General features: G+C 42.9%; 4 protein-coding genes and 1 pseudogene across 6 annotated transcripts in view; 4 read left to right on the top strand and 1 right to left on the bottom strand.

The window, feature by feature from the left end:
- LOC110509997 (zinc finger protein-like 1) overlaps positions 1 to 1,495 on the bottom strand; it is a 3,428-nt gene extending 1,933 nt beyond the window's left edge. The window contains exons 1-4 of the mRNA XM_021591257.3: positions 1,046 to 1,495; positions 663 to 779; positions 435 to 546; positions 133 to 326 (exon numbers count right to left, since the gene is read on the bottom strand). Of these exons, the coding sequence (XP_021446932.1) occupies positions 133 to 326; positions 435 to 546; positions 663 to 764 (408 nt within the window). The 5' untranslated portion in view covers positions 765 to 779; positions 1,046 to 1,495. The remainder of the gene's footprint in view (positions 1 to 132; positions 327 to 434; positions 547 to 662; positions 780 to 1,045) is intronic.
- Positions 1,496 to 12,252: 10,757 nt separating this feature from the next.
- On the top strand, positions 12,253 to 18,020 carry LOC110509998 (sororin-B). Its single transcript, XM_021591258.3, has 5 exons — positions 12,253 to 12,594; positions 13,049 to 13,116; positions 13,252 to 13,320; positions 13,437 to 13,937; positions 15,090 to 18,020. Exons 1-5 carry the CDS (start codon positions 12,561 to 12,563, stop codon positions 15,168 to 15,170), a joined length of 753 nt encoding a protein of 250 aa, XP_021446933.3. The 5' UTR covers positions 12,253 to 12,560; the 3' UTR covers positions 15,171 to 18,020.
- An 8,496-nt stretch (positions 18,021 to 26,516) lies between these two features.
- On the top strand, positions 26,517 to 28,772 carry LOC149970380 (uncharacterized; annotated as a pseudogene). Its single transcript, XR_016493254.1, has 4 exons — positions 26,517 to 26,672; positions 26,902 to 26,968; positions 27,118 to 27,225; positions 27,814 to 28,772. The product of XR_016493254.1 is annotated as an uncharacterized LOC149970380 (transcript).
- A 5,119-nt stretch (positions 28,773 to 33,891) lies between these two features.
- On the top strand, positions 33,892 to 38,019 carry LOC110509374 (RDS/peripherin-like protein xRDS35). The gene is made up of 4 exons (XM_021590273.3): positions 33,892 to 34,678; positions 35,774 to 36,204; positions 36,386 to 36,632; positions 36,836 to 38,019. Exons 1-4 carry the CDS (start codon positions 34,529 to 34,531, stop codon positions 37,025 to 37,027), a joined length of 1,020 nt encoding a protein of 339 aa, XP_021445948.2. The 5' UTR covers positions 33,892 to 34,528; the 3' UTR covers positions 37,028 to 38,019.
- Positions 38,020 to 38,780: 761 nt separating this feature from the next.
- On the top strand, positions 38,781 to 67,064 carry LOC110509999 (ribosomal protein S6 kinase alpha-4). 2 transcript variants are annotated; one of them, XM_090226690.1, is made up of 19 exons: positions 38,868 to 39,018; positions 39,735 to 39,850; positions 40,452 to 40,523; positions 40,730 to 40,797; positions 40,903 to 41,053; positions 42,853 to 42,968; positions 43,138 to 43,245; positions 45,108 to 45,188; positions 45,320 to 45,423; positions 45,786 to 45,936; positions 46,052 to 46,213; positions 55,383 to 55,508; positions 59,524 to 59,657; positions 60,682 to 60,775; positions 62,015 to 62,185; positions 62,538 to 62,729; positions 62,825 to 62,993; positions 64,129 to 64,292; positions 64,845 to 67,064. In XM_090226690.1, exons 2-19 carry the CDS (start codon positions 39,757 to 39,759, stop codon positions 65,067 to 65,069), a joined length of 2,382 nt encoding a protein of 793 aa, XP_090082816.1. In that variant the 5' UTR covers positions 38,868 to 39,018; positions 39,735 to 39,756; the 3' UTR covers positions 65,070 to 67,064. The 2 variants fall into 2 exon arrangements, with proteins under 2 accessions (XP_036823273.2, XP_090082816.1); XM_036967378.2 differs by having other exon boundaries at positions 38,781 to 39,850.
- Positions 67,065 to 71,678: the final 4,614 nt, after the last annotated feature.

The following is a 71,678-nucleotide window of genomic DNA, read 5'->3' as shown; positions in this document are numbered from 1 at the left end:
GCTCTGACATACAGTATTTTACACAAATATAATACACAACTGAATGTCAGCCAGCATTTGAACCAGTATCCCCCTTGTCACTATTCAATATCCCTGACTGCTAGTGTGACTCAGCCCACCCATATTCCTCACCAGAGGTAGGCCTAGTCCAGCTCTGGCCCAGTTGACTAAGGACAACTGTTCCCTCAGCATGTCAGCTATTGGGCTGGCCAGGTTGGAGGGGGGGAATACTGGACCCTGGCAGCTGGGGCACTGGTATCCTGCAGGAGCAGTGTGTAGGGGCAACCGGGCTGCCAGGTGATGAAGACAGGCCCAGTGGAATACATCTTGGATAGAGAGAAAGAGCAATGAACCAGAGGGTTTGAGCAAATTCCATACAGCAGTAATATCAAGCAACAGCAATAAGGATCTATCCTAGATGTTGACATTCTTACCATAGCAGACCAATCTGACAGTATCCTGGGAGATCAGTGGGTTATTACACAGTCGACAGTTAGGGCTGTAATCACTATCCTGAAGCCACTGGAGGTAGGACTGCACTATACACTTGGGATCAGACAGGTAGAGAAAATAGCTTAGTTTAGTGGCAAACACAACTACTTTGTGGTCCATATTTAATTTAACATGACACATTGGGTACTTAGAGCTGCCCATCCACTGACCTTGTTGTGGTTGGAGACCAGGCAATGCTCACACACATTCACCCGATGTTCAAAGCAGAACAAGTTGGTCACCTTCCTCTTAGGACACTTGCACAGACCCATGGTCTGTCTGTCGTGCTGTAGACAAGTGATCACCAAAACAAGCTTCAGCAACGACATAACTAGTTAACGTTATAGCTATTAACTATGCAATAGTCTGATAACCAAGGCAAATCTACTCATGGTTCAAATGTAGTTTGATTATTACATATTGCATAGGTGCAAGACACTACTTGTATGTATTGAAAATGTAGATTTATAGTTAGAGCTAACGTTAACGAAGCTAATTCACGAGCATCAGATGCGTTTCGGGTGGCTTTAGTTGTAAGTTAACTGAACCCTACCTGTCACACAAGTTTTATCCTCGATGATTTATCGTTTGAAGGAAAAGGTGGTACAAATAACTAAAGCTAGATAATGCGAACGTTTTCAGAAGCGGACATTTTGCCACGTCTCTTCCGGCAGTCGCAGTATAATGATGTCACATAAACGTGGAACATATACCGTAACGTTTAGAAAGGATCCAGCTTTTATTAAAATTAAAAGTCAAAAGTTTATATTTTTTTGCATTTTAGCTAACCTTTTACCTAATTATCCTAACCAGCTACGTTAATTCTCCTAACCTGCTTCGAAAAATCAAATCCGACATTAAATTGGCAAAAGGTGGAACCATTTTAGCCAGGGACCCACATTTTATACCAGCTGGTCCACGGGCAGGTTTTACAGTTTGAACTTAGGTTGTCATGTTACTATTGGTTTGGAGAGAGCTGATCATCAATTCTATTTTATTTTACATTAGAAAGAAACGTTGGCGCACTTAATGGGCGTGTCAGCCTCACCCACATTAAAGTTCGATTTATTTACTAATTCAAATCAAAATCAAATCAAATGTTATGTCACACGCGCCGAATCCAAAAAGTGTAGACCCTACAGTGAAATGCTTACTTGCAAGCCCTTATTAACCAACAATGCAGTTGTAATAAAATACAAAAAAATAAGTATAAAATAAAAGTAACAAACAATTAAAGAGCAGCAGTAAAATAACAATAGTGGGGCTATATAAAGGGGGCACCGGTACAGAGCCACTGTGCGGGGGCACCGGTTAGTCGAGTTAATTGAGCTAATATAGATATTCAGGAGTCTTATGGTTTAGGGGTAGAAGCTGTTTAGAAGCCTCTTGGACCTAGACTTGGTGCTCCGGTACTGCTTGCTGTGCGATAGCAGAGAGAACAGTCTATGACTAGGGTTGCTGGAGTCTTCGACAATTTTTAGGGCCTTCCTCTGACTCCGTCTGGTATAGAGGTCCTGGATGGCAGGGAGCTTGGCCCCAGTGATGTACTGGGCCGTACGCACTACTCTCTGTAGTGCCTTGCGGTCGGAGGCCGAGCAGTTGCAATACCAGGCAGTGATGCAACCCGTCAGGATGCTCTCGATGATGTGTAACAGTTGTTAAAGTACTATGTGAATTTCACCAGGTTCATATATCAATATGTTGTGTTGATTTGTTATGCATGCCTGCATCCTGGGAGAAGGGGAGTGTGTACTTACGTTTTGCCCGGCGTGCTCGTGCTCAAATCATTTTGATGCACTGAGAGAGGTAGGCACGCTTTTTCTGTCTTCAGAAAAGTTTGATTCTTTTAAGTACAAAGTCATACACACAATGTTTTGTTCATGAATAATGATGTATATTTAGAGGTTACTCATAAGTGGATGGTATTGTTAAGATGCACTTGTAATTGTACTTTTTAGGATGATATCAACATTCTGAATTCAACATGTGGTTAATAGCTAGCTAAGGTATTAGCAGGCTATTGTATGTGTGAACGATGGCTAGCTCCTCGAATGATCCCAGTCCCTCCTATTGTGCATCTGTTGTAGAAAGAGGCGACGATTCTCAGAACAGATGTGCTCTACAAATGTTTTATTTCCTTTTGGATGCAGGTATGTGGTTTTATCAATGTAAAATATGTTATGTATAATAAGGAGAGAGTGTATTAATTTTTGTATTCCAAAAAATCATTTTGATGCACTGAGAGAGAAAGAGGCGACGATTCTCAGAACAGATGTGCTCTACAAATGTTTTATTTCCTTTTGGATGCAGATGCAGAGAGTCAGTTCTCCTTGATTAAAACTACCTGATCTCCAAAGTCCACGTTTATGGTCTCTATCAACCACACACAACGCAGAGTTACAGCGGTGTAGTATAGCACCGGCTACATTGGTGCCGTGACCGCGGCGCTGCTGCTCTAGAGACTAATTATATAATTGAGGTACTCTTGCCGCCTTGTGGCAAAAATCGGAACTACAGTCTTTTTTTTCCCTTTTTTTTTTTCTGACAACGATGTATTGAGAGCGCTGTTTATCGTTAACCAACATAGAAGTGTGTTCATCAACAGACATTTTAACGTAACTTTAGTGGCATGGCATCTTATAATGGTGATGAACCCAAATTCACTGCTGGGAGGGGGAGGTTTTTCTCATACTCTGATCAAACCCCTGTAAAGTGTGTAGGTGCAGGAGGTTCCCCCATGTTTTGCTCCACAAAAAAATTGGATGAAAGCCCTTCATCTAGTGTTAATCCAAATGCCCCTGTAGATGGTCTAGCTGAGCTGGTCACTCAGCTAGCCCGGGAAATAGGGAGCTCCATTAGGGAAGAACTACAGAGTGGCAGGTCCAGTACTTATGAGCCACCAGTAAGTACAGAAAAGATAAGTGATCATCATTCAGAGTCAGTAGGATATGTAGATCTCAGTCAAATTAAGTTCATCATGCAATCAGACATAAAGGAACCTCCTACATATAGAGGAGATGGTACAGACAAATGCTCCATTCATGAATGGGAGGAGTTGATGAGAATATACTTGAGGAGGAAGGGATGTCTTGTTGGGGAACAATCAGATGAGTTGATTAGTCGATTATCTGGCAAAGCAAGAGACATGGTAAAGATAAATTTACGCAATGAGACAACAGTTGATCCTACAGAGAAGCCAGAGATTGTATTTGACATTCTGAAACAGAATTTCAGTGAATTGGCCTATTCGTGCATGCCCTTGGCTGATTTTTACAATACTAAACCTATACCCGGAGAGGCTGTTATGGAGTACTGGGTTCGATTGAACAAGGCTGTAGATGTCGCTGATGAGGGCCTTAAGAGACAAGGTAAGAAGATTGACAGCTCCAACTCTGATGTCGTTAGGATGTTTGTAACATACTGCCCTGACCCCAAACTGGCAGCAGTATTCCAATACAAGTCTGCTGAGAAATGGACTGCGAGTGAAGTACAGGAGAGAATCTATGAACATGAACGCCGCAGGAAGGCCACCATGTGTCAATCTACCGCTGTATCCTCAAAGCAAGTAACAGTACATCCCCAGATAACTCCATGTGAAGACGGGGTCAATGCTGGTACGTGCAGTGACTCTTCTCTCACATCAAGCGCCAAACAAGATGGGCAGAGTGCAAGTATCGAGAGACTCATTCACCTGCTTGAACGTACCTTAGAGAAGAGCATACCACCCGTTATGGTTTCACAGACACAGGCCAAGGCACCATCTTTCCCCACCCAGCCCTTCAGGCGTAGGGAATGCAGGGTTTGTGGCTCAACAGATCACTCCACTGTGATGCACTGTAGACATGAGAACCTGTGCCTCCTGTGCTTTTCCCCAGATCATTGGAAGTCAAATTGTCCTAAACCGGGGGAACGCTATGCCAATCCCGGTGGTGAGAGACGCCCACCACAACAGCAGAGAAACTCACCACCACAGCAGCAACCGTTAAACTGACACGCCCACAGGTGAAGGGGGGAAATGTGGGTGTTCAACTGTCTACCCCCAAGAAAGAATTTGATGATCTTGAGAAAACGTATGAGATTTTGTGCTCTGATGCGAAAGAAGGAGAGAAAATTGTTATGTTAGGTTCACAAGAAGTTGAGGCTTTTTCAGATTTGTTTTACACTTCTGTGTCTGTACATGGGAAAGTGCAGCTTAAGGGCATGCTTGACACTGGGTCTATGGCCTGTACATTAAGTGAACATGCGGAGCAGAGACTTTTGGAAGCAGGTGCCCTTCCTCAGCATTATCAGCCTCCCACAGAGTTAGTATTAGTGGGGTGTGGGGGGAAGAAGACCTCAACAAAGTGTTTCTATGATTTGGAGATGCAAATCTATGGGATTGATGTTAAAGTGCCCACTCTAGTTGTTCCTGGACAGCGTGATGATCTCATCCTGGGATCGAATGTCATTAAGCATCTATTGCATGAGATGAAAGGCACGGATGAATACTGGAAGCTCGTCAACAACATGGATGGCCAGACCCACTCACCAGAGGGTGAGCAGTTTCTGCAGATGATGACAAGTGTCACAAGATGGAAGGGACAGCAAGTCGATGGCAAGATTGGGACAGTGAAGCTCACTCAAGCTGTGACTCTTTCGCCCAAGACTGAACACTTAGTTTGGGGTAAACTTCCTAAAAATGTGGCATTGTCTCCAGGCAGCACTGTAATAGTCGAACCTACCAGGTCAAAGGTCATGCCCAGAAACATACTCGTGGGTAGAGTTATTACACCCATGTGGGGAGATGGCTGGGTCCCTTTAAAGGTAGTAAACTGCTCTGACAAACATCTCACCCTAAGACGTAACATGAAGTTGGCAGATGTGTCTACATGCTTGGCTGTTGAGGATGCAACAATATTTCAGGGCCTTCATGAGGTGAGGAAAACCCCAATGGAACAGAAGCAGGATGACAATGGCGGCCACAATCTGAAACAAAGACTGTCTGATCTAGGATTAGTAGACATTGACATTGATGGATGCCAGGTAGCTGACCAGTGGAAGGAAAAGCTTGTGAATACCATCACAAAATATGAAGACATCTTCTCAAGACATAATCTGGACTGCGGAGAAGCCAGGGGTTATGTTCACCGCATCCACCTGGTTGATGACAGACCCTTCCGGCTACCATACAGAAGAGTTCCGCCTGCTCATTACCTGAAGCTGAGGAAGGTATTGACAGATATGGAAGAAGTAGGTCTTATACGCAAGTCAGTTAGTGAGTATGCCTCCCCTTTAGTCATGGTATGGAAGAAAGACGGGAGTCTGAGGTTATGCACTGACTTCAGGTGGATGAATGCACGAACGGTGAAGGACGCTCATCCCCTTCCTCATCAAGCAGATTGCCTCGCAGCCCTTGGTGGCAGTGCATTTTTCAGCACCATGGACTTGACCTCAGGATTTTATAACATTCCAGTTCACGAAGAGGACAAGAAGTACACAGCCTTTACCACACCGATGGGACTTTATGAGTACAATCGCATGCCACAAGGTCTGTGTAACAGCCCGGCCTCTTTCATGAGAATGATGTTGAGTATATTTGGGGACCTAAACTTCTCAAATCTCCTTTGTTACTTAGATGACTTGTTGGTCTTTGCACCCACCGAGGAACAGGCTCTACAGCGACTAAAAGTTGTGTTTAGCCGTCTAAGAGCCAACAATCTCAAGCTAGCACCCAAAAAATGCCACTTTCTACGAAGAACAGTGAAATTCCTCGGACATATCATTAAAGAGGACGGTGTGTCAGTGGATCCTGAGAAGGTGGAGGCCATTGCCAAGATGAGCCAAGCTCAGCTGATGGAGGCAGATGGATGCACTCCCTCTGCTCGGAGGCTGAAATCCTTCTTGGGTATGGTATTATATTACCAGCACTTCATTCCTGACTGTTCTGCTATAGCCAGACCTTTGTTTGCACTCACTGGGGGTCAAAAGAGAAGAGGAAGAGATGGGAAGAAGGGCAACAGTGGGATTTTCCGGAAGCTGACGCTATCGGATTGGACTGAGGAGTGTGTCGTTGCATTCCAGAAGCTGAAGGATGCTCTTTTGAATTGTGTCATGCTAGCTCACCCTGATTTCGAGAGGCCGTTCATTCTCTTCACTGACGCTTCCTTGGATGGTCTTGGGGCTGTGCTTTGCCAAGTACCTGAAGGTGAAAATAAGGCAAGGCCCATAGCATTTGCGAGCAAGACACTGAGTAAGTCGCAGAGAAGGTACCCGGCACACAGACTTGAATTTCTAGCACTGAAATGGAGTGTGTGTGAGAAATTCAGTCACTGGCTTAAGGGGCACGAGTTCACTGTCTGGACAGATAGTAACCCGTTAACGTACATCATGACAAAACCCAAGCTGGACGCTTGCGAGCAAAGATGGGTTGCCAAGCTGGCACCGTACAACTTTGATTTGAAGCGTATCCCAGGCAGCAAGAATACAGTAGCAGATGCACTGAGCCGCGATCCCTTTGCAGTGACTGTCGCGCAGAGACTGATGAGGGAGTCCTACCTAGCACTTCTGTCTGAGGCTGTTGGGACACTGAATGATGATGTCCAAGATGCATTCCGTTGGGCTTCTTATCCCCAGGAGATAACCTCTTTGACCACTGCTGAAGTATTGACTGGGAATGTTCAATGGAGATGCAAGCAATCCAGCTTGGTTCCAACACCCAACGGCTGCTTTCTCCTGGTATTGACACTTTGCCTGAACTCTCGCACGAGGAACTTCGAGATCTCCAGCTGCAAGACTCTGTGACTTCCAAGGTCATCCCTTTCGTCTTCAATAAGAAACGGCCCACCAGACGAGATCGATACAGTGTTTCTTCTAAAGTGTTGTTGCTGATGAAACAGTGGGATCGCTTGATCCTAAGAGAGGGAGTTCTGTATCGTGTCATTAAGGAGAGTCACACAAACCGGAGAAGGTTCCAGTATGTCTTGCCAGAGGTGTTGAGACTCAAAGCGATGACTGGCATTCACGACCTTGCAGGACATCAAGGCCAAGCTAGAACTCTAGCTCTGGCCAGGCAGAGATTTTTCTGGCCTGCAATGGAGAGAGACATCAAGGAGTATGTGCGCTGCTGCCAGAGATGCGTTCTAGCAAAGACACCAGAGCCAGCGGCTAGAGCCCCGTTAGAGAGCATCAAAACTTGCTCTCCCATGGAGTTGGTGTGTTTGGATTTTTGGACAGCGGAAGACAGTAAGAAGAACTCAGTCGATGTTCTGGTGGTGACTGACCACTTCACTAAACTTGCCCATGCATGGCCATGCAGAAACCAGACAGCCAAGCAAGTAGCTCGTAAACTGTGGGATCATGTCTTCTGTGTCTACGGCTTTGCATCAAGGATCCATACTGATCAAGGCGCAAATTTTGAGAGTGAGCTAATAGCAGAACTGCTTAAGCTCTCCGGTGTCCAAAAGTCAAGAACCACAGCATATCACCCAATGGGGAATGGAGAAACTGAACGCTTCAACAGGACTTTAGGTAGCATGCTCAGGAGTCTGCCCTTGAAAACCAAAGAACATTGGCCTGAACAAATCCAGTCATTAACATTTGCCTACAATGCCACTGTTCACGAGACTACGGGCTATGCTCCATTCTTTCTCATGTTTGGTAGAGTCCCTCGGCTACCAGTGGATGTTATGTTCCGCAATGTTTTGGATGACTCCAGTGTTGTGGATTGCAACAAGTATGTCGAGACTGATCACTGGGCTGAAGGAAGCTATGAGTGTTGCCCAAAGGCACACTGACAAGCAACAGAGACGACAAGGTCGGGAGTATGACAAGCGGGTTAAGGTGAAAGGGGCCGCCGCAAGTTGGCTGACAAGTGGAATCCCGAGATTTTCACGGTGACTTCAGTCAATCCACAAACTCACACGTACATAATCCAAGATCGTTATGGCAGAGAGAAAGTGGTTCACAGGAATCTACTGCTGCAGGTGAATTTCCTGCCATTTGAAATTGATGAGTCAGTACACTTCAATGACAGTGATGCTGCAGGGCCTTCAATCAATGTAGATGCAGGAGAGGCCACCCACTCCGGCGATGGACTGGACAGGGAAGACATGGAGGACTCTGGGGAGGAAAGTGCTTCCTGGCTGGCGGAGGATTCAAGCGATTACTCCGAACTCTGGACATCGGATGGAAAGTCAGAGCCAGAAGAACCTTGTTTTCTTGAGGAAAATGATCGGGGAAGCACCTCTGAGATTCTGGAGCTGATTCCTTCAAACTTACCTCTGATCAATGATCTAAGGCCAGAGCCACCGTTAGTTACTATGGCCCCTAGCCCAGTGGCAGGTCGCACAAGGGCGGGGAGGGTAGTTAAACCAGTAAAGAGACTAATAGAGTCAACCCACCAGAAGGTGTAAGTTTAACATAGTACAGAGATGATTTAGTACAGGATTTTGTTTTAAGGCTAAAAATGTAGATATAGTGTAAGAGGCACTATGTATCTAGGGGCAGTTGAAGGCCTGACCAACTTTCACTTGCCCTGAACCCTATGGGTAGCTTTGAGCTGAATTCAGGATTAAGCCTTGAGCTTGGTAGGTTATTTTGTTGTTTTACAAGGTTGGTGAAATTCAGGAGGGGTGAATGTAACAGTTGTTAAAGTACTATGTGAATTTCACCAGGTTCATATATCAATATGTTGTGTTGATTTGTTATGCATGCCTGCATCCTGGGAGAAGGGGAGTGTGTACTTACGTTTTGCCCGGCGTGCTCGTGCTCAAATCATTTTGATGCACTGAGAGAGGTAGGCACGCTTTTTCTGTCTTCAGAAAAGTTTGATTCTTTTAAGTACAAAGTCATACACACAATGTTTTGTTCATGAATAATGATGTATATTTAGAGGTTACTCATAAGTGGATGGTATTGTTAAGATGCACTTGTAATTGTACTTTTTAGGATGATATCAACATTCTGAATTCAACATGTGGTTAATAGCTAGCTAAGGTATTAGCAGGCTATTGTATGTGTGAACGATGGCTAGCAAATGTTTTATTTCCTTTTGGATGCAGGTATGTGGTTTTATCAATGTAAAATATGTTATGTATAATAAGGAGAGAGTGTATTAATTTTTGTATTCCAAAAAATCATTTTGATGCACTGAGAGAGAAAGAGGCGACGATTCTCAGAACAGATGTGCTCTACAAATGTTTTATTTCCTTTTGGATGCAGATGCAGAGAGTCAGTTCTGCTTGATTAAAACTACCTGATCTCCAAAGTCCACGTTTATGGTCTCTATCAACCACACACAACGCAGAGTTACAGCGGTGTAGTATAGCACCGGCTACAGATGCAGCTGTAGAACCTTTTGAGGTTCTGAGGACACATGTCAAATATTTTCAGTCTCCTGAGGGGTAATAGGTTTTGTCGTGCCCTCTTCACGCCAAGGAACTCTCAACCTGCACCACTGCAGCCCTGTCGATGAGAATGGGGGCGTGCTCAGTCCTTAATAAGGGTGTTGGAGTCGTGCATGGCCATGCAGTCATGAGTGAACTAGGAGTACAGGAGGGGACTGAGCATGCACCCATGAGGGGCCCCCGTGTTGAGGATCAGCGTGGCGGATGTGTTGTCACCTACCCTTACCACCTGGGGGTGGTCCATCTGGAAGTCCAGGATCCAGTTGCAGAGGGAGGTGTTTAGTCCCAGGGTCCTTAGCTTAGTGATGAGCTTTGAGGGCACTATGGTGTTGAATGCTGAGCTGCAGTCAATGAATAACATTCTCACATAGGTGTTCCTTTTGTCCAGGTGGGAAAGGGCAGTGTGGAGTGCAATAGATATTGCATCATTTGTGGATCTGTTGGAGTGGTATGCAAATTAGAGTGGGTGACCAGCCTTTCAAAACATTTCATGGCTACAGACGTGAGTGCCACGGGTCGGTAGTCATTTAGGCAGGTTACCTTAGTGTTCTTGGGCACAGGGACTATGGTGGTCTGTTTGAAACATGTTGGTATCACAGACTCAGTCAAGGAGAGGTTGAATATGTCAGTGAAGAAACTTGCCAGTTGGTGCGCATGCTCGGACTACATGTCCTTTTAATCTGTCTGGCCCTGCGGCCTTGTGAATGTTGACCTGTTTAAAGGTCTTACTCACATCAGCTGCGGCGAGCATGATCACACAGTTGTCCGGAACAGCTGATGCTCTCATGCATGTTTCAGTGTTACTTGCCTCGAAGCGAGCATAGAAGTTATTTTGCTCATCTGGTAGGCTTGTGTCACTGGGCAGCTCTCGGCTGTGCTTCCCTTTGTAGTCTGTAATAGTTTGCAAGCCCTGCCTCATTCAACTCGCTTCTAATTCTAATACACTCGCGTCTTTATCGTAGTTGATTTATTTAGATATAATCACATCTGTATCATTAATTTAGTATCTATGCAGTGCTGAAGTAAAAGGTTCTGAAGAACACCTCCAAAAAGAAAGGCCAGGCTGTATCACAACCGGTCGTTATTGGGAGTCCCATAGAGTGGTGCACAATTGGCCCAGCGTCATCCAGGTTTGGCCGGTGTAGGCCGTCATTGTAAATAAGAATTTGTTCTTAACTGACTTGCCGAGTTAAATTTAAAAAATACATGTGATTTGGTAAGAATGCCCCCTCTACCTGTGACTGGCAGAACAGGTGTTGTATGTTGAGGATGAGGGCTGCAGTAAATATCTCAGATAGGGGGGAGTGAGGCCTAAGACGGTTTTATAAATAAGCATCAAGCAGTGGGTCTTGCTTATACAGAGATGACCAGTTTACAGAGGAGTATAGAGTGCAGTGATGTGTCCTATAAGGAGCATTGGTGGCAAATCTGATGGCCGAATGGAGAGCACCCTTACCTGCCGATCTATAAATTACGTCTCTGTAATCTAGCATAGGTAGGATAGTCATCTGAATCAGGGTTAGTTTGGCAGCTGGGGTGAAAGAGGAGCGATTATTATAGAGGAAACCAAGTCTAGATTTAACTTTAGCCTGCAGCTTTGATATGTGCTGAGAGAAGGACAGTGTACTGTCTAGCCATACTCCCAAGTACTTGTATGAGGTGACTACCTCAAGCTCTCTTAACCCTACCTCAAGCTCTAGTGTGTTAAAGGTCCCCAAAGCACACACATCCCTGGGTCTCTCCTCTTTTCAGTTCACTGCAGCTAGCGACTGGAACGAGCTGCAACAAACACTCAAACTGGACAGTTTTATCTCAATCTCTTCATTCAAGACTCAGTCATGGACACTCTTACTGACAGTTGTGTCTGCTTTGCATTATTTATTGTTGTCTGTGCCCAATAATGTGTGTACCATGTTTGTGCTGCTGCCATGTTGTGTTGCTACAGTACCATACTGTGTTGTCACATGTTGCTGCCATGCTCTGTTGTTGTTTTAGGTATCTATTTAGGTAGTGTTGTGTTTGGAGGATCTAAAATGGTGCCAGAAGAAATGGCAGCTGTTTTACGGGCGCCCAACCAATTGTGCTATTATGTGTTTTTTCACATTTTTTGCACTATTGGTTAGAGCCTGTAAGAAAGCATTTCACTGTACTACACCTGTTGTATTCACCGCACGTGACAAATAAACTTTGATTTGATTTGATTTGTTGTCTCTCTTTATCCTAAACATTTTATTTAAGTTTATATTTTTAGTCCCCCCTGCAGGAGGCCTTTTGGTGGGCCGTCATTGTCAATGAGAATTTGTTCTTAACTGACTTGCCTAGTTAAATAAATGTTAAATCAAATAAAAAAGAAAGATAAAAATAACGGACAGGAACTGCACTCCAATGTCACTTCCGGTACTTCCAGGCGGGGAATTTTGAAACTTTTGAGGACTAACGAGTTAAATCAAAATGAACTGCTCTCAAGTTATTCAGTCGTAGTTTTGCATTAGTTATTTGTTGTTTAGTTAGCTTGTGTGATATGTATTTGCTAATTAATTAATAATTTGTTTTACTAATTTCTCAAGTTAGCTAGCTTGTTGTCGATAGCTACTAGCCAGATAACGTTCATGTGTATTCTTGCTAGCTAATCACCCACCGAATTCGTGTATTAACGTTAGTAAATAAATCGGACAGACGGCAAGGATGAGCAACGAGACGCATCAATCCTTTTTGGCTGGTCAGTATGTTTAATATTTTGTTCTTTATTTTTTAATTTAGAGAAGTGCTTCTGTTTATAGTAGTGCTTGTCTGTAATTAGCAGATGTGTGGTTCACTCCAATGGCGAGATTATTCTAAATCAGTCAAATTGTCAAATGGTGCCTATTGTGCAGACTCAGTTAGACAGCTAGCTATATGCATCAATCTCAAATCAATGGCGAAGATGGACCGTACAATTATGGAAACAGATGGTCGTCTTCATATTGAGGCATACAGCTGGATCTTCACAACATCTCGACATTACTCCAAGTTTTTAGATAACAAAAAAAAAAAGCTGTCAATTGACTATCAGTCAATGGACCAGTCAAGTCATGTTGCTAACTTAAGATCTCACATCATTGTTAGCTGTATAAAGGGAAGCCAATGAGCCAATATTGTTGATGGTTGGAACATTATTTGTCTTATCATACCAGATTCTACCAGCCAGCCACGAAGGAGGTCAGCGCGGTTGACCTCTCCAAATCAAAATGTCCCCAACTCAGTAAGTAGTACCTTTTGTCAGCACAACCAGTAACATTTCAATTTACCTTTTGATGTAGTCAAACTGCATCCTGCAAGCATCTTCAGTCTTGTCAGTGCTTTGTCTAAGTATATATAATGTTACTGTAATCCACAGGCTCCTACAGACACTGTGAAACGCAGCATCACTGTGAGGAAAATTGCACCCAGGAAAACACAATTCAATGTGAGTTGAAAGAACACATCAAATTCATTTACAGAATAAGCTGCATAGTTTTAATATGTTTGGTCCTGCTATTTCATATCGGCCCAGTCATATGTGCACAATTGCTTTTGTTTCAGGTACCCTCTGAGGACAACAAAGAAAATGAACAAAGATTGTCTGAAGGCAGTCTGAAGAAGGCCAAAATTTCTATCCCAGGAACTGCCCAGGTTCCTCCACCAAAAGCCACCATGCTCTCCCCGATTTTGGCCCCCTCACCACCCTATCCCCAGGCTGCAGGGAACCCTGAGGACTCAGCATGGTCACAGAAGGTTCGTCGGTCCTACAGCCGCCTAAGCCTAGGGGACCGTTCGTTTGAGCATCCCCAAGGCCAGGACGTGTCCTCCCCATCTCTGCGTCGGGAGACCCTGTTTGGATTTGAGAAGCTTCAGACACCCCAGGTTCTCCGCAAGGTGGCGCAGTCCAGGGTGGGCTCTGAGGCCTCCAAGTCATTCTGTGGGGTCAGCTCCTTCACCCTGATAGAAGGGGACGACAGTGCTGCTCCTGAGCCAGATTTCAACATTCCTGGAGTTGCTGTGGTAAAGGAGAAGAGGAGGAGGAAGAAGGTTCCTCAAATAAAAGTAAGTCAGACCATAACTGTATCGCATTAGTGGATACCCACTCCTCTCAGGGCAGGTCTGACGGATTTGAATAGCAGAAGTGACTACGTAGGAGGTTAGGAGAACTTATGCAGCAGGTTAGTACAATTACGAATAGGGTTAGCTAAAATTGTCCACAACTTGAACATATCTAGCTATAACCACTCCTGCCTGAGAACAGTCTTGGTTTCCAATAATGTGATTCTGTGAGAATAGAGGGCATATGATACTACTGCGGTCACTGTTGACAACATTAATAAACAACTTAACCATAGTAGACTACAGTGTATATTCAATCTAATTTATTCATGAAGTCCTTCTTACATCAGCTGATGTCACAAAGTGCTGTACAGAAACCCAGCCTAAAACCCCAAACGGCAAGCAATGCAGGTGTAGAAGCACAGTGGCTAGGAAAAACTCCCTAGAAAGGCCAGAACCTAGGAAGAAACCTAGAGAGGAACCAGGCTATGAGGGGTGGCCAGTCCTCTTCTGGCTGTGCCGGGTGGAGATTTTAACAGAACATGGCCAAGATGTTCAAATGTTCATAGATGACCAGCAGGGTCAAATAATAATAATCACTGTGATTATAGAGGAGTAAATGTCAGTTGGCTTTTCATAGCCGACCATTCAGTGTCTCTACCGCTCCTGCTGTCTCTAGAGAGTTGAAAACAGCAGGTCTGGGATATGTAGCACGTCCAGTGAACAGGTCAGCGTTCCATAGCCACAGGCAGAACAGTTGAAATTGGAGCAGCAGAATGACCAGGTGGACTGGGGACAGCAAGGAGACATCAGGCATGGTCCTAGACCTCAGGTCCTCCTAGAGAATTAGAGAGAGCATACTTAAATTCACACAGGACACCGGATAAAACAGAATAAATAATCCAGATGTAACAGACTGACCCTAGCCCCCCGACACACAAACTATTGCAGCATAAATACTGAAGGCTGAGACGGGAGGAGTTGGGAGACACTAAGGCACCTTCCGACGATACCCCCAAAGAGGGCCAAACACCATCAAGAAATGAAAAGTAACACTTATTGCTTGCTTAAACTATTTTCAAGATGGAGATGTGAAAGACCCTATAGCATATGTACCTTTGTGTTGATCTACTTTTCCATTTCCTTCCTACCCAGCTGGCAGAGTTGGACGACCTTGCTGCAAAGATGAATGCAGATTTTGAAGAGGCGGAAGGATTTGATTTGGTGGTGGAATAAACTCATAGGTCATCCTCAAAGACTTTGACATGTAACTAGAAATCCTTTTTGCCAAGATTGGAGAAAGTAAACTTTTTACACTTCTATGATTGCATTTCTAAGGTGATGAGGTGTGAAAGTAGTTGATATTTGCATAAATATGGCACCTATGGGAACAACAAACAGGATTAATTTACAATACAGATGTAGGCTTTTTCAATGTTCTAAATGTGAGATTGGTTTAAAAAGTGACTTAATACGAGTTGTGTAATCTTAAAACCAGTTTCTATCTTCACTGATGTTCCTGTCACTTTGATAGGTTGATATTTCTTTTATTTTTGAGATAACAACTTCATTAGGTCACAGGGACATTATCTTGTGTTGAAGAGCACCCTTTTATATTTTAAATCATTGTAAATTGGATTACAGACATCGGGTGTGTTTTAACTTGTAAGATTTATTTACAAAGCCTTTTCTGTGATGTTGAGATTACAGTTGTTTGTTTTTTACTTTGTTCTTTTCCTAAGTGTTAGAATTTGGCACAGAAGATGTCCAAACTAAGAATCTTTATCATGGCAGATTGTCATGTCCTACTATGATTTCAGAACTTGTGTTTTTGGATTTGATTGAAGCCTGCATGTCATGCATTCCCTTGTCACATTTGTTCTCTAGAGGGTGCTCTCACCCTCTCATTGTGGAAGCCATCACTGTTTTTACATATAAAATATTAGTTTAAATGTAATTATTTATTCCTCTTATATACAGTTGCAGTTGGAAGTTTATATACACCTTAGCCAAATACATTTAAACTCAGTTTTTTGCAATTCCTGACATTTAATCCTAGTAAAAAAAATCCCTGTCTTGGGGCAGTTAGGATCACCACTTTATTTTAAGAATGTAAAATGTCAGAATAACAGTAGAGAATGATTTATTTAAGCTTTTAGAATTGTGGCCCATTCCTCCTGACAGAGCTGGTGTAACTGAGTCAGTTTTGTAGGCCTCCTTGCTCGCACACGCTTTTTCAGTTCTGCCCACAAATGTTCCATTCGATTGAGGTCAGGGCTTTGTGATGGCTACTCCAATACCTTGACTTTGTTGTCCTTAAGCCATTTTTCCACAACTTTGGAAGTATGCTTGGGGTCATTGTCCATTTGGAAGACCCATTTGTGACCAAGCTATAACTTCCTGACTGATGTCTTGAGATGTTGCTTCAATATATCCACATAATTTTCCTCCCTCATGATGCCATCTATTTTGTGAAGTGCACCAGTCCCTCCTGCAGCAAAGCAACCCCATAACATGATGCTGCCACCCCTGTGCTTCACGGTTGGGATGGTGTTCTTCAGCTTGCAAGTCTCCCCCTTTTTTCCTCCAAACATAGTTCTATTTTTGTTTCATCAGACCAGAGGACATTTCTCCAAAAAGTACGAGCTTTGTCCCCATGTGCAGTTGCAAACCGTAGTCTGCCTTTTCTATGGTGGTTTTGGAGCAGTGGCTTCCTTGCTGAGCGGCCTTTCAGGTTATGTCAATATAGGACTCGTTTTACTGTGGATATAGATACTTTTGTGCCTGATTCCTCCAGCATCTTCACAAGGTTGTTCTGTTGTTCTGGGATTGATTTGCACTTTTCGCACACAAAAGTACTTTCATCTCTAGGATACAGAACGTGTCTCCTTCCTGAGCGGTATGAAGGCTGCGTGGTCCCATGGTGTTTGTACAGATGAACGTGGTACCTTCAGGCGTTTGGAAATTGCTGCCAAGGGTGAACCAGACTTGTGGAGGTCTACACATCTTTTTCTGAGTTTGACTGAAATTTCTTTTGATTTTCCCATGATGTCAAGCAAAGACGCACTGAGTTTGAAGGTAGGCCTTGAAATACATCCACAGGTACACCTCCAATTGACTCAAATTATGTCAATTAGCCCATCAGAAGCTTCTAAAGCCATGACATTTTCTGTAAGTTTCCAAGCTGTTTAAAGGCACATTTAACATAGTGTGTACATTTAAGACCCACTGGAATTGTGATACAGTGAAATAATCTGTAAACAATTGTTGGAAAAATTACTTGTGTCATGCACAAAGTAGATGTCCTAACCGACTTGCCAAAACTATAGTTTGGCCAGCAGCATACCACCCTGCATACCACTGCTGGCTTGCTTCTGAAGCTAAGCAGGGTTGGTCCTGCTCGGTCCCTGGATGGGAGACCAGATGCTGCTGGAATTGGTGTTGGAAGGCCAGTAGGAGGCACTCTTTCATCTGGTCTAAAAAAAATATTCCGATGCCCCAGGGCAGTGATTGACACTACCCTGTGTAGGGTGCCGTCTTTCGGGTGGGATGTTAAACGGGTGTCCGGACTCTGAGGTCATTAAAGATCCCATGGCACTTATCGTGAGAGTAGGGGTGTCCCCTGTGTCCTGGCTAAATTCCCAATCTGGCCCTCAAACTATCATGATTTGATTTGATGGTCACCTAATAATCCCTAGTTTACAATTGGCTCATTCATCCCCCCTCTTCTCCCCTGTAACTATTCCCCAGGTCGTTGCTGTAAATGAGAATGTGTTCTCAGTCAACTTACCTGGTAAAATAATGGATTCAAATAAAAAAAATAGTTTGTTAACAAGAAATTTGTGGAGTGGTTGAAAAATGAGTTTTAATGACACCAATGTAAACTTCCGACTTCAACTGTATGATGGTTTAGATTTGAGTGATTTAAGACTTTATCTGATCAAATTTATTATCAGATTTAACACTTCTTATTGGCTGTCTTCTCCATGACTGACTCCAGTATATTGAATTTTTGTTGTTGTACTTATAGTGGTTGCTTTTTTGTAAATTTCTGTTTCATGAATATAATAAATAGTTTGAGCTATATTCTGTCTAGTAATGGTTGTACGAAACACACTGAGTTGTAGATGTTGTGTCCTTTTGTATGGGTTTGGTATTAAGGTAATTCATGTTTCTTTAAACATACGTTTTGAAGGAACATTTTACCAGGCCAGTGATCCTGAATGTCAATTTGTTTATATTAAGTATCAATGTTCTAGGTCTCTGAAAAAAGATTGTCCTTAGAATTTAAGGAGTCACTTGATTTCTGAGTTATCTAACCTATATTTGGGTTGGGTCTCACATTAGCCCCACACTGCTTTGTCCTTCCCTTCTCTTTGCTGGAGGGTCTCAATGCAGTACTGCCATTGATTGTGAGTGGAGGGCTGTGCTGTATCACACAATTGGCAATCGATTCGGGGAAAGGGGCTGCGGGCGATGGACAACTACAGACAATAGGATTGTATTGCTATAACCTCAGAGCTAGAAATGAATTAAAATGAATGTCTATATAACTGGTGTCAAACATCCCGAAAGCACTTGTGTCCCTCTGTACCTACCAACTGTCAGGGTCTAGTGATATGGTAATTGAATGTGATCATTAATTGCAAACAATCATGTTTCTTGGTATGTGGTTGCTTAACATGCTATTGTAATTCAATGGGGTTCTCAACGCTTTCCTTAATTTTCGTTGTCATGGTGTCTTTTGCAGTGATACAATTAGGGACAGGCAGGTCAATAGCAAGCTGGACATTAATAAACCAGTCAATCTCCTAAACACTGGAATCCAAACAGTTGAATTGTATACATAACTTAAGGGCAACTTTATTTGAGAAAATGCACAGACAACATTTTGGTTTCAGTCTAAACTTCCTTGACATGAACATAACAATAATGAATTCTTGAATATTGTTATTGAGTAAACTAAGCTTGTTGCACAAATAGGTATTTTTTAAAAATGTTATGAACATTGCCCATACCATGTCATTTGAATAGAGTAGCTGACCAATGTTTAATTTTATCGGGCGTGATAAAAATAGAAAAAGAGCACGTGTTTTGTCTATGAAGTAGTTTTCACATGAGATTTGAAAAATCGCTTTAGGCTAGTGGATGGGTGCAAAGGATTTATTGATGTTTCATGCATGCTCCACCGCAATTGGAAAATTGTTACATCAGATGGAGGGTGCAAGCAGAATCCTGGTACAAAACATCAATGAGCATCTCAACCTGTGTCATTCTTATGGGTCCTCTGACAGAGTATGTACTAGCACTCACTGCTTATGTGGTTTAGGATATCAGAATTAATGATTAAGATCAAGTTAATTGAGTTAAGTTGACTATATATGCTTCTTGACTTAGACAGATAAGGATTCTTGAATTACTGGCACGTTTAAAACATTTCACACCATGTTTTAGGTAAGTCTGACTGTGATTTGAGATTGATGGTATTTGCTGATATACTATGTTTGGGGTGTCCCCTGTGTCCTGGCTAAATTCCCAATCTGGCCCTCAAACTATCATGATTTGATTTGATGGTCACCTAATAATCCCTAGTTTACAATTGGCTCATTCATCCCCCCTCTTCTCCCCTGTAACTATTCCCCAGGTCGTTGCTGTAAATGAGAATGTGTTCTCAGTCAACTTACCTGGTAAAATAATGGATTCAAATAAAAAAAATAGTTTGTTAACAAGAAATTTGTGGAGTGGTTGAAAAATGAGTTTTAATGACACCAATGTAAACTTCCGACTTCAACTGTATGATGGTTTAGATTTGAGTGATTTAAGACTTTATCTGATCAAATTTATTATCAGATTTAACACTTCTTATTGGCTGTCTTCTCCATGACTGACTCCAGTATATTGAATTTTTGTTGTTGTACTTATAGTGGTTGCTTTTTTGTAAATTTCTGTTTCATGAATATAATAAATAGTTTGAGCTATATTCTGTCTAGTAATGGTTGTACGAAACACACTGAGTTGTAGATGTTGTGTCCTTTTGTATGGGTTTGGTATTAAGGTAATTCATGTTTCTTTAAACATACGTTTTGAAGGAACATTTTACCAGGCCAGTGATCCTGAATGTCAATTTGTTTATATTAAGTATCAATGTTCTAGGTCTCTGAAAAAAGATTGTCCTTAGAATTTAAGGAGTCACTTGATTTCTGAGTTATCTAACCTATATTTGGGTTTCAGTCTAAACTTCCTTGACATGAACATAACAATAATGAATTCTTGAATATTGTTATTGAGTAAACTAAGCTTGTTGCACAAATAGGTATTTTTTAAAAATGTTATGAACATTGCCCATACCATGTCATTTGAATAGAGTAGCTGACCAATGTTTAATTTTATCGGGCGTGATAAAAATAGAAAAAGAGCACGTGTTTTGTCTATGAAGTAGTTTTCACATGAGATTTGAAAAATCGCTTTAGGCTAGTGGATGGGTGCAAAGGATTTATTGATGTTTCATGCATGCTCCACCGCAATTGGAAAATTGTTACATCAGATGGAGGGTGCAAGCAGAATCCTGGTACAAAACATCAATGAGCATCTCAACCTGTGTCATTCTTATGGGTCCTCTGACAGAGTATGTACTAGCACTCACTGCTTATGTGGTTTAGGATATCAGAATTAATGATTAAGATCAAGTTAATTGAGTTAAGTTGACTATATATGCTTCTTGACTTAGACAGATAAGGATTCTTGAATTACTGGCACGTTTAAAACATTTCACACCATGTTTTAGGTAAGTCTGACTGTGATTTGAGATTGATGGTATTTGCTGATATACTATGTTTGTGTTGACTTAAAGTATTTCAAGAATAACTTAACAGATGTTAATAGTTTTGTGGTTTTGTGGTTAATGGCCTGTTTTAAGTTAGCATAACTATTATACCCTTATGAAAGTGCTCAGTTAAATTAGCTCACAGAAAATGTATTCAGCATGTAGTAATGTCCTAACTTTGCTATAATTCTGTTATTTTTCCAAATAGTTGAGCTATGGTTCAGAAAATATATTTGAATCATCAGAAAGTATCAAGGAAATAACACAGGAAGAGGAATAGTTGCAGACCGCACAGCAGGGAAAAGATTGTCCCTGCACCCAGGGACTACCACACAAAAGCAGTGGAGGAGGACTTGGGTTTGGGGAAGCAGCAGGGGATGGAGAAGTACTTCACTCCCGTGCAGCATAAGCAGGGGACCAGGAGCCACAGGCACAGCAGGCCCCACCTCCATGACCATCACGAGAGGGACCACAAGCATTGCAAGATTGCTGACCAAAAAACTGATCACCACAAACACCATCTCCGCCATCACCACAACCATGATTATCATCACCATCCTCATCACCAGCACGAGCTAGATTGGTCAAAGGATCACAATTGTCATGGGTATGTTTGATTAAATTAGTTTATTAGTTCACCAATTTCTGAAATCTTGGATGGAATTTCTTGTTTTTATATTCAACATTTTGGAAATTGTACATATTTTGAGAAATATTCAGATGTGACAAAATTATCTTGGCCTAGTTTAATAACCAGCCCTGCGTTATTGTAAAACGTGTAACTCACAGGAGGTTGGTGGCACCTTAATTGGGGAGGACAGAATTGTTGTAATGGCTGGAGCGGAATAAGTGAAAAGGTGTCAAATACATCAAACACATGGTTTCCATGTTCCATGCATTATTATGAGCTGTCCTCCCCTCAGCAGCCTCCACTGGTGTAACTGAGCCCTAAGAGTATGGTCTCTGAACGCTGCTGTCATCCTGTTCTCCTCTTGCAGTAACAACCATTCAACATCAGAGGGCAACATTGTCTGCCACCATGGCCACAACAATCACCCTCACCACCACAATGAGAAATCACACCACTCTCCCCCTGGCCATCCTCATCACCAACACCAACCGCATCACCATGCTACAGATGTGACCTCCCACCCTCAGGTTGCAGCAACTTCCTCCAGCTCCACCTCTGGTTCCTCATCATCATCTTTCTCATCTTCCTTCTCTTCCTTAACATCCTCCTCTTCCTCCTCGTCATCCTCTGGCTCTTCATCCACCTGGTCCTCTCAGACCACTATAAATGAGTCTGTGAAGGATTACAAACATCCACTGCAGAACCCCAAGTACTCACAGTCCTGCACTGAAATCTCTGAGGGGAGGAAGGCCTATGATGAAGAGGAAGATGAGACATCTCCTTTGATAGATGATGAAGGCTATCTCCACAAGTCCCCAAGCCAGGAAAGGAGCCTGAAAGGAAAAAAGAAAAAGAAAGCTGTGTCCTCTCATCTGACCCCTGCCAAGATCACCCTGAAGAAGCAGGAGAGTGCTAAATTGGTAGGAATGGCTGGCAAAGTCCGCAAGGCAAAGTCAATGGAGGCACTGTCCCATTGTGAGGACAGGAATGGAGATGCAGATACCATTGTAGATCAGGAGGAGTTGTGGAAAAGCAAGGAGGTAGCCAATAAGAACTTAGTGAAGGACAAGCTGAAGTTCTCTGCCTTTCTGAATGAGATCACCAGGCAGGTGCTCAGCCCATACAGACTCACCTCTCTTGGAGTCACAGCTGCTCACAGGCCTAGTAGCCCAGGACAAGCCTCCCTGAGGTTCCCCAAGGTGGAACGCACAGGGGAGCAGAGTCAAAGACAGAAGAGTAGGCCTGGCAGTGCAAGCTCTACGACAGTTAGTGTTCACTCCCATATCAGTAGGCATTCCCATTCCAGGAAGCACTCTCATTCCATCAAGCACTCTCGCTCCCATCTCGGCGCAAACCAGCATCACCAACACCATTGCCACCATCAGCCTGCAAGAGACATACACCACAGTCCTAGCAGCCACACCGATGACAGCAGTAGCCCAGGAAATAGCCCCTCATCAAGACATCACTCCCGTTCTTCAACACCACACCATCATAACCAGCATCTCTCCCATTCTCAATCTCACCACCATCACAGAGGTCTTCAAAGTCCATCTCATCACCATGGAGACCACCAAAGCCCAAAGCATCACCATGGAGATCACCACAGCCCCACTCATCCCCATCACCATGGACACCACCACAGACAAATTCATCCCCATGGAGACCACCACAGCCCAAGCCACTCCCGTGATCATGGGGACCTTCACAGCCCCAGTCATCCCCATCTCCATGGAGGCCAACACAGCCCAACTCATCCCCATGGAGACCTCCACAACCCCAGTCATCCCCATCATCATGGAGATCTCCACAGATCCAGTCATCTCCATCACCATGGAGACCACCACAGCTCAACCCATCACCATCCCCATGGAGATCACCACAGCCAAACTCATCCCCATGGAGACCACCACAGCCCAACTCATCCCCATCACCATGGAGACCACCACAACCCAACTCATTCCCATCATTATGGAGACCACCACAGCCCAACTCATCCCCATCACCATGGAGGCCACCACAGCCCAACCCATCACCATGGAGACCACCACAGCCCAACTAATCCCAATCACCAAGGATACCACCACAGCCCAAATCATCACCATGGAGACCACCACAACCCAACTCATCACCATGGAGACCACAACAGCCCAACTCATCACCATGGAGACCACAACAGCCCAACTCATCCCCATCACCATGGAGACCACCACAGCCCAACTCAATCCTATCACCATGGAAACCAACACAGACAAATTCATCCCCATGGAGTCCACCACAGCCCAACTCACCCCTATCACCATGGAGACCATCATAGCCCAACTCACCCCCATCACCATGGAGACCTTCACAGCCAAACACTTTCCCATCACCATGGAGATCATCACAGCCCTAGTCATCACCATGGAGACCACCACAGCCCAACTCATCCCCATCACCATGGAGACCACCATGGCCCAACTCATCCCCGTCACCATGGAGACCACCACGGCCCCACTCATTCCCATCACCATGGAGACCACCACAGCCCCACTCATTCCCATCACCATGGAGACCACCACAGCCCCACTCATCCCCATCACCATGGAGACCACCACAGCCCAAGCCATTCTCATCACCATGGAGACCACCACAGCCCAACCCATCACCATCACCATGGAGACCACCACAGCCCAACTCATCACCATTCCCATGGAGACCACCACAGCCAAACTCATCCCCAACACCATGGAGACCACCACAACCCAACTCATCACCATGGAGAATATCACAGCCCAACACTTTCCCATCACCATGGAGACCGTCACAGCCCAAGTCATTCCGATCACCATGAAGGTCACCACAGCACAATTCATCACCATCACCATGGAGACCACCACAGCCCAACCCATCACCATTCCCATGGAGACCACCACAGCCAAACCCATCCCCAACATCATGGAGACCACCAAAACCCAACTCACCCCCATCAGCATGGAGACCACCACAGCCCAAGTCATTCCGATCACCATGAAGCTCACCACAGCCCAACCCATCACCATTCCCATGGAGACCACCACAGCCAAACTCATTCCCAACACCATGGACACCACCAAAACCCAACTCACCACCATCACCATGGAGACCACCACAGCCCAACTCATCCCCATCACCATGGAGACCACCACAGCCCAACTCATCACCATGGACACCACCACAGCCCAACTCATCACCATGGACACCACCACAGCCCAACTCATCACCATAGACACCACCACAGCCCAACTCATCCCCATCACCATGGACACCACCACAATCCTCTCCACCCAGATTCACACCATCACCACGGCTCCCATCCAGAATCTCTCCATCACCACAGATCCCATCCAGAATCTCTCCATCACCACAGATCTCATCCAGATTCTCTCTATCACCACGACTCCCATACAGAATCTCACGATCACCGCAGCTCACATCCAGAATCTCTCCATCACCAGGGCTCCCATCCAGAATCTCTCCACCACCGCGGCTCCCATCCAGAATCTCTCCATCACCGCGGCTCCCATCCAGAATCTCTCCATCCCCAGGGCTCCCATCCAGAATCTCTCCACCACCGCGGCTCCCATCCAGAATCTCTCCATCACCAGGGCTCCCATCCAGAATCTCTCCATCATCGCGGCTCCCATCCAGAATCCCTCCATCACCGCGGCTCCCATCCAGAATCTCTCCATCACCAGGACTCCCATCCAGAATCTCTCCATCACCATGGCTCCCATCCAAAATCTCTCCATCACCATGGCTCCCATACAGAATCTCACGATCCCCAAGGCTCCCATCCAGAATCTCTCCATCACCGAGACTCTAATCCAGAATCTCATGATCCCCATGGCTCCCATCCAGAATCTCACAATCCCCATGGCTCCCATCCAGAATCACACGATCCCCATGGCTCCCATCCAGAATCACACAATCCCCATGGCTCCCATCCAGAATGTCACGATCCCCATGGCTCCCATCCAGAATCTCACGATCCCCATGGCTCCCATACAGAATCTCACAATCCCCATGGCTCGTATTCAGAATCTCACGATCCCCATGGCTCCCATACAGAATCTCACAATCCCCATGGCTCGTATTCAGAATCTCACAATCCCCATGGCTCGCACACAGAATCTTTCCAACACCATGGCTCGCATACAGAATCTCTCCATCACCACCATAGTTCCCACCAAGATTCCCACCACCACCTCTCTCATTCAGAATCTCAACATTCACACTCCCATTCTGAACCCCATCACATTTCTACCAACCCAGAATCTCATCATCACCACCATCCTTCCAATTCTGAATCTCACCAACATCCCTCACCTGCAGACACACAGCACCACCATCAGCACCATGACGGTCACCACAGCCCATCAAGCCATTCTAAGGAGCACTTTCCTGTCAGTGCATCGGCTACAGAGCTGGAGTCATTGTCCCATTCCAGCAAGTCTGGTTATTCCAGGAATACCAGCAGCCCCATGAGTCAGGACGAGCGGCAGACGGGCTACAGCGGCTCAACTACCTCTTTACATAAAGTATGACATTGCTCCGGGGGTTGGGTTTATCACTATCGCTAGTTATGTCAAGCATTATCTACAGTATACTGTATATTTATTGACCATTTTGTACCGTTGAACATGTTTTACATTCTTAATTAAGCAATTATGTAAGAATGTTCCACTCATTTGTTTTCCATCGATTGTGGAATTAAACATCCAGACTCCTTCCTAACTACGTAATCATGGATGACACATGGAAAAAGTGATCACATGCAAACTCATGCACATCAAATTACCACACAATGTGTTATCAATGTCTATTAACTAGAAGCTGCAGAATCAATTTCTATTTCTGAAATGCATGTTGTGGACGACTGTAAATACTTTTTTGTTTTGTCCTTCCCATACAGGAAGCATCTGAGGTTAATCGAATAATGTGAGTTTGATTTTGTTTAATTTGATCTCCGTCTTATTGTTTATTGGGGGAATCATTTTAATTGATAAAATAAAGTTTAAAAAAAACTTATTTTCTTGACGATACACATTATTATCTAACTGAGCACTAAACCCCTCCCCCTCCGCTCTCCTACTTCATTCAGGAAGCTTCAGGAGCAAAATGTGGATCTGCACCACAGTTTGTGCCAGACTGTCGTGCGAATGGAGTGCATGGGAACCGAATTTAAGAGCAGTCACCAGCTCCTTGAGTCAGAACTACAGAACACTTGTGTCGAGCTGAGCAACCTCCTGGACAAATTCAAAAGGTCATGGGTGTGATGAGACATTGGGATGGGTACCTCTAGCATTATGAGGGGGTTCAGAGAGGAGTGGTAGTTCCAATCCATTTTATTTGTCTTTTACAGGGACTCGTTCAAAAGTTTAGAAAAATTCAAATCAGCATTCATTTTGAGTTAATATGCATGACATTGTCAAGCTTAGATAGTGCTATTATTGTACCTCTTACAGTCCTTATGTATCTCTCTCCCACTTCAGACTTACAGATAACAACTCCTACACTCAACAGACCAACAATCTCCTGGAGCAGAAGCTTCATTCAGTGGTGAGGCACCAGAAGATCAAAAGCTCATTTTGCATACAAGTATACATTAGATAAGTCAATAGAAGGAATTTTGTTCACATATCTGGAAAATTGTATCACCATTTTCATCATGTTTATGTTTGTTCTGTCTTATGTGTGTGGTCTGTCAGGCTCAGAGTATGGACGGGGAGCATGAGCATTTGAACCAGCGGATCACATCCCTGACAGATCAGCTGTCCTCAGCCAAGAACACCATCCACAGCATGGAGACTATTAACGTGAGAACTCCTGATGAACAGATCTAGCCGAGACAAAAAGACAACCTAAAACGTGCGCAAAACCAGCCCATAGAGGCCAAGTACAGAAAAAATACTACTAGTACAGGCCCTGAAACAAATTCACCTGACCTCTATGATCGCCTGACCCTCAAGCCCCAACCTAGGAATGCATATTGCAATAAAAATCAGCTATAGTGCATGGTATGCACTTACACAATGTAGCAAATTGTAACTATGTTCCTCTTTGTATAGTATAAAATGTCTCCTACCTTTTACCATCCAAATCTCCCTTTAGTTTGACCTTCTGTTTATTCATCATGCCCATTTTAGTTGAGAGTAAAACCACCAATAGAAACCATTGTTTTTGCTTCGAGCTGCATGTAGTTAATAAATGTTGTTTTACATAACCCATTGTTTCTAAAAAAAAAACATTGTTAAGAAGCTATGAGTTGTCTTTTAGTTTAGATTTTTTTTTCTTGATGTATAATTGTGCGTTGTTCTTTGTCAACAACATGCCTGTATTCTGTTCTGTGTTTTTAACTTTTGACCATGATTGACGAATCGATTGATTACTCCTTCACCCCTTAGGTAACATCATTGCTGCAGGAAGCCTTCGACCAACATTTCCACCGAGATGATTCTGTCAATCAATTAAATCTCCCTGCTGCGCCACCACCGGTCCAGTTCATGGACAGTCATCATTATGGAAAGGTCACCGCCACAGGGGAGGACCTATCGCTGGGAACATTGGCAGAAGAGGAGGAATCTGATTGGTCGGAAATGGGGGATGAGGCTCCAAAATGTGTTCTGAGGTCAGGGGGAGATCATCATGGTGGTACAGCGTTTCAACCGTGGAGACAAGAGCGTATTAGCTGGGCAGGGCAGGGAGAAGGAGAGACAGGGAGTGAGGAGATTGTCAGACAAAACCCTCCCCGCTCCCAGCAGGTCCCCCATCTCCATGTTACCATTCGCTCTGAGACCTTACCAGCCCCCAGAGATGGTGTCACCCTCACCACCATTTTCAAGAGCTCAGCTGATGGCCCAACAGAGGATGTGTACAGGGCCACTGCAAGCCGCAAACTAGGCTCTCCCATCCGCATCCTGTCAGCCAGTCTGGATGAGATCCCCTCCTGTAGGGGGAAGAATCAAAGACAGGAGGAGCAACATGGCCAGCTGAAGGGCACAGAGGCCATGATGGACCTCCACCAACCAGAGGATGGTACCATGGATGACTCAGAAGATGAGATCATCCGTAACTGGAGGACAAGGAGCGGGGACATGGGTGATGATGGCGGTGTGGATACCACGGAGGCAGATCCTGGCAGCAGTCTGGAAAACTTGCAGTCGGCCCAAAATATGCTCAACCACTTCATCTGCCAGCTGCAGCCCAGCGAGGGGGAGGACATGGGATACCGGACAAAGTGCTGAATGGGGAAAGAACACAGCTGTGACACCTGATCTCTTCACAGAGACACAGATGTTGACTGGGTTGGTGCATAGTTGTTTAAGTAATTAAACTTAAGAGTGACTTTTGTTACATTTGATATTCATAATTCATCTATGAGTATGTTGTATTTTAAACATAAAGCAACATAATTGGTCTTTATAACCAATTAAATAATAATAATTTAAATTATAATTCAATTATTTAAATCTGATTAGAAATTTTCCAGGCCTAAATATTATTCAAAATTTAAAAAACAGCCAGCAACAAGTAAGAAAGAAACTAAAATATTATTTTTGTTCTGCACCTGAAGCTATTAAGGCAAGCGGCCCAAGTTGGAGATCGAGGATCCCCAGTTCCACGTTTTGATATTTATGATATATTTCTCTATTCATAGTCAAAAACATGTCCTGGTGTGTTTTTTGTTGTTGTTACGCTTTGCAGGGAATGGCTTTGATGTCCTCCAGAGGTAACATCAAACAAAAATCACGTCACTTTGATATCTCCTGTTCTCGGGTGCGATCTCTCCGGGAAACACTGTCCAGGCCTCCCTCCCGTCTCATCATAGCAGAGCACCGACAACTTCACAGCCCAGCGCTTTCCCATCACCATGGAGACCCCGGCCAAATCTCGCCCATTCCACTGATTTATAGAAAATAGATCCTTTCAGAACCTCTTGTGCATAATTCATTATAGTGGTTGGTGTGTGTCTTTCTCTCGGTGCGTGCATGTTAGATAAGACGACAAGTGTTTCACAGAATATAGGTCCTTAGGTAAGATTTAAGGCATGTACATAGATATACTTTGTTTGTCCTCATAAATTAATTCCTCTGCAGACAGACATAATGCAAGGTCTAGTTTGGACAATGTATACCATCAAATATTTACTACAAATAGTATCCGTTGGACGTCACGGTGGATTGGAAACAAGCTTTCTTAAGTTTTAGTTAATGGTGATAAAATGAAAACAGAATTTGGGGATGGATCGTGTGAATGGTTCCAACTGCTGAAATGTATAAAGATTTCCTCCCTAAAGTAATAGTTAAGAATCCTTGGGGAAAACAAAGAAACATATGTATTCTTCTTGCATGCAAACTATGTTTTATCTTATAATATTGATGTTTATGTCTCCATGTTGATATGATGGAAAAAGCAACATGACATAATGTAAAACAGAATCACCATTATCATTGTGTTCACCAGAGGCATGCAACAGTCCAGTGAGATACACTACCTTTCAAAAGTTAGGGGTCACTTAGAAATGTCTTTGTTTTTAAAAGAAATCCACATTTTTTTGTCCATTAAAATAACCAAATTGATCAGAAATACAGTTTAGACATTGTTAATGACTATTGTAGCTGGAAACGGCAGATTAAAAAATATATATGGAATGTCTACATAGGCGTACAGAAGCCCATTATCAGCAACTTCAACTCCTGTGTTCCAATGGCACGTTGTGTTAGCTAATCCAAGTTTATCATTTTAAAAGGCTAATTGATCATTAGAAAACCCTTTTGCAAGTATCTTAGCACAGCTGAAATCTGCTGTGTTGATTAAAGAAGCGATACAACTGTCCTTCTTTAGACTAGTTGAGTATCTGGAGCATCAGCATTTGTGGGTTCGGTTACAGGCTCAAAATGACCAGAAGCAAATAACTTTCTTCTGAAACTTATCAGTCTATTATTGTTCTGTGAAATGAAGGCTATTCCATGCGAGAAATTGCCAAGAAACTGAAGATCTCATACAGTGCTGTGTACTACTCCCTTCACAGAACAGCGCAAACTGGCTAACCAGAATAGAAAGACGAGTGGGAGGCCCGGGTGCACAACTGAGCAAGAGGATAAGTACACTAGAGTGCCTAGTTTGAGAAACAGACACCTCACAAGTCCTCAACTGACAGCTTCATTAAATAGTATCTGCAAAACACCAGTCTCAACGTCAACAGTGAAGAGGCGATTCCATAGATGCTGGCCTTCTAGGCATTTCTTGCATGGAATAGCCTTAATTTCTCAGAACAAAATTGTTTCTAGCCATTTTGAGCATGTAATCAAACCCACAACTGCTGATGCTCCAGATACTCAACTAGTCTAAAGAAGGCCAGTTTTATTGCTTCTTTAATCAGAACAACAGTTTTCAGCTGTGCTAACATAATTGCAAAAGGGTTTTCTAATTATCAATTAGCCTTTTAAAATGATCCACTTGGATCAGCCAACACAACGTGTCATTGGAACACAGGAGTGATGGTTGCTGATAATGGGCCTCTGTACGCCTATGTAGATATTTCATAAACATTCAGCCGTTTCCAGCTACAACAGTCATTTACAACATTAACAATGTCTACACTGTATTTCTAATAAAAAAATGAGTGTTTCTTCCAAAAACAAGGACATTTCTAAGTGACCCCAAACTTTTGAACGGTAGTGTATGTATGAAACAGTATAAGCAATGTTGTTATGCCACATAACATTTCTGTTTTGTCCTGTATGGGATTTCCCGCTGGTGACCATAGTAAAGATATTTGGATGGATTGGAAGAAGCATATAGGCAAAGTTGAAAAAATACTGTAAGCAACATGTATTTATCTTCAACCTAGCATATAGGTTGTTGGGAACATATATCTCTATTTTCAACCAGAATCATAGTCACTATGTCACATGTCAACATTTGAGGAAAGCAGAGTGTGTTGTGATGTCTATGCTGCCGTGCTCTCTGCTGCCTCGCCCTCCAATCCATACCTCTGTCCTCCATGGTGTATTTCAGGACCAGTGATAGATAGATTTCCACTATTTACGGTATATGTTACATATTTATTATTTAGAAGTGGCGGTTGCTATCACCATATTTCACCTTGTTCTAATTCCCTAGGTTGATCTTAATTTAAACAAACCATGTGTGATATGGTTTAGCACTGTAGAGCTGCTACTGTCTGTATTTTTGTGTTGTGTCCTATAAATGTGTCTGAATGTTCTCAATAAATATAGTCATCTATAATTTACAAATTTATTAACATCAAATAATTCCATAAAACATCTAGCATAATTGATTCAGTTGAATATGTTAGAAGGTGACAGAGTTAGATTGAGTCAGTCAGTCAGTTATCACCATGGGGAGCCACTCTTTGATTTATGGTTTCTCTGCATGCAGCAGCTTTACTGAGATATGAGTAATATATGAGTAAATGTATTTTATACCCATTTCTCAGGCCATTTTAGTGGCCTGTTAACTTAGGGGCACTCTCTGCGGTGGTTGGCAATGAAGCGGATGTTTCCAGCGTATTTTCAACCTAACTTCCGTTTCCCTTGAAAAACGGATGTGGGGACTCCACTCTAGCATATTTTTTCACCTGCTATCTTAACTTAGGGGTTGGCTTGTCCCAAGGTTTTATTAACACTGATGTACTTTCATAAGGTCATGTCAGTCCACCTTCTTTATGGTCGTTACTAGTTACCACAGCCACAAAGTGAAAATGGGCTATATCGTAAAAATTCATGAAAACAAACATTTTCTTTTTGGTATTAATATAAGGTTAGGGTTAGGTTTTAAATCAAAATTGTAGAAATAGGCAGGTTATTGTGGCTGTGATAACTAGTGGCAACCCATTGAGTGTGTCACATGTATATTTGTTCTGAATTGTCAAGAGCAAGCCACATCATGGCAGTTTAAAATGGGTGTTACTGTCACAAACCCACCCAGTAAACAGAGAAGTCCAAGTCTTAGGTTTTTAGGCTGGAAATGGTTTTCCATGTTAGTTTAAACTCACCCTGCTGAGGCTGTTACAGGAGCTTTAGACAGGATTATCCTCACTTTCCCCCTCTCTCCCTGTCTCTCTCTCTCACTCTCTCTCTTTCTTTCCCCCTCTCAATTCCATTAAGGAATAGTAACTTGGTATAGTATATCCTTGGTGAGTTTATTACCAATATGCTTGTAGATCATTTGCACTAGTGCTTACCTGCATCCTTTTCAGACTTTACAGTATATTCCTGATAACCAGATGTGTTAGTAAAAAAATATTGATTTGGGGTCTTGAGATATACAGTGGGGAGAACAAGTATTTGATACACTGCCGATTTTGCAGGTTTTCCTACTTACAAAGCATGTAGAGGTCTGTCAATTTTTATCATAGGTACACATCAACTGTGAGAGACAGAATCTAAAACAAAAATCCAGAAAATCACATTGTATGATTTGTAAGTAATTAATTAAATAGAGCGTTTTGGTCTAAACTCCACTCGCCGTGTTTGGAGGAAGAAGGATGAGTACAACCCCAAGAACACCATCACAACTGTGAAGCATGGAGGTGGAAACATCATTCTTTGGCGATGCTTTTCTGCAAAGGCGATAGGACGACTGCACCGTATTGAGGGGAAGATGGATGGGGCCATGTATCGCGAGATCTTGGCCAACAACCTCCTTCCCTCAGTAAGAGCATTGAAGATAGGTTGTGGCTGGGTCTTCCAGCATAACAATGACCCAAAACACACAGCCAGGGCAACTAAGAAGCATCTCAAGGTCCTGGAGTGGCCTAGCCAGTCTCCAGACCTGAACCTAATAGAAAATCTTTGGAGCGAGCTGAAAGTCCGTATTGCCCAGCGACAGCCCCGAAACCTGAAGGATCTGGAGAAGGTCTGTATGGAGGAGTGGGCCAAAATCCCTGCTGCAGTGTGTGCAAACCTGGTCAAGAACTACAGGAAAAGTATGATCTCTGTAATTGCAAACAAAGGTTTCTGTACCAAATATTAAGTTCTGTTTTTCTGATGTATCAAATACTTATGTCGCGCAATAAAATGCAAATTAATTACTTAAAAATCATACAATGTGATTTAATGGATTTTTGTTTTAGATTCTGTCTCTCACAGTTGAAGTGTACCTATGATAAACATTACAGACCTCTACATGCTTTGTAAGTAGGAAACACTGCCGATATTGCAGGTTATCAAATACTTGTTCTCCCCATTGTATATTTGACTATCAATCTGATCAAAATTGATATCAATCACCAATAAATGTTGACTACAGTGCTTGAGAGCAAGGCCATACACATAGTTAAAAAACATATATAATAATTATTAGCTTCATGCTAACATTTCAGAGAGGTTATAGAGTGGCAAATGTATCAGTGGCCATGCTTATACAGTATCTTTCACCCTGTCATCTTCAATTTGGTTAGTCAGAGCTCATCTATGTCCCCACCCCTGGTTCAAGGGAGGCTAGTTTTGCTGACCAGACAATGGCCTGGATTCCAATTGGAAAGGCCTGTTTAATAGGACAGGTGAGGGATTAGTGCTAAGACTCTCCCGATGTCCAACATTGTCCAAATCCAGTGTGTCTCACCAACCTAAGCATGGGCACACAGGTGCTAGAACAGGACTGAAGGGTCACCTGGACTTTCGTTAATAACTTTTTTGGGGGATCAAGCAGGTGAACTTTGACACCACCACTAACAAATCCAGGAGATACCAATTAAGATACACTGTTCAGTATTTTGTGGCTTTTATTTCTCCCCACAGATTTTGTTCACTAAACAATTTTGGTCTGATTATTCCTTATTTTCTTTTGGATTACAAACCCATCTTTCTCCTACAAGAATCCTCTAACCATCTCTCCTTTGAAAAACAATCATCGAATCAGTCAACTTCATTTAAAACTGAATTCTACCTGTTGCACTTCAAGTTTTTCCAGACATACTCTTCACCTTTGACCTTACCCACCCTTTCCAGGTCGCCTCTCAGATCATTCCAGTAGTCAGTCGCTGCACTCTCCTCCTTCCCCACAGATCCCACTCATCATCCCTTCATCACCACATTCCTAATTTATTTCTCCCAGTAACCCTCGGAGCCTCCGTGGGCTCCCACCACCTCCATGGTGCTGATGAAGATGAAGTTCCCTTTTGAGAAGAGGGTGAAGCTGGCCCAGGGGCTGTGGCTGCTCTCCTGGATGGCCACACTGGCCGGAGCGTTCACCTTCACCCTGGGCTGCTTCCTCAAGACCGAACTCCGCAGGAGGGCAGAGGTAGGCTACTGCAATGCTCTACAGCTTTACACTGTACGCTCTTAGAAAATGTTTCGCTATCTAGAAACTAAAAGGGTTATTCGGCTGTCCCCATAGAAACCCCTTTGAAAACCATTTTTGGTTCCAGCCTATTGGGTTTGATGTAGAAGCCTTTCCCCAGAGTGTTCCACATGAAACCCCAAATAATTCTACCTGGAACCAAAAAGGGTTTTCCTATGGGGACAGTTAAATAACCCCTTTGGAACCCTTTTTTCTAAGCGCGTACAACGCCACTAGGGTTCTTCCAATACAATGCCTATGACTTATCCAGAAGCTTAACTTTCTCAGGGTGTATTCAGTGAAGTTCTACAGTATGCCTGAATCAAAGAGTGATACTTGTAAACTTCTGGTCATAAACTGCACGAAAAGCATGAGGGTGAATAGGGGGGGTAATTCATTACACCTTATTTTAGTGCATTGTAGCTTAAATTAAGAGTACATTTTTTGAGTGTTTCTAGATGACAATGAAATGCATTGGAGTGTTGACGATAACATCTCATGTAGAATTCAGGAGCCTTTGATAATGCTCTCATGAGTGGGATTGGGATGAGGTATCTATAGATCTGTTGGATAGGTGGTTAGATGTGAACGTTATGAACAAGGGGAAACTGTCTCTGGTCTGAACATACCGGTGATAAGCTCATAATAGGGATAAGATGAGCTGACCAACAGAATGTGGAGTGACTGAGTGATTGACAGTTTTATTATGATCCTATTCATCATCTATCTCTTGAGATTACAGTATTTGGAATAATATACTGTCAATTATTGCACTTGTTGAGTACATCAACAGAAACAAAATTCCTCTCAATGCAGCCTTTTTGCAGAAAATATTTATGTTCAATTTCAGTAAAAATAAAAACAACCTAATTGATTTCCTCCATTATACAATATAGCCTTCAGTTATGTTCCCCACTGTAAACCATGAGATTATTCACTGACCTCTACATGTTCACTTTTCCTTAAATATGGGATCAATGGGTTGACAGCCTAACATATCAGTTTATACTGTATAGTTTGCTGCATCACTGATGCATGAGGTTCTTCTGCCTACAGGTAATGGACAACACAGAGATCCATGCTGTGCCCAACACCCTGATGATAGTGGGTCTGGCCTCTCTGGGTATCAACTACTTCGCAGGCCGTATGTGCCAGGATGCGCTGGATGCCGGACGCTTTCCCCGCTGGAAAACCTTCATGCAACCCTACTGGAGTGTTTCCCTCCTCTTCACCCTGCTCATGTTGATGGCTGTGATCATGAGCTATGCCATGAAGGGGAACCTGGAGTCCTCCCTGAAGATTGGCCTGAAGAACGGCATCCGCTTCTACAAGGACACAGATACCCCCGGCCGCTGCTTCCAGAAGCAGAACATTGACCGCCTGCAGATGGAGTTCCGTTGCTGCGGAAACACCGACTTCAAGGACTGGTTCGAGGTCCAGTGGATCAGCAACCGCTACCTAGACTTTAGCTCTAAGGAAGTGAAGGAGTGAGTATTAGAGGACTGGGAGCAGTCTGACAGTCTTTGGTAAAGGAAGAATCCCATGTCAGATTATAATTTAAATAAATCATTAAGGTTATAGGAAATGAGATGGTTGAGGTAATACAAAGGCATGATGTAGACCGTTTATTCTCTATTTACTTCCCTTCCTTCCTCTCTTCTTCTTTAGCCGTGTTAAGAGCAATGTGGATGGGCGTTACCTGTTTGATGGGGTCCCTTTCAGCTGCTGCAACCCCAGTTCCCCAAGACCCTGCATCCAGGACCGCCTCACCAACAACTCAGCCCACTACAGCTATGAGCACCAGACCGAGGAGCTCAACATCTACATCCGCGGCTGCAGGGAAGCTCTAGTCAACTACTACATGGGCCTGATGAACACTATTGGTGCTGGGGTCCTGTCTGTCTTCCTGCTGCAGGTACTGTGCAGATATACAGTACATATCAACCCATACACCTAAAAGTGAGCTAATGTCCTGTGTGGCAATCAGAAGGCACCCGGACTCCTGTGAGTGGCCACAATTATACTTGTAGCTCGCTGTTGAGTAGTAATACAGTATATCCAACATCCTCCTGTATAACCTTTCTCCCTTCTCTTCCCTCTCCTATCCTTCCCCTCCAGTCATCTGTGCTGGTAAGTCTGCGATACCTGCAGACAACCATGGAAGCGTTGGCAGGGCAGGAGAACACTGAGATTGAGACTGAGGGCTACCTGCTGGAGAAAGGGGTGAAGGAGACGATCATGGAGTATGTGACTCCTGTACTGGTTTTCCTTCAGCTGAACCAGGTGGGCAGTGAAGACACTGAAGCTTAGGCGACCCCCGCCAGATAAAGTGGAGAAATCTAAATGTTTCAGACAGGGTGGTGTAGGGGACAAACGTGGCATTTTATTGGGTGATAAATAATCTAACTAGACACTGATCAATTAATCTGGTATTTCTTTGACATCACAATCCATTTTAATGCTGATATTTTTCTGTGTTTAATGTTTTACCCCTAAATGCAGTGTTTCCCAAACTCGGTCCTGGGGACCCCAAGGGGTGCACGTTTTGATTTTTGCCCTAGCACTTCACAGCTGATTCAAATAATGAACTCATTATCAAGCTTTGATTATTTGAATTAGCTGTGGAGTGCTAGGGCAAAGAGTTTGAGAAATTCTGCCTAAACGAGTGACACGAATGTTGTAATCTATTTCAGTCACCTGAGGGCTAATATATTTTTGTATCAGTTGTCCGGGGACAATGCACCCCAGTCTTAGGTATCCATGACTGCACACACACACACACACACACACACACACACACACACACACACACACACACACAAACAAAATAGAGGCACACATTAATCACATTAACCTCATCCCAAACCCAAGCCCTCCACAATTATCCATGATTAAATTGGGTTTTTGATGTTTAATCAATTACATATACTCCCCAAAGGAGAAATAAAAAACACATTATTGTAATTTTGTATTTTATAACTCGGGGTTGCTATGCATGGTTATTTCCACCTCACCAATGCAGTGTTCTCTCAGTTAATACCACAACAATATTATGGTTGACACTTAACAATGCAAAGATATCTCCAATTACTAAGGGATAGAATTATATGAACATTTTACATTTTGGGGAATATTTTAAAAAGCACATGTTACATTTTGAGTAAAAGACTAACAGCCATGTAAAGCTGACTGTAGAAAGATTCAATGCTCTGCTATGTAACCCTCAGCAATATGACAAACACAGCACTTTATTACAGAGCTATTATGACAGAGAATTATTAAAGGTTCAAGTTTTTAATTGATTTGTGGAGTTCTGTCATTATGTCTTTGTTTTGACCAGCTTTCCTTTCCCTACCATTTCCACCTTTTGGGACCCCCCCCCCCACACACACACACACACACACTTTGCTCCCACATTTTATTTTTCTCATATTCTCTTTCGACCTGTAACCCTATCTCTAAGGGTGCGTTCGTAAATGTATCAGTTATTCTGTGCTCCGTAAGTGTCAGTCAGTGGGAGGAAGAGAATTATGAAGATGATGATTGATGTCATTAATGCAATGGAAGCTGTGAGTAGGGCTATGTCTGTGACCTCTGTCCTGACACCTTTCACAACTCTGCTAATCCCTGGGATAATACTCCAACTGCTGCCCCAGCAGGCCATGCAGCAGAGAGGAGATACATACATACATACATACACATATAGGTGGTTTATTATGCAAAACAGCATTCAAACCAAGGAACATTATATGGAATAACATTAAACAACTGGTGGTTTGTTATGCAAACCAGAAATACAAGGAGCATTATATGGAATAAGATTAAACAACTGGTGGTTTATTAAGCACGCCAGAAATACAAGGAGCATTATATGGAATAAGATTAAACAATTGGGAATAATAATGTGTCAGCCTACTATATAATATTACTGAATGATTATGATAGCTGATAATGAATCAATATCATAACAATAATCATCAGCATCGTCATCATCCCCATTACTGTCATCCCCACAGTCAAATAATTTAGCTAGCTATTATCAGCACAATTTCGGGTAGTTAGTAGACCTAAAAGTATTACCTCTAGGCTGTAGCAGCCCACTTCTAAGCGGTCTAACCAACAGGTCTCCCCAAAAAGTTCCTAAAACTGTGACATTGCGGCTTCCGTACTATGGACTACTCCAGCCATAACATCAACTAGCTACCTAACCTACTTTTACAATCATTGTTGTCAAATAACTTCAAAAGTGGTATATCTTCAGCGTGTGTCACATCCTATCCGGACGAAATAGCATAAAATAGGTATTCGCAACATGCTAGCTATAAACAGTACGCTTGCTATGAAATTAAAATTAACCGACAGTCAGCAAGCTAGCTAACGTTAGCTAGCTCTGACAGGACAGCTAGCTTTCTAGTTAGCTAATGACGTTAACAGTTTGGTTGTGAAGTTGCCGAGGTTTTACATAGTTTCGACGTATTACTGAAGGTTAGTTAACTAGCTGTAATTGTCTATAACCGGTTAGCGTAGCTACAAATGAGTAGCTAGCTAGTTGCTAATTTCAGTTTGTCAAAAATATTGTTGCAAAAGGTAGCTAGCTAGCAAGAGATAGGCCACTCGCTACTATGTAGCCAGTTTAATGCTGTCTGGTCAGTTCGGCGCTATATTGTAATCAAATCAGTGCTAGAGAGATCAGCAGCAGTTAACGTTTGTCAATAACATCCTAGTGGACACCGTTATCTAGCTAGCTACAGACGTACGATTCTGGTTTATTATTAGTACAGTGTTCGCTAGTATTTTCGTTTTAGTAGTAGATTAGGCAGAACAGCGGGATGTCTAGGGGATTAAGTCTAGCAATGATATTGTTTAGAAAATAAAACAAAACTATGTTTATAATGCATGCAACGGCTCCCAAATTAATTCGTACATAAGGCTACATTTGTTATTTTCTTTGACTACATAAAATCTGATGCGTTATTATACAAAACACTTCAGCTAAATCGGTTTATTTATTTTGAAGAGTAGCCACATAAACATTTGAAATGTCTGGAGACGGCTCGGATAGTAGTAGTAGCGAGGACTCCGATACTGGGATCCGGAGGAAAGCCTGCACTGTCAAACATGAGATCACCAATGGTACGTAACCATCAAAGTAAACTACTGTTTCATAATGTATTATTTGAAACTGACAAAGGATTTGAATATGCTATACACTTTGGGTAAATGTTGGCCATCAGTATTTCAGTGAATGAATAGAACAGGCTTCCCCAATTCAAGTCGATGGTGGACTGGCGGACATTGCAGGTGTACCCATTGGAGTAAAGCAGGAAGTAAAAGCAGGAAGTGTACCCTTCAATGTGTGCTTTGCTTTGTTGATTAATTCTACTGACGTTACAAAAAATACATTCCATTGCATGAGCCACATCTGTTAACATCATTTGAATGAACATTATGCATTACCATGGAAATTATTGCATCATAATACCAGGCAGCCTTTGTGAGTGTACCCATGAGTTTAACAGTCAAATTGCCGCGGTTAGAGGTTCCAAGGTTCCTAGTTCTATGACCCGACACCTGGGATCACAGCAATGGATGAATGCAAGCAGACCATCAATGTTTGTTGTGGTGTCACAAAATATTTACAGTTTACTGTGCTCAGCTGTGTTTCCTCGGTGTGTGTGTGCACGAGTGTGTGTTGTGTGTAAGCACTGATACTGTACTCTTTCCCCCATGCCAGCGAACCTCACGGGCCATACTGAGAGAGTGGGCATGGAGAACTTTGAGCTTCTCAAAGTCTTGGGCACAGGAGGTGAGTCTCACTGTGCCGATCTGGGGTTCATAGCATAGGGTCATGGTGTTATTGGAGACCTGGATAACTTTATTTTACTGTCTATTTTTTGTAGAACATTAAGAATAAACTATATTAAATGTAGTGCAGTCTCCTGGGTGGGTGGTAGTGGCTACAATCAAATGTGATGCAGAGTTTTCCATTCTGTGCTGTGTGTCTCTGTCTAGCCTATGGGAAAGTGTTTCTGGTCAGAAAGAACAGTGGTCATGATGAAGGGAAGCTGTATGCCATGAAGGTGAGTCTCTGTGACATTGGTCCAAAGACAACCCAAGCATTGACATTGTCTGATGTAGGGAGAATTTATGGGAGGGTTGACTGACTGTTGATGATTATGTCTCAGGTGTTGAAGAAAGCAGCCATCGTTCAGAAGGCAAAGACTGCAGAGCACACACGTACAGAGAGACAGGTGCTGGAGCACATCCGCCAGTCCCCGTTCCTGGTCACACTGCACTACGCCTTCCAGACCCAGACTAAGCTCCATCTTATCTTGGGTGAGCGCTGGGTCAAAAAGACCCATACATGGAACACTCCGGCTATGATCTTGAAGTGCTGAAAGTGTATCTTTCTGTGTGTATACTAGAGGTCGACCGATTATGATTTTTCAACGCCGATACCGATTATTGGAGGATCAAAAAAAAGCTGATACCGATTAATCGGCCCATTTTTTTATTTGTAATAATGACAATTACAACAATACTGAATTAACACTTATTTTAACTTAATATAAAACATCAATAAAATAAATTTAGCCTCAAATAAATAATGAAACATGTTCAATTTGGTTTAATAATGCAAAAACAAAGTGTTGGAGAAGAAAGTAATATGTGCCATGTAAAAATGTGTGCCATGTAAAATATGTGCCATGTAAAAAAGGCTGACGTTTAAGTTACTTGCTCAGAACATGAGAACATATGAAAGTTGGTGGTTCCTTTTAACATGAGACTTCAATATTCCAAGGTAAGAGGTTTTAGGTTGTAGTTAATATAGTATTTATAGGACTATTTCTCTCTATACCATTTGTATTTCATATACCTTTGACTATTGGATGTTCTTATAGGCACTTTAGTATTGCCAGTGTAACAGTATAGCTTCCGTCCCCCTCCTCGCCCCTACCTGGGCTCGAACCAGGAACACATCGACAACAGCCACACTTAAAGCATCGTTACCCATCGCTCCACAAAAGCCACGGCCCTTGCAGCGCAAGGGGAATAACTACCCCAAGTCTCAGAGCGAGTGACGTTTGAAACAGTATTAGCGCACACCCAGCTAACTAGCTAGCCATTTCACATTCGTTACACCAGCCATTAGGCGGATAGGCTTGAAGTCATAAAAAGCGCTGTGCTTGCGAAGAGCTGCTGGCAAAATGCACGAAAGTGCTGTTTGAATGAATGATTACGGGCCTGCTGCTGCTCAGTCAGACTGCTCTATCAAATCAGACTTAATTATAACATAATAACACACAGAAATACGAGCCTTTGGTCATTAATATGATAGAATCCGGAAACTATCATTTCGAAAACAAAACGTTTATTATTTCAGTGAAATACGGAACCGTTCGGTATTTTATCTAACGGGTGGCATCCCTAAGTCTAAATATTCTTGTTGCGTTGCACAACCTTCAATGTATGTCATAATTATGTAAAATTCTGGCAAATTAGTTCGCAATGAGCCAGGCAGCCCAAACTGTTGCATATACCCTGACTCTGCGTGCAATGAACGCAAGAGAAATGACACAATTTCACCTGGTTAATATTGCCTGCTAAACTGGATTAGTAGTTATAACTAGTGATTGTGATTGATTGTTTTTATAAGATAAGTTTAATGCTAGCTAGCAATTTACCTTGGCTTCTACTGCATTTGCGTAACAGGCAGGCTACTCGTGGAGTGCAATGTTTAGAGTGTTGGACTAGTTAACTGTGCGGTTGCAAGATTGAAACCCCGGAGTTGACAAGGTGAAAATCTGTCTTTCTGCCACTGAACAAGGCAGTTAACCCACAGTTCCTAGGCAGTCATTGAAAATAAGAATGTGTTCTTAACTGACTTGCCTAGTTAAATAAAAGGTAGAAAAATAAATAAATAAAATATATTTTTTTATAATCGGAAATCGGCGCCCAAAAATACCGATTTCAGATTGTTATGAAGACTTGAAATCGGCCCTAATTAATCGGCCATTCCGATTAATCGGTCGACCTCTAGTGTATACTGTATGTTTCTGTCTATATGCCTGTGTATGTGTGTGATTTGTGTTTGTCTATTCAAGTGTTATATGTATCTGTGCACGTGTGTGTAGACTATGTGAGCGGAGGGGAGATGTTCACACACTTGTACCAGCGAGATCACTTCTCTGAGGAAGAGGTGCGGATTTACATTGGGGAGATTATCCTGGCCCTGGAGCACCTCCACAAGGTATGTTATTGAGCATTTCTGTCCTTTACATTACTTGGCAGAGATTCCATTCTATTTACTTCCTACATGTTAATCTTACATAATTACGTGAAGGCTAGATTCTATCCTCTCTCTGTTAATCATATGTTATCCCGTGTATGTAACTTCCTGTTCGGTATGATTCGCACAGCTGGGCATCGTGTACCGGGACATCAAGTTAGAGAACATCCTCTTGGACAGCGAGGGACATTTAGTGCTGACAGATTTTGGGCTCAGCAAAGAGTTCCTGGAGGAGGAGGTATGTAAAAAAAAGGAAACCCTTTTTCATTGATGCTTCTATTTGTGTGGACGCAATCTGTGCATGTACAGTGCCTTGCGAAAGTATTCGGCCCCCTTGAACTTTGCGACCTTTTGCCACATTTCAGGCTTCTAAAAAAATATATATATATAACTGTATTTTTTTGTGAAGAATCAACAACAAGTGGGACACAATCATGAAGTGGAACGACATTTATTGGATATTTCAAACTTTTTTAACAAATCAAAAACTGAAAAATTGGGCGTGCAAAATTATTCAGCCCCCTTAAGTTAATACTTTGTAGCGCCACCTTTTGCTGCGATTACAGCTGTAAGTCGCTTGGGGTATGTCTCTATCAGTTTTGCACATCGAGAGACTGACATTTTTTCCCATTCCTCCTTGCAAAACAGCTCAAGCTCAGTGAGGTTGGATGGATGGAGAGCATTTGTGAACAGCAGTTTTCAGTTCTTTCCACAGATTCTCGATTGGATTCAGGTCTGGACTTTGACTTGGCCATTCTAACACCTGGATATGTTTATTTTTGAACCATTCCATTGTAGATTTTGCTTTATGTTTTGGATCATCGTCTTGTTGGAAGACCAATCTCCGTCCCAGTCTCAAGTCTTTTGCAGACTCCATCAGGTTTTCTTCCAGAATGGTCCTGTATTTGGCTCCATCCATCTTCCCATCAATTTTAACCATCTTCCCTGTCCCTGCTGAAGAAAAGCAGGCCCAAACCATGATGCTACCACCACCATGTTTGACAGTGGGTATGGTGTGTTCAGGGTGATGAGCTGTGTTGCTTTTACGCCAAACATAACGTTTTGCATTGTTGCCAAAAAGTTCAATTTTGGTTTCATCTGACCAGAGCACCTTCTTCCACATGTTTGGTGTGTCTCCCAGGTGGCTTGTGGCAAACTTTAAACAACACTTTTTATGGATATCTTTAAGAAATGGCTTTCTTCTTGCCACTCTTCCATAAAGGCCAGATTTGTGCAATATACGACTGATTGTTGTCCTATGGACAGAGTCTCCCACCTCAGCTGTAGATCTCTGCAGTTCATCCAGAGTGATCATGGGCCTCTTGGCTGCATCTCTGATCAGTCTTCTCCTTGTATGAGCTGAAAGTTTAGAGGGACGGCCAGGTCTTGGTAGATTTGCAGTGGTCTGATACTCCTTCCATTTCAATATTATCGCTTGCACAGTGCTCCTTGGGATGTTTAAAGCTTGGGAAATATTTTTGTATCAAATCCGGCTTTAAACTTCTTCACAACAGTATCTCGGACCTGCCTGGTGTGTTCCTTGTTCTTCATGATGCTCTCTGCGCTTTTAACGGACCTCTGAGACTATCACAGTGCAGGTGCATTTATACAGAGACTTGATTACACACAGGTGGATTGTATTTATCATCATTAGTCATTTAGGTCAACATTGGATCATTCAGAGATCCTTACTGAACTTCTGGAGAGAGTTTGCTGCACTGAAAGTAAAGGGGCTGAATAATTTTGCACGCCCAATTTTTCAGTTTTTGATTTGTTAAAAAAGTTTGAAATATCCAATAAATGTCGTTCCACTTCATGATTGTGTCCCACTTGTTGTTGATTCTTCACAAAAAAATACAGTTTTATATCTTTATGTTTGAAGCCTGAAATGTGGCAAAAGGTCGCAAAGTTCAAGGGGGCCGAATACTTTCGCAAGGCACTGTATGCATATATGTTTGTCACTACAGACTAGTCTTATCTGGTTTTCAGGGATATATCTAATTCAATCTAGCTTCCTTTTCCGCTGAAAACTGCATTCTTTTACACCTGCTACGTTAGGTTACTACAGACTGAGTCATGTGTTTATTTTCCCCACTACAGAAGGAAAGGACGTATTCGTTCTGTGGCACCATAGAGTACATGGCTCCAGAGATCATCAGGGGGAAGTCTGGTCATGGAAAGGTAAGAGTTAACGCATCACACAGGGAGAGAACTTTGGACATGCGCTGTGAGCTACAGCATTTTATTATACATCAATTACTGTAGAACACAGAGTCATCTTTCATTTATTTTATCATCCTTCCTTTCTCTAGTCGGTAGATTGGTGGAGTCTGGGGATCCTGATGTTTGAGTTACTGACGGGGGCGTCACCATTCACCTTGGAGGGGGAGAGGAACTCCCAGAGTGAGGTGTCCAAGTGAGTGCTGTGTGTCATCCACCCCTCCTCACAAACACTGGTTCCGTCCCACTCTTTCATCATTGTCTATGGCCCTCGGCAACTTATCAAAATAATGACATCTATTGTAAAGGTGTCTCGTTTCACCCTCTCTTTTAGCTTACTGTCTGAATACAATAACAAAGAAATTAGTTGTGCTGCGTCCTTTGTGTAACAAAGCCTGCAGCTTAATTAGATATTCTGTTAATGTGTTGCTTTGCAATCATGTTCTTTATGGCCATAATGGTTGGCTTATAATTAGGGCTGGGTTTACACAGTGTATACAGTGATTGTTCTTCCCTCATTCTCTTTTTCGTTCCTCCCCCTTCCTGCCCTTCTCTCAGGCGCATCTTACATTGTGAGCCGCCGTTCCCCTCTATGATCGGTGCCGTGGCTCAGGACCTGTTGAGGAAGCTGTTGGTCAAAGACCCCCACAAGAGACTGGGCTCTGGGCCCCGAAGGGCCGAAGACATCAAGACTCATGCCTTCTTCAAGGTGCTCGTCTTCACTCCTGCTCTGTCTCTAGGCCCATCTCACTCCCTCTCTTTATCTTCCAACTGCCACACACACACACTCTCACCATACTCTTTCCATTGCTCTATATTCATAGGGTCTCAGTTGGTCAGACCTGGCTGAGAAGAAGGTAATCAGCCCGTTCAAACCAGAGATCAGGAGTGAGCTGGATACAGGAAACTTTGCTGAGGAGTTCACTGGCATGAATCCTCTCTACTCTCCAGCCAGCACCCCACCAAGCACTGATCGACTGTTCCAGGTACCCCTTATACCCTACCCTCTGCAATATGCAGAATACCTACTCTGTGCCTACACTGTCACAGGAAGACACCTTTTGATAGTCCCTCCACAAATAAGACTATTCTTATTATGGTAGGAGACTATAACACAGTGTTAAGTACCTCAATGGACCGTAAAGGAAATCACTCTACAAACTATCATCACTGTGCCCTTAAGGAAATCACAAATATTATGGACACATTAGAAATAGTGGATATTTGGAGACTAAAAAACCCAGACCTAGTGAGATATACATGGAGGAGACTTAATCAAGCTAGTCGTCTTGACTACTTTCTTGTCTCGTTGTCTCTTGCATTAAAGGTTAAAAAAGCTTTAATAGGAGACAGAATGCGATCGGATCATCATCTAATTGGCCTTCACATAACTCTTATAGAATTTCCATGTGTACGGGCATATTGGACATTTTAAGTTTACTGGAGGACAACTTATTTTTAACTAAGACAGAATCATTTATAACAGAATTTTTTCAGTATAATATAGGAACAGCAAATCCACTTATTGTTTGGCATACCTTTAAATGTACCATCGGAGGTCATTCAATTCAATATTCATCAATAATAAAAAAGCAGTTTCTGGCTAAAGAGACTAGACTAACAAGGGAAATGCATAAACTAATAGTACAGGTAGATAGCAATAAAAACGATACAACAGAGCAGAGGTTCTTAAACATTTTCAGCCTTTGGACCCAAATGAGAAATTCTGTGTTTTCCTGGGACCCAAGCTTACAAAACCATGTAACTACGTAAATATCGATACTTTTCATTGCCCTTATGACCATTAACAAATGCAACATAGACAAAGAACAATTAAATGAAATACCCATATAAAATAGCTATTCATGTTTATTTTTCCCCATTAAAAAGCTCTTACATATGTGTCTAGGTTGGACCTGTTGCTGTTAAAATACCATAATTCACTGGAATAAACTGATTGATCACATCACACAAATGTAGACCATAAAACACACACACACACACACACAGTCCTAATGAATGGTGTGTGACTGGTTGAAGTTTTCAACAAGCAGGTCTATTCTGGGCTCAGTTTTTGACAGTTGAGAACCCTGACTCTCACGGGTATGGGGTGCCAAACTGGATCAGAACATCTACTGCTTCTCAGTCAGTTTCTCAGCCTCAAAAAGCATCTTGCATTGTATTCCAGTTCGGAATGAAAATGATTGCTTGTATTTTAACAGCAACAGAGACCCTCCTGCTAAGCAGAGAGTGCACTGAACAGAGAGTAGAGACACCGCTGCTTAGCAGAGAGGACACTGAACAGAGAGAATAGACACCGCTGCTAAGCAGAGAGGACACTGAACAGAGAGTAGAGACACCGCTGCTAAGCAGAGAGCACGCTGAACAGAGAGTAGAGTCACCGCTGCTAAGCAGAGAGCACGCTGAACAGAGTAGAGACACCGCTGCTAAGCAGAGAGCACGCTGAACAGAGAGTAGAGACACCGCTGCTAAGCAGAGAGCACACTGAACAGAGAGTAGAGACACCGCTGCTAAGCAGAGAGCACGCTGAACAGAGAGTAGAGACACCGCTGCTAAGCAGAGAGCATACTGAACAGAGAGTAGAGACACCGCTGCTAAGCAGAGAGCATACTGAACAGAGAGTAGAGACACCGCTGCTAAGCAGAGAGCACGCTGAACAGAGAGTAGAGTCACCGCTGCTAAGCAGAGAGCACACTGAACAGAGAGTAGAGACACCGCTGCTAAGCAGAGAGCACGGTGAACAGAGAGTAGAGACACCGCTGCTAAGCAGAGAGCACACTGAACAGAGAGTAGAGACACCGCTGCTAAGCCGAGAGCACGCTGAACAGAGAGTAGAGACACCGCTGCTAAGGAGAGAGCACACTGAACAGAGAGTAGAGACACCGCTGCTAAGCAGAGAGCACGCTGAACAGAGAGTAGAGACACCGCTGCTAAGCAGAGAGCACACTGAACAGAGAGTAGAGACACCGCTGCTAAGCAGAGAGCATACTGAACAGAGAGTAGAGACACCGCTGCTAAGCAGAGAGCATACTGAACAGAGAGTAGAGACACCGCTGCTAAGCAGAGAGCATACTGAACAGAGAGTAGAGTCACCGCTGCTAAGCAGAGAGCATACTGAACAGAGAGTAGAGACACCGCTGCTAAGCAGAGAGCACGCTGAACAGAGAGTAGAGACACCGCTGCTAAGCAGAGAGCACACTGAACAGAGAGTAGAGACACCGCTGCTAAGCAGAGAGCATACTGAACAGAGAGTAGAGACACCGCTGCTAAGCCGAGAGCACGCTGAACAGAGAGTAGAGACACCGCTGCTAAGCAGAGAGCACACTGAACAGAGAGTAGAGACACCGCTGCTAAGCAGAGAGCATACTGAACAGAGAGTAGAGACACCGCTGCTAAGCAGAGAGCACACTGAACAGAGAGTAGAGACACCGCTGCTAAGCAGAGAGCATACTGAACAGAGAGTAGAGACACCGCTGCTAAGCAGAGAGCACACTAAACAGAGAGTAGAGACACCGCTGCTAAGCAGAGAGCATACTGAACAGAGAGTAGAGACACCGCTGCTATGCAGAGAGCATACTGAACAGAGAGTAGAGACACCGCTGCTAAGCAGAGAGCACGGTGAACAGAGAGTAGAGACACCGCTGCTAAGCAGAGAGCACACTGAACAGAGAGTAGAGACACCGCTGCTAAGCAGAGAGCATACTGAACAGAGAGTAGAGACACCGCTGCTAAGCAGAGAGCACGCTGAACAGAGAGTAGAGTCACCGCTGCTAAGCAGAGAGCACACTGAACAGAGAGTAGAGACACCGCTGCTAAGCAGAGAGCACGGTGAACAGAGAGTAGAGACACCGCTGCTAAGCAGAGAGCACACTGAACAGAGAGTAGAGACACCGCTGCTAAGCCGAGAGCACGCTGAACAGAGAGTAGAGACACCGCTGCTAAGGAGAGAGCACACTGAACAGAGAGTAGAGACACCGCTGCTAAGCAGAGAGCACGCTGAACAGAGAGTAGAGACACCGCTGCTAAGCAGAGAGCACACTGAACAGAGAGTAGAGACACCGCTGCTAAGCAGAGAGCATACTGAACAGAGAGTAGAGACACCGCTGCTAAGCAGAGAGCATACTGAACAGAGAGTAGAGACACCGCTGCTAAGCAGAGAGCATACTGAACAGAGAGTAGAGTCACCGCTGCTAAGCAGAGAGCATACTGAACAGAGAGTAGAGACACCGCTGCTAAGCAGAGAGCACGCTGAACAGAGAGTAGAGACACCGCTGCTAAGCAGAGAGCACACTGAACAGAGAGTAGAGACACCGCTGCTAAGCAGAGAGCATACTGAACAGAGAGTAGAGACACCGCTGCTAAGCCGAGAGCACGCTGAACAGAGAGTAGAGACACCGCTGCTAAGCAGAGAGCACACTGAACAGAGAGTAGAGACACCGCTGCTAAGCAGAGAGCATACTGAACAGAGAGTAGAGACACCGCTGCTAAGCAGAGAGCACACTGAACAGAGAGTAGAGACACCGCTGCTAAGCAGAGAGCATACTGAACAGAGAGTAGAGACACCGCTGCTAAGCAGAGAGCACACTAAACAGAGAGTAGAGACACCGCTGCTAAGCAGAGAGCATACTGAACAGAGAGTAGAGACACCGCTGCTATGCAGAGAGCATACTGAACAGAGAGTAGAGACACCGCTGCTAAGCAGAGAGCACGGTGAACAGAGAGTAGAGACACCGCTGCTAAGCAGAGAGCACACTGAACAGAGAGTAGAGACACCGCTGCTAAGCAGAGAGCACACTGAACAGAGAGTAGAGACACCGCTGCTAAGTAGAGAGCACACTGAACAGAGAGTAGAGACACCGCTGCTAAGCAGAGAGCACACTGAACAGAGAGTAGAGACACCGCTGCTAAGCAGAGAGCACACTGAACAGAGAGTAGAGACACCGCTGCTAAGCAGAGAGCACACTGAACAGAGAGTAGAGACACCGCTGCTATGCAGAGAGCACGCTGAACAGAGAGTAGAGACACCGCTGCTAAGCAGAGAGCACACTAAACAGAGAGTAGAGTCACCGCTGCTAAGCAGAGAGCACACTGAACAGAGAGTAGAGACACAGCTGCTAAGCAGAGAGCATACTGAACAGAGAGTGCAGTTGCACTTGGCCAAAGTCAATTCCAGTAATGAAATAATTATAAATGTACTCTGACACTTTGTGACCCACCATTAACAGGTCTACGACCCACTTTGGGTCACGACCCATACTTTAAGAAAGGCTGCTCCAGAGATCCAAAATAAATTACAGGAAAAACAAAAAGAACTTGTGGAACTTATTCATGAACAATCTAATGTAATCTATTAAAAAAATAAAGCATACTGGATGGAATATGGAGAAAAATGCACAAAATACTTCCTGAATCTCCAGCAGAAACTCGTTACTGAAGACGGAGTCGTCTATGATTCTCCAAATTATATTTTAAAAGAGGAAGCTAAATATTTTAAGCAGATATTCTCTTTTCCATCTCATCCTCTCCCACTGATTGAAGAATTATTTCTAAATAATACAAAAAATGTCAAATTAACAAATGTACAGAAAGATCAGTGTGAAGGTCAAATTACACAGGAATAGGCCTGATATTTATAACGGATTTTGAAAAGGCGTTTGATAAAGTAAGACTGGATTTTATTTATAAATGCCTGTATTTTTTTCAATTTCGGTGATTCTCTTATAAAATGGGTAAAAGTAATATATAGCAACCCCAGGTGTAAAATAGTAAATAACGCCTACTTCTCAGAGAGTTTTGAATTGGATTAAATAAATGTATCACTAGTCACTTTAAACAATGCCACTTTATATAATGTTTACATACCCTACATTACTCATCTCATGTATATACTGCATTCTATGCCATCTACTGCATCCAGCCTATGCTGTTTGGCCATCACTCATCCATATATTTATATGTACATATTCTTATTCATTCCTTTACACTTGTGTGTATAAGGTAGTTATTGTTAGATTACTTGTTAGATATTACTGGATGGTCGGAACTAAAAGCACAAGCATTTTACATCTGCTAACCATGTGTATGTGACCAATAAAATTTGATTTGATTTTGAATTGTTAAGTGGAGTTAAACAAGGGTGTCCGCTGACACCATATCTATTCGTTATGGCCATCGAAATGCTAGCTATTAAAATATCAGATCCAATAACAACATTAGAGGATTAGAAATCAAAGGCTAAATAACAAAGGTGTCTATGTATGCAGATGACTCAAGTTTTATATTAAGTCTGCAAGCTAGATCCCTGCTATGTCTCATTGAAGATCTAGATAATTTTTATGGACTCTCTGGACTAAAAACCTAATTATGATAACTGTACAATGTTATTGGATCTTTTAAAAGCACAACTTTTACATTACCCAGCAGTTTACCTATAAAATGGGCTGCCAGTGAAGTAGCCATACTTGGTATTCATATCACAAAATATATAAATAAGCTCTCCACAATGAATTTCAATAGAAAACTTGTAGACAAGATCCTGCAACCATGAAGAGGTAAATACCTGTCTATTTATGGAAAAATTGCCCTGATTTAACTCCTTAGTCATATCTCAGTTTACTCACTTACTTATGGCGCTGCCTACTCCTGATGCTTTGTTTTTCAAATCATATGAGCTAAAAAATATTTTGCTTTATCTGGGACGCTACACCAGACAAAATAAAGCGTGCTTATCTATATAATGAATTAGGCGGGTTGAGATTATTAAATATAAAAGCACTAAACCTCTCTCTGAAAGCTTCACTTATTCAAAAGTTTTACTTGAACCCTAAACGGTTCTCAAGTAGATTATTAAGAAAAGCTCATCCATTGTTTAAAAATGGCCTTTGTGCAGATTGCCAAGTCTCATTTTCGATTAATTGAAAATTATACTTTTTTTCAAAGTATCTCTCTTAAACAAGCATTGCAGAGCTGGCTACAATTTCAATTTCATCCCCCTGAAAAGATAGAACAAATATTACAACAAATTTTATGGCTGAACTCAAATGTGCTGGTTGATAAAATACCTGTATTTATGGGAAGGGTATTTTGTGCTTAAATTATATTGTAAATTGTAATGGCAGAGTTATGTCTTTCATGGAGTTATCAGAATTGTATGGGAAGGTCTGCTCAATCCAAGAGTACAACCAATTGATTACAGCATTACCCCCAAAATGGAGGAGGCTGGTGGCAGCTGGAGGAGGTAGGGAACTGGTCTGTCTGCCCACTTTAAAGGATCAAAACTTGCGGAGGAATAAAACTATCATAAATAGGAAAGTATACCAGTTTCATTTGAGGACCAGGATGTTGACAACTGTGCCATACAGATTGCAAAATAGTTGGGAAGAGATTTTTGATGTACCGATTCCATGGTCCAGGGTGTATTACTTGATATATAAAACGACGCAAGATTCAAGACTTTGTGCTTTTCAGCTAAAATGATTATATAGAATTCTTGCCACCAAGAAAATCTTGAATATTTGGGGCATAAAATCATCCAAGCTCTGCAGATTTTGTTGTGAGGATACAGAATCAATAGACCATTTATTTTGGTATTGCCCTCAGGTAGGTAGCCTGTTTCTGGTCTCAGGTTCAGGAATGGCTGAAAATGCATACTGTAGCATTGATCTAAAATTGACCCTAGCAATAGTACTGTTGAGAGACCGGGCCAGTCAATTACTTATATACTAATACTCTTAGTAAAAGTATTTATCTTCACCTCGCAATCTGTGGATTATTTTCGATTAGATAGATTGAAATTGTACGTTAAACATCACAGCATAGTTGAAAGATATATACAGTTGGGCAAAAAAGTATTTAGTCAGCCACCAATTGCGCAAGTTCTCCCACTTAAAAAGATGAGAGAGGCCTGTAATTTTCATCATAGGTACACTTCAACAATGACAGACAAAATGAGAAAAAAAAATCCAGAAAATCACATTGTAGGATTTTTAATTAATTTATTTGCAAATTATGGTGGAAAATAACTATTTGGTCAATAACAAAAGTTTATCTCAATACTTTGTTATATACCCTTTGTTGGCAATGACGGAGGTCAAACGTTTTCTGTAAGTCTTCACAAGGTTTTCACACACTGTTGCTGGTATTTTGGCCCATTCCTCCATGCAGATCTCCTCTAGAGCAGTGATGTTTTGGGGCTGTTGCTGGGCAACACGGACTTTCAACTCCCTCCAAAGATTTTCTATGGGGTTGAGATCTGGAGACTGGCTAGGCCACTCCAGGACCTTGAAATGCTTCTTACGAAGCCACTCCTTCGGGCGGTGTGTTTGGGGTCATTGTCATGTTGAAAGACCCAGCCACGTTTCATCTTCAATGCCCTTGGTGATGGAAGGAGGTTTTCATTCAAAATCTCACGATACATGGCCCCATTCATTCTTTCCTTTACACGGATCAGTCGTCCTGGTCCCTTTGCAGAAAAACAGCCCCAAAGTATGATGTTTCCACCCCCATGCTTCACAGTAGGTATGGTGTTCTTTGGATGCAACTCAGCATTCTTTGTCCTCCAAACACGACGAGTTGAGTTTTTACCAAAAAGTTATATTTTGGTTTCATCTGACCATATGACATTCTCCCAATCTTCTTCTGGATCATCCAAATGCTCTCTAGCAAACTTCAGACGGGCCTGGACATGTACTGGCTTAAGCAGGGGGACACGTCTGACACTGCAGGATTTGAGTCCCTGGCGACGTAGTGTGTTACTGATGGTAGGCTTTGTTATTTTGGTCCCAGCTCTCTGCAGGTCATTCACTAGGTCCCCCCGTGTGGTTCTGGGATTTTTGCTCACCGTTCTTGTGATGATTTTGACCTCACGGGGTGAGATCTTGCGTGGAGCCCCAGATCGAGGGAGATTATCAGTGGTATTGTATGTCTTCCATTTGCTAATAATTGCTCCCACAGTTGATTTCTTCAAACCAAGCTGCTTACCTATTGCAGATTCAGTCTTCCCAGCCTGGTGCAGGTCTACAATTTTGTTTCTGGTGTCCTTTGACAGCTCTTTGGTCTTGGCCATAGTGGAGTTTGGAGTGTGACTGTTTGAGGTTGTGGACAGGTGTCTTTTATACTGATAACAAGTTCAAACAGGTGCCATTAATACAGGTAACGAGTGGAGGACAGAGGAGCCTCTTAAAGAAGAAGTTACAGGTCTGTGAGAGCCAGAAATCTTGCTTGTTTGTAGGTGACCAAATACTTATTTTCCACCATAATTTGCAAATAAATGTATTAAAATCCTACAATGTGATTTTCTGGATTTTTTTTACCTCATTTTGTCTGTCATAGTTGAAGTGTACCTATGATGAAAATGACAGGCTTCTCTCATCTTTTTAAGTGGGAGAACTTGCACAATTGGTGGCTGACTAAATACTTTTTTGCCCCACTGTATGTTGCGTAGAAATCCGAAGAGGGTGGCCAGCACAGATAGGTGGGATGGGCTGAGGGTTGGGATGTGGAATTGGAGACAAGTGGGAGTGGAGTTGCTTGGCAGGAGATAGAATGATGGTCAAAAATAAAGTATAAAACATAATAAAACTTAAGTTTGAACGACACTGATGGACAGTGTTTTTACAGCTAATGCTGGTTTGCCTGAGGCTGATGCTGATGTTTGTACACATATATATACACACTCTCATTCAAATACACTCATACACAGACACACACATATGTAAATAGTGCCAGACATGCACTCAAATATATACAGTTGGCCTTTTTTGATTTTAGTTGTCCTTGATGTCCTTTGTTTTGTTTTTTGCATTGTTTTCTTTTTACTTTTGTCTTTCTTTTTTCTCATGAGCTCATTTTCTTGGTTGTTGGTGCATAGGGGGTGTTCTTGGGGGTGGTGGATGGAATTAATTACATTTTTTGTTTGATTTTTCTTGGGGGGGGGGTGACTGTGGGATGGGTCTCGGATGGTTGAGGGACAGCTGTGGTGAACTGTGGGGGGATCTTGGAGGGTTTGTATCCCCGTTTTTGAATGGGAGTCTGTTGGGTGATTTGTGTGATGTAGTTGTTGAGCGGCTTCACTGCAAGTATATTGTATGTTTTGGATTTTCAATATAATAAAAAGACTCTTCTCTTCCATTTCAGGGCTATTCTTTCGTTGCTCCCTCCATTCTGTTCAACAAGAACGTGGTGATGGGGGACTTCATGGAGGGCCAGATGGGAGCAGAGCGACCGGGCTCATCCACTGTCCGTCGCAGTGCTATGTTAGCGGTATGGATCTAGTCCTCACATGGCTGTAGGAAAGCCAGTGCTATGTTAGCGGTATGGAACTAGTTCTCACATGGCTGTAGGAAAGCCAGTGCTATGTTAGCGGTATGGAACTAGTCCTCACATGGCTGTAGGAAAGCCAGTGCTACGTTAGAGGTATGGAACTAGTCCTCACATGGCTGTAGGAAAGCCAGTGCTACAGTGCCTTGCGAAAGTATTCGGCCCCCTTGAACTTTGCGACCTTTTGCCACATTTCAGGCTTCAAACATAAAGATATAAAACTGTATTTTTTTGTGAAGAATCAACAACAAGTGGGACACAATCATGAAGTCGAACGACATTTATTGGATATTTCAAACTTTTTTAATAAATCAAAAACTGAAAAATTGGGCGTGCAAAATTATTCAGCCCCCTTAAGTTAATACTTTGTAGCACCACCTTTTGCTGCGGTTACAGCTGTAAGTCGCTTGGGGTATGTCTCTATCAGTTTTGCACATCGAGAGACGGAAATTTTTTCCCATTCCTCCTTGCAAAACAGCTCGAGCTCAGTGAGGTTGGATGGAGAGCATTTGTGAACAGCAGTTTTCATTTCTTTCCACAGATTCTCGATTGGATTCAGGTCTGGACTTTGACTTGGCCATTCTAACACCTGGATATGTTTATTTTTGAACCATTCCATTGTAGATTTTGCTTTATGTTTTGGATCATCGTCTTGTTGGAAGACAAATCTCCGTCCCAGTCTCAGGTCTTTTGCAGACTCCATCAGGTTTTCTTCCAGAATGGTCCTGTATTTGGCTCCATCCATCTTCCCATCAATTTTAACCATCTTCCCTGTCCCTGCTGAAGAAAAGCAGGCCCAAACCATGATGCTACCACCACCATGTTTGACAGTGGGTATGGTGTGTTCAGGGTGATGAGCTGTGTTGCTTTTACGCCAAACATAACGTTTTGCATTGTTGCCAAAAAGTTCAATTTTGGTTTCATCTGACCAGAGCACCTTCTTCCACATGTTTGGTGTGTCTCGACTGATTGTTGTCCTATGGACAGAGTCTCCCACCTCAGCTGTAGATCTCTGCAGTTCATCCAGAGTGATCATGGGCCTCTTGGCTGCATCTCTGATCAGTCTTCTCCTTGTATGAGCTGAAAGTTTAGAGGGACGGCCAGGTCTTGGTAGATTTGCAGTGGTCTGATACTCCTTCCATTTCAATATTATCGCTTGCACAGTGCTCCTTGGGATGTTTAAAGCTTGGGAAATCTTTTTGTATCCAAATCCGGCTTTAAACTTCTTCACAACAGTATCTCGGACCTGCCTGGTGTGTTCCTTGTTCTTCATGATGCTCTCTGCGCTTTTAACGGACTTCTGAGACTATCACAGTGCAGGTGCATTTATACGGAGACTTGATTACACACAGGTGGATTGTATTTATCATCATTAGTCATTTAGGTCAACATTGGATCATTCAGAGATCCTCACTGAACTTCTGGAGAGAGTTTGCTGCACTGAAAGTAAAGGGGCTGAATAATTTTGCACGCCCAATTTTTCAGTTTTTGATTTGTTAAAAAAGTTTGAAAAATCCAATAAATGTCGTTCCACTTCATGATTGTGTCCCACTTGTTGTTGATTCTTCACAAAAAAATACAGTTTTATATCTTTATGTTTGAAGCCTGAAATGTGGCAAAAGGTCGCAAAGTTCAAGGGGGCCGAATACTTTCGCAAGGCACTGTATGTTAGCGGTATGGAACTGGTCCTCACATGGCTGTAGGAAAGCCAGTGCTATATTAGCGGTATGGAACTAGTCCTCACATGGCTGTAGGAAAGCCAGTGCTATGTTAGCGGTATGGAACTAGTCCTCACATGGCTGTAGGAAAGCCAGTGCTATGTTAGCGGTATGGAACTAGTCCTCACATGGCTGTAGGAAAGCCAGTGCTATGTTAGAGGTATGGAACTAGTCCTCACATGGCTGTAGGAAAGCCAGTACTATGTTAGAGGTATGGAACTAGTCCTGACCGGGCTGTAGGAAAGCCAGTGCTATGTTAGCGGTATGGAACTAGTCCTGACCGGGCTGTAGGAAAGCCAGAGCTATGTTAGAGGTATGGAACTAGTCCTGACCGGGCAGTAGGAAAGCCCGTGCTATGTTAGAGGTATGGAACTAGTCCTCACATGGCTGTAGGAAAGCCAGTGCTATGTTAGCGGTATGGATCTAGTCCTCACATGGCTGTAGGAAAGCCAGTGCTATGTTAGCGGTATGGAACTAGTTCTCACATGGCTGTAGGAAAGCCAGTGCTATGTTAGCGGTATGGAACTAGTCCTCACATGGCTGTAGGAAAGCCAGTGCTATGTTAGCGGTATGGAACTAGTCCTCACATGGCTGTAGGAAAGCCAGTGCTATGTTAGCGGTATGGAACTAGTCCTGACCGGGCTATAGGAAAGCCAGTGCTATGTTAGCGGTATGAAACTAGTCCTCACATGTCTGTAGGAAAGCCAGTGCTATGTTAGCGGTATGAAACTAGTCCTCACATGGCTGTAGGAAAGCCAGTGCTATGTTAGCGGTATGAAACTAGTCCTCACATGGCTGTAGGAAAGCCAGTGCTATGTTAGCGGTATGGAACTAGTCCTCACATGGCTATAGGAAAGCCAGTGTTATGTTAGCGGTATGGAACTAGTCCTGACCGGGCTGTAGGAAAGCCAGTGCTATGTTAGCGGTATGGAACTAGTCCTCACATGGCTATAGGAAAGCCAGTGTTATGTTAGCGGTATGGAACTAGTCCTCACATGGCTGTAGGAAAGCCAGTGCTATGATAGCGGTATGGATCTAGTCCTCACATGGCTGTAGGAAAGCCAGTGCTATGTTAGCGGTATGGATCTAGTCCTCACATGGCTGTAGGAAAGCCAGTGCTATGTTAGCGGTATGGAACTAGTCCTCACATGGCTGTTGGAAAGCCAGTGCTATGATAGCGGTATGGAACTAGTCCTGACCGGGCTGTAGGAAAGCCAGTGCTATGTTAGAGGTATGGAACTAGTCCTCACATGGCTGTTGGAAAGCCAGTGCTATGTTAGCGGTATGGAACTAGTCCTCACATGGCTGTAGGAAAGCCAGTGCTATGATAGCGGTATGGAACTAGTCCTGACCGGGCTGTAGGAAAGCCAGTGCTATGTTAGAGGTATGGAACTAGTCCTCACATGGCTGTTGGAAAGCCAGTGCTATGTTAGCGGTATGGAACTAGTCCTCACATGGCTATAGGAAAGCCAGTGCTATGTTAGCGGTATGGAACTAGTCCTCACATGGCTGTTGGAAAGCCAGTGCTATGTTAGCGGTATGGAACTAGTCCTCACATGGCTGTAGGAAAGCCAGTGCTATGTTAGCGGTATGGAACTAGTCCTCACATGGCTGTAGGAAAGCCAGTGCTATGATAGCGGTATGGAACTAGTCCTGACCGGGCTGTAGGAAAGCCAGTGTTATGTTAGCGGTATGGAACTAGTCCTGACCGGGCTGTAGGAAAGCCAGTGCTATGTTAGCGGTATGTAACTAGTCCTGACCGGGCAGTAGGAAAGCCAGTGCTATGTTAGCGGTATGGAACTAGTCCTGACCGGGCTGTAGGAAAGCCAATGCTATGTTAGCGGTATGGAACTAGTCCTCACATGGCTGTAGGAAAGCCAGTGCTATGTTAGCGGTATGGAATTAGTCCTGACCGGGCTGTCGGAAAGCCAGTGCTATGTTAGCGGTATGGAACTAGTCCTCACATGGCTGTAGGAAAGCCAGTGCTATGTTAGCGGTATGGAACTAGTCCTCACATGGCTGTAGGAAAGCCAGTGCTATGTTAGCGGTATGGAACTAGTCCTGACCGGGCTGTATGAATGTTGTTAGGTGAATGTATTACGTCAGGTCTTGCTGGCCTGAGCTCAATCTGTGCTGCTTTAATAAATATCCGTCCAGCCAGCAATTTAAATATTTAATTTGGACACATTCTACAGTTTCCTGTGCAGTTGTATTTGACTTCCCTCTTTTGTCCTCTGCAGGACTCTACGTTCTTCCAGCTGTATGAGCTGTGCCTGCAGGGGGCACCCCTGGGCGAGGGCAGCTTCTCTGTGTGCAGGAAGTGTCGACACCACCAGAGTGGCCATGAGTACGCCGTTAAGATCATCAGCCGCAGGTGAGTCAGCCGGGGTGTGGGGCTGGCTGAGACACTGTCACTCGCTAATGCAATGTGTCATTATTACACCAGCATGATGAATTACACACTTCACGCTGCTGTGTTTTAATGCCTATTCCATGGCATTTTTTTTATTTTAAGGGGGGTAGGGCGCTTGGCATTACCAACCACAGTATTTTTCAGACCAGTTAGTACATACTAGCAACACGCATAACCACCAAACCATACAGGCAAATTCAGGGAAGCTAAGACAATCCAAGCCAAGGACAAATCATCTTAAATCTACAGTTTTATATAGAGCCATAGCTAAATGGAACTCTTTACCAATCCATACTTCTCAGGCAAAAAGTAAATCCACCTTCAAGAAAAAATAATAGCGCATCCATCTAATGTGATAGACCAAATGACTGGACAGGAAATAGAAAGAATATCTAATGTGATAGACCAAATGACTGGACAGGAAATAGAAAGAACATCTAATGTGATAGACCAAATGACTGGACAGGAAATATAAAGAATATCTAATGTGATAGACCAAATGACTGGACAGGAAATAGAAAGAACATCTAATGTGATAGACCAAATGACTGGACAGGAAATAGAAAGAACATCTAATGTGATAGACCAAATGACTGGACAGGAAATAGAAAGAATATCTAATGTGACAGACCAAATGACTGGACCGGAAATAGAAAGAACATCTAATGTGATAGACCAAATGACTGGACCGGAAATAGAAAGCATAAACTGAATGTTAAATGTGTTTCCTGTCAGGTATTTTAATTGTCTATTTGTTGAATATTTGTGAAGTCTTGATTTGTGTTTGTAATGTCGGGTTAATTGTTAATTGTTGTTGGACCCCAGGAAGATTAGCTAGCGTTACGGTGTTAGCTAATGGTGATCCTTATAAAAGTACAACAACAGAAATGACCACAGCTGTTTCATAGGCTGTTTGGCGCACTGAGGTGCTTTGTGTTGTTGACCTTTAATGTGTGAATGCCTCTCTCTCTCTCCTGCTTGTTAGAATGGAAGTGAACACTCAGAGGGAGATTGCTGCCCTCAGGCAGTGTGAGGCTCACCCCAACATTGTCAAACTGCATGAGGTCTACACTGATCAGGTACAGAAGGATGATATTATGCACATGCACACACCTTCAAGCACTAACTACAGGCACTCACCTTCAAGCACTAACTACAGGCACACACCTTCAAGCACTAACAACTACAGGCACACACCTTCAAGCACTAACAACTACAGGCACACACCTTCAAGCACTAACAACTACAGGCACACACCTTCAAGCACTAACAACTACAGGCACACACCTTCAAGCACTAACAACTACAGGCACACACCTTCAAGCACTAACAACTACAGGCACCCACCTTCAAGCACTAACAACTACAGGCACCCACCTTCAAGCACTAACAACTACAGGATACCCATTTTCAAGCACTAACAACTACAGGATACCCATTTTCAAGCACTAACAACTACAGGCACCCACCTTCAAGCACTAACAACTACAGGATACCCATTTTCAAGCACTAACAACTACAGGCACCCACCTTCAAGCACTAACTACAGGCACACACCTTCAAGCACTAACAACTACAGGATACCCATTTTCAAGCACTAACAACTACAGGATACCCATTTTCAAGCACTAACAACTGCAGGCACCCACCTTCAAGCACTAACAACTACAGGCACACACCTTCAAGCACTAACAACTACAGGCACACACCTTCAAGCACTAACTACAGGCACCCACCTTCAAGCACTAACAACTACAGGCACACACCTTCAAGCACTAACAACTACAGGCACACACCTTCAAGCACTAACTACAGGCACTCACCTTCAAGCACTAACAACTACAGGCACACACCTTCAAGCACTAACAACTACAGGCACACACCTTCAAGCACTAACTACAGGCACACACCTTCAAGCACTAACAACTACAGGCACCCACCTTCAAGCACTAACAACTACAGGCACACACCTTCAAGCACTAACAACTACAGGGACACACCTTCAAGCACTAACAACTACAGGCACACACCTTCAAGCACTTACAACTACAGGCACCCACCTTCAAGCACTAACAACTACAGGCACCCACCTTCAAGCACTAACAACTACAGGCACCCACCTTCAAGCACTATCAACTACAGGCACACACCTTCAAGCACTAACAACTACAGGCACACACCTTCAAGCACTAACAACTACAGGCACCCACCTTCAAGCACTAACAACTACAGGCACACCCCCTCTTTTCCATCCTCCCTCCCCCCACCTCCTTCTCTTTCCCCATCCTCCCTCCTTCTCTCTCCCTCCTCTCTCTCAGTTCCATACGTACCTGGTGATGGAGCTGCTGCGTGGGGGGGAGCTGCTGGAGAGGATCAAGAAGAAGAAGCTGTTTGGGGAATCAGAGGCCAGTCAGCTGCTCAGGAGCCTTGTGTCAGCTGTTGGCTTCATGCACGAGGCTGGAGTGGTGCATAGAGACCTCAAACCAGAGGTGGGCCAACAGACAGACACAGACAGCGAGAGAGAGGGAGTCTAAATATATTCTATAGAAATGTATAGCCCGAAAGAAGTCATTGAGTTTGCTGCAATAGTACTCTGTACCAACCAAAGCCTGTAGCCAGTTAGTATGATGAGATCAAAGTCTTTAGCAATGCTGTAAAAACCACTAAGCATGGCCTATCAGGTTTATGATTTTATTTTGTTGGTTCAGGCTAAAATAAATTGACATTTGTTGCTCCATTACATCAGCCAATGACTGTAACCTTCTGTTGACTGTGTTGTTCCTGCACGGCCCACTCACTTCTTTCTCGCTCGCTCTCTCTCTTTCCTTTTCTCTTTTTCAGAATGTGCTGTTTGCAGACGAGGGGGAGGACTCGGTGCTGAAGGTGATAGATTTTGGTTTTGCCCGGGTGTGCCCTGCGGGCAGCGCCCCCCTGCAGACTCCCTGCTTCACACTGCAGTACGCTGCTCCTGAGCTCTTCCACAGCACCGGTTACGACCAGGCCTGCGACCTCTGGAGCCTTGGGGTCATCCTGGTACTTACTCTCCCAACCTGACTCTGTAATGTGTCATTAGTAAAACGAATTATCGTTATGTTATTAATGACTGTGTGTGTCCGTCCGTCCGGCAGTACACCATGCTGTCAGGACAGGTGCCCTTCCAGAGTAAGCAGCAGCAGCGAGCGGGGATGACCTCCTCTTATGCTGCTGACATCATGCATAAAATTAAAGAGGGAGACTTCTCGTTTGCTGGAGAAGCCTGGAAGGGTGTGTCAGGGGAGGCTAAAGAGCTTGTGAAAGGTATGTTCTGCATCCCTTACATTATCCTTATTCACTCATTGACATGATCCAAATCACATTTTATTTGTCACGTGCCGAATACAACAGGTGTAGGTAGACCTTACAGTGAAATGCTTACTTACAAGCCCTTAACCAACAATGCTTTAAGAAGTTTTTTTAGTTTTTTTTAAGTGTTAAGTAACAAATAGAAAATAAAAAGTAACAAAAAATGAAACAACAGCAGTCAAATAACAATAGCAAGGCTATATACAGGGATGTGCGGGGGCACCGGTTAGTTGAGTTAATTGAGATAATATGTACATGTAGGTGGAGTTAAAGTAAATATGCAAAGATAATAAACAGAGTAGCAGCAGCGTAAAAGAGGGATCTGGGTAGCCCTTTGATTAGCTGTCCAGGAGTCTTATGACTTTGGGGTAGAAGCTGTTAAGAAGCCTTTTGGACCTAGACTTGGCGCTCTGGTACTGCTTGCTGTGCGGTAGCAGAGATAACAGACTAGGGTGGCTGGAGTCTTTGACAATTTTTAGGGCTTTCCTCTAACACCGCCTGGTATAGAGGTCCTGGATGGCACGAAGCTTGGCCCCCAACCTGCTCCACTACAACCCCGTCAATGAGAATGGGGGCGTGCTCGGTCCTCCTTTTCCTGTAGTCCACAATCATCAATCAATCACGATGCAATTATTCCTTCTCCATTCACTCAATCTTTTAAACATTTCCCCCGCCTTTCTGTCCCTGCCCTGCCCTCACTCACTTTCCTCTCTTCTGTCATGCTTTCTCTGCCCCTCCCTGCTCCTTCCTTTCCTCTCTCTCTCTTTCTTCTAAACTAACCCCCCTCCCTTCCCAACCTTTCATATTTTTCATATTCGCTTTCCCTCCCTACTTCCTTCCCTCCCTAACCCTTCTAAACCTCCCTCCCTCCTTCCCTCCCTAACCCTTCTAAACCTCCCTCCCTCCTTCCCTCCCTAACCCTTCTAAACCTCCCTCCCTCCTTCCCTGCCTAACTCTTCTAAACCTCCCTCCCTCCTTCCCTCCCTAACCCTTCTAAACCTCCCTCCCTCCTTCCCTCCATAACTCTTCTAAACCTCCCTCCTTCCCTCCCTAACTCTTCTGAACCTCCTTCCTTCCTGTTTGTGTTCAGGGCTTCTGACGGTGGATCCAGAGAGGCGTCTCAAGCTGTCTGCTCTGAGAGAGAACAGCTGGCTGCAGGGCGGGGCTATCCTATCCTCCACCCCCCTCTGCACCCCAGATGTGCTAGAGTCCAGCGGCCCCATTGTCCGCTCCTATGTCAACGCCACCTACAAGGTAATGGAATTCCAGTGGGAAGAAAGTATACATTTTCTATAACCAGTAGATTACATTCCTTGTGTTCTTTTATTTATATATATTTTTTGAATCTCCCAATCAAATCAAAGTTTATTTGCCATATGCAGAGTATAGCGTATTGTACGCATTACAATTAAATGCTTACTTACTCGCCAGCTCTCCTCTCCAACAGTGCAACATCTATAAAAAAAGTATTCAATCAAAAATTAAGTTAAATGTTGGAGTAAAACAAATAGAGAACACAATATAAAAAAGCACTATAGGAAGATAATAAAGGGTATGCGGGGCTGTTCTTCAGCACGGCGGAGTGCCTGGACACAGCCCTGAGCCGTGGTATATTGGCCATATACAAACCCCAGAGGTGCCTTATTGCTATTATAAACTGGTTACCAATGTAATTAGAGCAGTAAAAATAAACGTTTTGTTGTATCCGTGGTAAATGGTCTGATAAACCACGGCTGTCAGCCAATCAGCATTCAGAGCTCAATTCACCCAATTTATAATATTGTATGTACATCCTCTCTCCATTAGGCATTCAACAAGGGGAAGAGGGAGGGCTTCTTTCTGAAGAGTGTTGACAACGCCCCCCTCGCAAAGCGACGCAAGCTCAAGATGACAAGTACAGGTGTGGAGACTCGACGGAGCTCCTCTTGCTCATCCTCTTCTTCCTCTTCCTCAGCTGCCTCTGCCGCTGCAACAAACTCAAAAAACCAGCCACCACACCAAACTCTGCCCCCGAAGCTAGAAAAGCACTAGAAGGGGAGGAGGGGGAAGAGTGGGAGGAATAAAGTTAGAAGAAGGAAGCACATTAATTCAGATATGACAGATTGGGATACTGTCTCTGAAAGACCAGAGATGACTTGATTTGAATTCCAAAGTCATCTAGAATCTCCAAATTCTAAGTCTAAGAGCTTATTTATGAACCAACTATGAGACTAGTTAAATATTTCAGGATTCACCTCCCTGTTTTCTAGAAAGACGATGCTTTTTGCATTGTCGTAATGATGCAATGACTTTATCTATATGTGTTTATACCATTTGCAGTAAACTGCAGTAGCTTGTACCATCTCATTTAATTTTCCCAAGAAATTAACTAACATGTAATTTCTTGAATGGAAATAAGCTTTAGACCAGTGTTTTCATAACTCTGGTCTAGAGGATAAATATCAGTATGGTAGGTTATGGAAGACTGTTGGCTTTAAGGTCATACTAATGAAGGTTTCAGTCACCTTGCCAGGGTGATGATGATGAGCATGCAGTTATCCTGATGTTAACATGTTCTCAGTACCAGAGGGAGGGAGGGAGGGAGGCAGGGTGGAGGGAGGCAGGCGGGCGGGAGGGAGAGGTAAAGGGAAATGAGGAGCCATAATGAGCACAAGCCATATATACATAGGGAGGTCATGACCTCTACACCGGAGCACTTGTAGATACATACACAGCACTCATCGCATGACAAACCGAGGCAGTGGTTAGGAGTCTGTTGGAAGTCTCTCACTGTATCTAATGGTGTGGTTGAGATTGAGAAATAATGGTGCTACTGTACTATATAAAGAGAAAATCTATTATTATTACTGCGGACAGCTGTTCAAGTGAACTTTGACCCTGCGTGATGATCCCAGTCCATGGGACGCAGTCTTTGTGACCCAGATGTCCCATACTGCCAATTTACAGGAACCTTAGTATCATTCCCTTTGGCTTGAGATTTCAGTGATCTATTGACATTGGTCTCGCTGTGTATACTTAACTGGTTCACTGAAGTTCACCTGCAAGTCAAATAACGCCATCCATTGTCCTGTGTGTGAATATGTGTGCTTCATTAATGAACAAGCATCATGATTCTGACTAAATAAGATAAAACGGGGAAATAAACACTGGGTTATGATAAACATTCTTATTTGATTTTATATTCTCATGAACAGATGACAGTGCCCTACAGCTCATGGTGTTGAGTTCTTATGAGCAGAGCAACTTTTCGCTATATTTCTCAAAGGGACAAATCAAAATATGAATTATTTTGTACTGTGAGTAAGAATTGTCACCCTGATTTAAAGAATTTTGTGTTTTTTTAAAGACATTTCGGTATTTTATCATTGAATGTCAGTTACACTGATCATTTACCAATCACTTTTTTACCCAAATATATTGACTGTTGATTAGATTTGTACCTGGATATCGCACAAATGTAGTCATTTAATCAGTGATACACATTTCAGCTTTAAACACAATGCTTATTTGAGTATTTATTACATTTTATGGGTTGTGATGTGTTTTTCTGATGCTGTGGTAATGGTTTTCAGACTGATTTACCTTTGGTGGGTTTGAGTGTATGTGCTGTATGCATGTTGATTGTTTTGCGTGTGCGCAGCGTGACTGGTTCTGGGTATTATATGTGCTCTTTTCCTTAGTCTCCAGGTAAACCATTATTGCAAGTTAATGTAGTAAATATATATTTTTTTCGTTATTTCTTATAAACATTATTTTATGTCGGGAACTGTGCTTTTGTTCTATGCTATTGTTTGTATTTTCATTTGGCTGTTGATGTCGTATGTTGTCTTTTTAATGTTATGAATTTGAGATACTATTTTTAATGAGCTACTGCCCATGCCATGTATTGTCCTTTTTGGCAAAAAATATCAAATGTTCTTCAAAGCATATCATGATATTGAGATACACTATGTCACAATAACTTGTAATGCTTTGTCTTGTGTCGAACACTTAAATGTGGAGAAAAATAAATGATTTTACTCAATATTTATTCATTTTCTTCAGTTCTTAGTCTCTTACATAAATTTGCCGTGAGTCCTTTTGCTTAGGAGATAATGATTGATGTATATTTTTAATTCAACTTTGTCTTGCATTTTATGCATCCAGGAAATATTTGTTACATGAGGTACAGTATTGGTTGTGACGGTTGACAGAAATGGACTTTAGTATTAATGTAACCAGCAGGGGGCAGTAGGATGCTTACCAGTAGCAGGCCAACAGGCACAATGAGCCATTGAAAACCAATAGACAACATGGCTATAACGTGATTATCATTTTGCCATTAATCAAAACTATACTTGAGTGGATCATTTCAATGGGAAATTGTGATATATTGAACGTGACACAGATGGATATGGATGAAACTGTAAATCATGACCATTCCAATAATTACAGTACAATCTGCAGTCTTGGAAATGACCCAAGGCATGAGCCTGCCTTTGGTAAGAGAGCACGCGAACACACACACACTGGGATGGATTAAATGTATACTTGAGCAGATACAGCCAGCCCTTTAACACAGACCCATGCAAACTGCTTTGGCAGACCTCAGAGCCCTGCAAACACCTCATATAGACTTTGTCTTACATTCATCCACCAAGCTTTTAAATAATTAAAACAGTAGAGAAGCTCTACTTGTGTCAATGCATCAAGGTTGATTTCATGGCAGACCTACCACTCTCTAGTCTCTGCCATCAAAATTGTATTATTTATTTCTAAAAACTCCTTTCATTATTAAGTACCGGTACCTAAACATGACTTCTGTGCACCATATAACCCGAGGAAGAAACATTCCATCACCAGCATGTTCTATACTGAACCCAAACAGTTCCAGTGCTATCAGGTAGAAAAGGCAAAACCAGCAATCATGTGACTGGAGGCCAAGAGGGTGTCCGCATGCAAGGTCACTGGTGGTGAGTGCTCATTTGTAAGCCCGAGCACTAGAGTCACATTGACGGATGTGTTGCTGGCGCAGGGGAAAACATGGAAGGAATATGCGTAAGCAAGGCTAACATACAGTGCCTATCGAAAGTCTACACCCCTCTTGGATTTCTTCACATTTTATTGTTACAAAGTGGGATTGAATTGTCATTTTTTTATCAACGATCTCCACAAATTCTAAAAAAAAATTAAGATTCATGAAATATAAAACACTAATATACCTTGATTAGATAAGTATTTACCCCCCTGAGTCAATACATGTTATAAACACCTTTTGCAGCGATTACAGCTGTGAGTCTTATTCAGGAAAGATCCTAGGGGAAAACCTACTTCAGTTTACTTAACACCAGTAACCAGGAGAGGAATTTACCTTTCAGCAGGACAATAACCTACAACACAAAGCCAAATCTACACTGGAGGTGCTTACCAAGACGACAGTAAATGTTCCTGAGTGGGCAAGTTACAGTTTAGACTTAAATCTTCTTGAAAATCTGTGGCAAGACTTGAAATTGGCTGTTCAGCAATGATCAACAACCAACTTGACAGAGCTTGAAAAGAATAATGGGAAAATATTGCACAATCCAGGTGTGCAAAGCTCTTAGAGATTTACCTAGAAAGACTCACAGCTATAATTTCTGCCAAACGTGTATTGACTCGGGTGTGAATGCTTATGTAATTGAGATATTTCTGTATTTAATTTTCAATAAATGTGCTGAAATTCCTAAAAACATGTTTTCACTTTGTCATTATGGGGTATTGTGTGAGAAAAATATATTTAATACATTTTGAGTTCAGGCTGTAACAAAATGTGGAATAAGTCAAAGGCTATGAATACTGAATACATGTTTTGGAATATTTTTATTGTGTATATTTGTATTATTTTCACTCTGTAATTTAGGTCATTATTGTAGAGTCACTACAATATTTTTCCCATCACAGCCATTGAACTCTGTAGCTGTTTTAAAATCACTAATGGCCTCATGGTAACATCCCTGAGCATTTTCCTTCCTGTCCTGCAGCTCAGTTCAGAAGGACAACTGCATCTAGGATTTGTCTGGGTGGTTTAATGCATCATTTACAGCATAATTATTAACTTCGCCATGCTTAAAGGTATATTCAGTGTCTGATTTGTTATTGTTACCCGTGTGTGTGTGCGCGCTTCTCCATACAGCATGTGTGGGTGGCAGTGTTAGTGTCCTTATGCTTTGGGAGATGTCTTGCTGAATACTGCATTAGCCATCTGTCATAAGGAGAAGAGGAGGTAAGAGTGATCCTCAGTGTCTGTCCTGTCCCCTTTTACCTCTCCCTGCCTCTCACTCAATGACATTTGCACAAGACACTTTAATATTGCAACAGTCAACATCTGTGAGTAGGTCTGAGACATCTGACTTAGAGAGTGTGTGAACAGTACACACACACCCAATCACAGTACACTCTCTCTCTCCTTTTCCTGTCATTGCAGTAAGCGTCCACTTTACCACTGGCAGTTGAATAGCTTGAAAAATAACAAAACTATCTTTCTTGTTTTATGCCAAGACTTTTTAAACATTAATACACATTTCATTTGAATAGCTTGGCTGTTGAGAGCCTTGGGTTATCATGATCATTGATCAATATTGAATTGGATTATATTTAGGAACAGATTTATATTTAGGGAGGGTTGTCAAACTGTTTGTTTTGCTTTGGGGAGGGTTGTGTTGTTTTTTATTGGGCACAGGGGAGGGAAGTGCGGTTTTTACCTGGTTTACATTCGCTCTTTTGCGAATATTTCTTCCATCCTAGCCAAATTTCCTCATCTGCTTGCGGGCGCCTTCCTTTTACCAAGGTGTTTTGGTATTTCCCTTATGCACTACATAGTCTACCAGTGTAACTGTATATCCTGCCCTGTATCCACCATTCATAGTGTCAATAGTGGTAGGTGAATCGTTTATCAGGATCTGCAATAGGTCAACTAGCAATCATACCACACGTAAAAGTATTTAAAGCTGCATACATTTTCAATATGAATCCACAAGAACAAATGGGAATAGCTGATAGGCAGCAAACCGGAGAGGCCAGGTGCATTATTGCGCATGAAAGAACAATGAAGACATGAAGCGTGCAGCTCAAAAAGCCCTCCTATTGATCGGGGCAATGCAAGTTTCCTACCCAAGTCTGACTTACAACAACACCACAATGCAAGATATAATTGCATTATTGTTTTCAAGAGTGCAAAATTCTGCAGTGAAAATGTAATTTGAATAGCGTCTCAAAAGACCTGTGATTTGAATGTTTTATTCCATTTGGATCAGTTGTGGGCCTAATCTCAACAATTTATAAGGTCTAGCATACTGGCTATATTTTTACTTTTGATACTGAATGCGCTGTCTATTGCAGATCATGATTCTCCCAAGTCATCCTATAATAATATGGCCACATAGCTCCTGGCAGGCCCAGTTTTTCTGGAAAGCTTAATAAATTCTCTGCATCCTCCAGTCCGAGCAGCTATTATGTGATAACCATCTTATGGGTTGATATAAATACTTTCCCCAAAACCTTCTCAATGAAATGTTAACTGCAAAGTAGGCTTACCTGGCAGAAGTATATCATGAGTAAGTATATAAATTGTATCTAATATTTGTTATTTTTAAACTTTCCCATGAAATGAGCAGCAGCGGTACAGAACCATCACTAGCCCTTATATTAGATGCACATTCCTCACTTGATGGATGTGCAATTAAAGGGCAAGATGCGCAATTAAAGGGGAATTACATTCACAAATCCACATGTGTTTGTTTTCTTCCAGACCTAAAAAAATGTGCATTGATATGGACTCAGAGCTGGTACCTATATATGCAGGGAGTCAGGAAGCAGGTGCAGACGGTGAGTTTATTCATAAGAAACATGCAGATAAACAAAACAGGAGTAGCGTACTGAACGGAAACAAAACCAATACTGCCTGAAGACTGAGGCTACTGAGGGCGAAATAAAGGGGAACTAATCAAGGTAATGATGAAGTCCAGGTGTGCATAACGATGGGGAGCAGGTGTTCGTAATGATGGTTGCCAGATGTGCATAATATGGGTTTCCAGGACCGGTGGTTAGTAGACCGGCGACATTGAGCGAGAAGGGGAACCAGAGTAGGCGTGACAGTACCCTCCCCTCCCATCTCCGATGCTCGGCTCCAGACACAGGATTGCCCCAAGGGCGAGGAGCGGGCCGGAGGAGATGGAAATCGCAGATAATGTTGGGGTTCAGGATATCGGCCTCCGCAACCCAACAGCGCTCCTCTGGGACATACCATTCCCAGTCCACCAGGTACTGAAGCCTACCCCCACAACGTTGGGAGTCCAGTAGGGAGGGACCTGATGGCATAGGCAGCGGGGACCACGAACCACCGGCCTGGGGAGGGAAACATGAAAAGAGGGTGAGATCCGGTAGTTGGTGGGGAGTTGTAAAGTTACCTCATTAACATTTTATTTTATTTTATTTTATTAGGATCTCTTTTAGTCCCCATTTGGACTAATCTTCCAAGAGTCCTTAACATTAAAATACAATTTATAATACAAACACACTTTCACATATAACACACTATTACAAACATACATAATACACTAGCATAATGACCCAATAAATACTCAATCTAAAAAAAATAATCTAAAAAAAATATTGATTCTTCAT

This window comes from Oncorhynchus mykiss, chromosome 29 (assembly GCF_057628025.1).
Source record: "Oncorhynchus mykiss isolate SJ-2025 chromosome 29, ASM5762802v1, whole genome shotgun sequence".
In the NCBI taxonomy this organism is placed as follows: Eukaryota; Metazoa; Chordata; class Actinopteri; order Salmoniformes; family Salmonidae; genus Oncorhynchus; species Oncorhynchus mykiss.
The sequence above is the reverse complement of the archived record's forward strand: the minus strand, read 5'-3'. Positions and strand labels throughout refer to the sequence as shown.

Excerpts from the sequence above, each read along its gene's own strand:
- LOC110509998 (XM_021591258.3), top strand. The coding sequence starts at position 12,561 with ATGAGCAACGAGACGCATCAATCCTTTTTGGCTG. Across the intron at positions 12,595-13,048 it reads GCATCAATCCTTTTTGGCTG|ATTCTACCAGCCAGCCACGA; the intron begins GTCAGTATGTTT and ends TTATCATACCAG. Across the intron at positions 13,321-13,436 it reads CCAGGAAAACACAATTCAAT|GTACCCTCTGAGGACAACAA; the intron begins GTGAGTTGAAAG and ends CTTTTGTTTCAG.
- LOC110509374 (XM_021590273.3), top strand. The coding sequence starts at position 34,529 with ATGGTGCTGATGAAGATGAAGTTCCCTTTTGAGAAGAGGGTGAAGCTG. Across the intron at positions 36,205-36,385 it reads AGCTCTAAGGAAGTGAAGGA|CCGTGTTAAGAGCAATGTGG; the intron begins GTGAGTATTAGA and ends CTTCTTCTTTAG. Across the intron at positions 36,633-36,835 it reads TGTCTGTCTTCCTGCTGCAG|TCATCTGTGCTGGTAAGTCT; the intron begins GTACTGTGCAGA and ends CTTCCCCTCCAG.
- LOC110509999 (XM_036967378.2), top strand. The coding sequence starts at position 39,757 with ATGTCTGGAGACGGCTCGGATAGTAGTAGTAGCGAGGACTCCGATACT. Across the intron at positions 62,730-62,824 it reads GGAGCCTTGGGGTCATCCTG|TACACCATGCTGTCAGGACA; the intron begins GTACTTACTCTC and ends TCCGTCCGGCAG. Across the intron at positions 64,293-64,844 it reads ATGTCAACGCCACCTACAAG|GCATTCAACAAGGGGAAGAG; the intron begins GTAATGGAATTC and ends TCTCTCCATTAG.